At 37.5% G+C, this 72,089-nt stretch overlaps 1 protein-coding gene across 2 annotated transcripts; it reads right to left on the reverse strand.

Moving 5' to 3' along the window:
* Positions 1–41,072: 41,072 nt before the first annotated feature.
* On the reverse strand, positions 41,073–51,828 carry LOC107813194 (cycloartenol-C-24-methyltransferase 1-like). Of its 2 annotated transcripts, none has more exons than XM_075242583.1 (14): positions 51,689–51,828; positions 51,494–51,597; positions 49,760–49,826; positions 44,308–44,381; positions 44,123–44,207; positions 43,965–44,020; positions 43,209–43,263; positions 42,860–42,907; positions 42,694–42,777; positions 42,498–42,614; positions 42,337–42,420; positions 42,125–42,250; positions 41,576–41,673; positions 41,073–41,478 (listed from the first exon to the last, which is right to left on the reverse strand). In XM_075242583.1, exons 2-14 carry the CDS (start codon positions 51,574–51,576, stop codon positions 41,415–41,417), a joined length of 1,041 nt encoding a protein of 346 aa, XP_075098684.1. In that variant the 5' UTR covers positions 51,577–51,597; positions 51,689–51,828; the 3' UTR covers positions 41,073–41,414.
* Positions 51,829–72,089: the final 20,261 nt, after the last annotated feature.

The following is a 72,089-nucleotide window of genomic DNA, read 5'->3' on the forward strand; positions in this document are numbered from 1 at the left end:
ACTGGATGCACACTCGACAAGCTAAGTGGCAAGACAAGCTTGTAAGCCACTTCTCCAATCCTCTGAAGCACCTCAAACGGCCCAATAAATCGAGGACTCAACTTGCCCTTCTTCCCAAATCTCATAACACCCTTCATGGGTGAAACCTTCAGCAGAACCTTCTTCTCAACCATGTAAGACATGTCACATACCTTCCTGTCAACATAACTCTTTTATCTCGATCGCGTCGTGCGAAGCCGCTCCTGAATCAAATTCACCTTGTCCAATGCATCTTGAACCAAGTCTATGCCCAAAAGCCTAGCCTCACCCGGCTCAAACCAACCCACCAGAGATTTACACCGCCTCCCATATAAAGCCTTATACGGAGCCATCTGAATGCTCCACTGATAACTTTTGTTGTAAGTAAACTCTGTGAGCGGCAAAAACTGGTCCCATGAACCACCAAAATCAATGACACAAGCGCATAGCATGTCCTCTAATATCTAAATAGTATGCTCGGACTGTCCGTCCATCTAAGGGTGAAATGATGTGCTCAACTCAACCTGAGTGCCCAACTCTCGCTACACGGCTCTCCAAAACTGCGATGTAAATTGTGTGCCTCTATTTGAAATGATGGAAACTGGCATACCGTGAAAGTGAACAATCTCTCGAATGTAAATCTCAGCCAACTGATCTGAAGAATAAGTAGTACTCACTGGAATGAAGTGCACGGTCTTGGTCAATCGATCCACAATCACCCAAATAGCATTGAACTTCCTCGAAGTCCATGGGAGCCCAACTACGAAGTCCATGGTGATCCGCTCCCACTTCCACTCTGGGATATCTATCTTCTGAAGCAATCCACCCGGTCTTTGATGCTTATATTTTAACTGCTGATAGTTGAGACAGCGAGCTACAAACCAACTATATCCTTCTTCATTCTCATCTACCAGTAGTGCTGCCTCAGGTCCTGGTACATCTTCACGGCACCTGGATGGATGGAATACCGTGGACCTCCTCAAGAATCAACTCCCGTAGCCCATCTACATTGGGCACACATATCCGGCCATGCATTCTCAACACCCCATCATCTCTAATAGTCACATCTCTGGCATCATCATGTTGAACCTTGTCTTTGAGGACAAGCAATGAGGATTATCATATTGGCGCTCTCTGATGCTATCAAATAAGGAAGACCGAGATACCATACAAGCTAGAACTCGACTAGGCTCCGAAACATCCAATCTCACAAACTAGTTGGCCAAGGCCTGAACATCAACTGCAAGAGGTCTCTCCCCAACAGGAATGAACGCAAGACTAACCATACTCAATGCCTTCCTACTCAAGGCATCGACCACCACATTGGCCTTTCCTGGATGATACAAAATAGTAATATCATAGTCCTTTAGCAGCTCCAACCATCTCTGCTGCTTCAAATTTAGATACTTCTGTTTGATCAAGTGCTGGAGGCTACGATGATCAGTAAATACCTCATAAGACATACCATAGAGATGGTGCCTCCATATCTTCAACGCATGAACAATGGCAGCTAACTCCAAATCATGAATAGAGTAGTTCTTCTCATGAGGCTTCAACTGGCGCGAAGCATAAACAATCACTCTACCCTCTTGCATCAAAACACACCCAATACCAATCCAAGAAGCATCACAAACCAGAAGCGATGGTAGGACTAGAACGAGAGTTGTGGTCAAGGCAGTCTTGAGCTTCTGAAAGCTCTCCCCACACTCGTCCCACGGCTTAAAAGGAGCACCCTTTTGGGTCAATTTGGTCAAGGGCGATGCAATAGACAAGAAATCCTACATTAATCGACGATAATAACCAGCCAAACCAAGAAAGCTCCGAATCTCCGTGGCTGAGGATGGTCGGGTCCAACTCTGAACCGCATCTATCTTCTTTGGATCCACCTGAATGCCCTTATTGGACGCCACATGTCCCAAGAATGCCACTGAACTGATCCAGAACTCATACTTTGAGAACTTGGCATAAAGTTTTACCTCCCTCAACTGCTGCAACACAATCCGTAAATATTGGGCATGCTCATCCTGGCTACGAGAGTACACCAATATATCATCAATGAATACAATAACAAATGAGTTGAGGTAAGGCTGAAATACACTATTCAGTTAATGTATGAACGTTGTTAGGGCATTGGTCAGCCCAAAAGACATCACAAGGAACTCATAATGACCATAACGGGTCCTGAAAGCTGTCTTAAGAATGTCCGAGTCCCAAATCTTCAACTGGTGATACCCTGACCTAAAATCAATCTTGGATAACACCCTCTCTCCTTGAAGCTGGTCAAATAGATCATCAATACGCGACAAAGGATACTTGTTCTTGATTGTGACTTTGTTCAACTACCTATAATCAATGTACATTCTCATAGAGCCATCATTCTTATTCACGAACAGAACCGGTGCACCCCAAGGTGACACACTAGGCCTAATAAACCCCTTCTCAAGGAGTTCCTGAAGCTGCTCCTTCAACTCAGCCGGTGCCATATGGTACGGAGGAATAGAAATGGGCTGAGTGTCCGACATCAAGTCAATACCAAAGTCAATATCTCTGTCGGGCAGCATGCCCGGCAAGTCTGCAGGAAACACATCCAGAAAATCTCACACTACCGTAACAGAATTAATAGTAGGGGTCTCAACATTAACATCCCTCACAAAGCCTAAATAAGAAAAACAACCCTTCCCAACCATCTACTGGGCCTTCAAGTATGAAATCACTCTATTGAGAACATAGTCTAAAGAACCTCGCCACGCAATCTGTGGCAACTCTGGCATCACCAAAATCACAATCTTAGCATGACAATCTAAAATAGCATGACATAGAGACAACCAATTCATACCCAATATCACATCAAAATCAACCATACTAAACAGTAAGAGATCAACTCTACTCTCAAATCCCCCAGTTGTCACTATACACGACCGTAAAGGTAAAGACTCACGGGGCATATCCAGATAATGAGCAAAATACAATGATACATATGAATAGGTGGAACCGGGGTCAAATAATACAGAAGCATCTCGGTGACATACTGAGATAATACATATGATCACTGTGTCTGAAGCAATAGCATCTTGTCTGGTAGGGAGTGCATAGAAATGGGTCTGACCGCCACCTGATGGGCCTTCCCCTCTAGGGAGACCCCTAGATGACTGAGTTATACCCCGAGCTAGCTGGGCAGGTGGTTAAGTAACTAGTGCTAAAGTCGAAGGCTGACTCCTCTGCTGAGATGAACCTTTCGAAAGGCAGGGACAATGCCTCTTTATATAACCCAAATATCCACACTCAAAGCAACCTCTCCCTACAAATATCGGTGGGGACTGAAGGTAACCCGAGCACCGGGATAACTGCTAGAAGGACCCGATATTGATGAACCCTAAGCTGATGGTGCATGAGACGAACTCTTAGCTGGAAGGGCACTGAGAGATGAGTGACCCTGCTGAGAATTGTGAGAACCATGGCTAGATGATGCACCACGGTGAACTGGACGAGCTAACTCCGAAAACCTTATCTCGTACTGCATCACAGTCATATCATCCTGACACAACTGCCCAAACTGTCTGCGCTGCTTCTCTCTGTGAGACTGTAGCACATACTTCTCTAAGAAGAGAATGGAGAACTCCTGCCACGTAAGTGGCGCTGCACCGACTGGACTACACATCTCATAAGCCTCCCACCAGTTGAAGGCAGCTCCAGTAAGCTAAAAAGTAGTGAACGAGACCCCCACTGGTCTCCAGAATACTTGTTGTACGGGGAATCCTCTAACATTTATCCAAGAAACCCTAGGCATCCTCCGACTCTACCCCACTGAAGGATGGAGGTTGAAGTCTACCAAACCTCTCTAGTCTACGCTAGTCATCATCACTCATAGCAGGAACCACATGGGCTTGAGTAGCTGCCACCGACTAGGCTGGTAATGCCCTAGGTGTTTGGAGTCCCTACATCACCTGCTCAGGTGTACGGGCGGCGGGACTCTAAGTACCTCCCCAGGCCTAAGAAGTGGCTGTTATGGCCATAACAAAGACCGCCTCAGCAAGACTGGTGCACACAGTCAAAATCTGAGCTAAGGCCTCTTGAAGACCTGGAATCACAATAGGCACAGCTGGTGCCTGAGCTGGTCCCACTGGCGCATCCACAACTGGACCAGATCCTGAACTGGGGCAACGATGGATCTACAGGTGTTTCCCTAGTTGTTGTGCGAGCTGCAACTTTGCCCCTATCACGGCCTCTACCATGACCCTAGCCTCTCGCGGCCTTGACTGGTGGTACTGGTGGCTGTCTGTTTTGCCTAATAGTACATGACCTCACCTTCTGTGAGAGAATAGAATAACAGAAGTTTAGTTACCAGAATTAATAGATTCGCACGACAAGAATTCAAGAATGTAAAGTTTCCTAAAGGTTCCGTAGCCTCTCAAAGATACGTGCAGACGTTTCCATACCGATTCACAAGACTTTATTACACCTGCTCATGACTCGTGAGACCTATATAACCTAGGCTCTGATACCAACTTGTTACGACCTAAAATCTACCCGTCGTGATGACGCCTATTGTAGAGAAAGCCACAACTCAACATCTCAACACAAAAAAATCTTTGAACATAAATATGGGAGCAATTTAATATTTAAGGAAAAGCCCTTTTGAAAATAGAAAAATAATCCAAAATACGATACAATCCATCCCAAAACGGGGTATCACATAGTATATGAGCGTCTAAACCAGAATACAGTCCACTATAGTGTCTAGAGAATAAAATTGAAATACAGATAGAATAAAGAAGGACAGTCAAGGCCTGCGAACACCATGCAGCTACCTCGATAGCCTCCGGGATCTGATGCCTCAATCCCCAGCAGTTGTGACCAGAAGCGCCTGAATCTGCACATGAGGTGCAGGGAGTAACGTGAGTACAACCAACTCAGTAAGTAAGAAGTCCAACCTTTAGATTGAAAGATAGTGACGAACTCAACTGGTACAGTTAAAATAGAAATAACTATGCAGAAATGTAGGCATGCTTTCAAGTTAAATAGATAGTTTAAAACAGTAGAATAAATCAAAACCGAGCAATGTGAAGAATATAACTCTTTTACTTCTGCATGCCAATGCATATGCTATATGTGATGCACCATGCTGGCAGCCTCATATGCTCACACTCTCAAATGTTCAATAATTCGGTACTGTATATGGCCCATACGGCCCAGGGAAGATATCGCGCCCCTTTTTTCCTTCGCGGAGTCTGGGTTTCGACATTCATTTGGAACAACTCATTTCCTTTTGAGAATTAGGTATTTGAAGAGTCGCCACCTAACAGATTAAGGTGTGCTAGGGCACCTAGAGCAATTAGCTCATATAACCAGTTTACATTACTAGAGATCAGGGTAAGGGCTCGAAATAACCTTAGGGGGATGGTGTTAGGCACTCCTCGAGGTCCACAACGGTAGGTCCCGGCTGAACTTAGTTATGTGAATTAGTCATTTAACAAGTAAGCGGTTTAAGCACATAGTTGCAAATAAAGGTAGTTTATGTAATCTAAACACATATACAATCAAGAAAGTTTAGATGGTCTAAGCATATGTAAATTAAGGAGCTTTGAACAGTCCAAGCATACATACATAAACCAGGGAAGTTTAGGCAGTCTAAGCACACATATGTGAATTGGGGAAGGGAAGTCCTAAGTTGATTAGCCTATAGGATCAATCTGTGCAATGCCCGGTAATCCTCCTCAACTAGAGGGGCTATACGTGACATTAGCACGCAGGTCATCATATCCTTTTACTACTCATTACCCTCCTCTTAGTGGTTATATAAGCGAGTTTAGTTAACGAACTCTAAGCGTGTTTTACCCCTCCCTTCCTTGTGGTCCCGAAGGCATTTAGGACCTCTATACTAGGGCAGTTCTAGACACTCCTAAAGTATTTAAAGGGTAAAATCTAAGCGACAACAAAGAACACATAGGACCGTCACATAGGGAAGAAATTAGGGGCTCATGTTTGCCTCCGCACAAAATCAGATACATAGCACGTCTCAAACAACTGATTTTAAGGAAATTTAGAAATCCTTAGAATATGATATCTAGATGAACATTACAGATACGGAATATACAGCATTTTGTTTAATGCGAAGTGGCAGAACCCTTAGTCAGCTTGCCTATTGGTTTATAGTCTATTAAACCTGGACAATTTCACACATAAACAGAACCTGATTTCACAGTTATTTAGTTACCTAAGGCTTGCCTAGGCGTGGGTCTCTATGCAATCATAATTCTAGGAATTAGTTAAGACAGCTTGAGGTTATTCAATCCTATACACATACTGAATTAGGTTATTAACGTTACAGAACTGATTTCATGCATGTCCACACTAGAACATGATATCTATGTGTTGGACTATTCTTAAAACTTTTTATAGGCAGTTATTTATTCAAAACGACGTAGACATGGTTTAGAGTCAATGCAAACAAAGTCCTAAATCAGGATCTCTAATGCACAGAGAGATGATTATTTTTATTAAACAAAACTACAACAGCAGTTTAATGATATGATTTCCAGGTGATAATAACTTATACAGAGTCAGAGAAAGAAGTGATGAACTTATAATATGTTTCTAATATGCAAAATATAAACGTGAGTGTCCTAAAGCAGGTTTTCTAATACAAATATTATAGAATTATGACATGTTTTGATGCAAGTAACATAGCATATAGGCATAAAGCATGATTTCTATCATAACATAAACTCGAAGCAGGATTTCTGTTGCAAATATTCATATAAACTAAGAGCATGATTTCTACTATGCATCAACCTAAAGCATGATATCTACCCAGTTTCCCACAAACATCATATAGGAACTCTCCCCTTTTACTAATCACCCCAACATCTATTTACAAATAATATTATTACAGACCAAGATCAAATGAATTACATAAGTAAATGAAGTTATACTATAGGGAGCATAAATCAGGCCCAAAGCAAACCTGGGAATGCCAGGCCTTTAATAGAGTCTCGGAAGCCTAAGATCTCACAGCCAATAGTGTATGTCTTGGTGTGTCAGAGTTCCCTAAGGACCTCAAGGATCCCGAGCAGTGCTCACACCAAGACTTTTCATAAAATAGGGATTGGTTATGTGCAGTGTGGAAGGGTCAACCCTGATATGCCAGAGTTTAGAGAGATCTCAAGGATCCCTAAGCAGTACACATACCAGAGGGGTAGAACTTAACAATCTAGGAGTAGGGTGAGAGTTCTTGACATAGTGTTGACAGACTTAGTGAAACAGTTTAGAAGTGAAGATTTAGAAACACTTTTTAAAGATACTAGGAGTGACCAATTTTGTGAAGAATGCTAAGAGTAGCAGCAGTTTTGAAATCATTCTTTGAGGAAAACATATTCAGCAAACAACCCAATTTATCATAGAATACCCAGATTCACTTAACAAGCAGACCTACAAACAAGGGGTGAAGGGGATTGAGAAACATATAAGGTTGAAATCACATAAACAAGAAAACTGATACAGCAAATGTCCAGAATGACTAGGAGTCTACTGGACAAGTTAGTCATGGTGATAGACAGTTAATACATAGAGAAAGAATGTAACAGAATCATGTTAAAACAAAGATATGTTGAACATAATTGGACACAATCAGGACCAATTGAATGCACTAGAAAACTAAATAACTAACATAGTCATACCAATTAAAGGGAAGAGTAAGGGAACTAAGTAAACATGCTGGACAAATATCAAAGAACTAAATGTAGTCAGTCATGCTGATTACACATAAGGCAAAATTTAGACATGCTTAACAACAGCAAACACAGAAACAAATTGAATAACTAATACAGGAACATGCATAGATGTATAGGCATAGAACACATAAAGTTGAGTTTCAAAATCTAACTGGAGATATACCAGTTAAATAAGAGAAATGCAGAATGTAAAACAGATGCAACTCCACTATCTAGCCTTGGCTTTCAGCCGGCTAGACCAATAGTCAGCACAAGTAGCAATGAGAGAGTTTGAATGCATGTGTGTGTATTCTGAACAGTGTGTTCGTGTGTTGAAGGAGCAGAATGAGAGTGTATATATAGCACTTTAGGGAGTAAAATAAATAAGATAAAGAGAATCACAGTTCAATCAATTAGAAGCAATCAACCAATTATGGAATCAATTCCAATTGAGAAATCGGGAAAACGCTCCTTTAATTGGGGAGAGTCAGTTAACGGACAGAACTGGGACTCAAAATAAGGTAATAAATCAACATCATACCATATAAAGAGTTCATCAAATCCCCAAACTACTAATAACTAATAAAGTCAAATATAGTTAGTCAAAGATAGGGAAACAAGTAAAGATTCTAGAAAATACTGATTTTAACAGGAAATAATTATTCAAATTCCCTAAATAAAAATCAATTAAGCAAAAGAAAATCCCAAAGAATGCTAGATTTAACAGGAAAATCACCCAAATCCCTAAATAGAATAAGTTAATACGACTAGTTCACAGGCATAAATATAATAAATGAAAAAAATTGAAGAAACTAGTGTTACCATCATAAACATCTAGGGTTCGAGCATACATACGAAAATTAACCAAACACGTAAAGAGATGACTAGATTAAACATTTGAAAGTAGATAAACCTCTTGAAGAGAAGTCTAGGAAGAACCCTAATTTGAAAACACTTAAGGTTGATTGACAGTATAGAAATCAAAGGACCCTTAAAGAAAATAACCATGGAAACTTGAAATACTTCAAATAGGCAGGGATTCGGACAACAAATAACAGAGAAACCAAAAACCTTAGAATAACATAGTGCTGAAAATCGAATAACAGTAAGAAAGTAATAGAACCTTAAAGAAAATCAGTGATGAACTCAGAATCGCTCCAGATCTACAAAGATCTGAACTGATTCAAGTCCAAACATTAGGTTTTTGAAGAAAAAGGAAAGGGTAAAGGGAAATCTGGTCTTGAACCAGAGATTTGAACCGTAAGCATCGATAGAAAGCACTCACAAACCATTGATGGACTCTTAGAGGGTCTTGAACAAGATCTGGACTAGATCTCTTCATGAAATCACAAAAACGAGCAACTAGAAGACGTAGGAGACAAGTAGAAGTCCCAAATAGCCATGGGAATCCATGGATCGAGTGGGGATCAGAGGGATTGGGGCTGGTTTTGGGTGGCGACGGCTAGGGTTAGGTTTAGGTCTCAGAGAGAGAATTGAAGAGATGAGGGAACGAGGGAGGCAGAGTGTGATGAGAATGAGCTAGGTTAGAGAGGGGTCGTTTGTAATTAAATAGGTAAGAAGTGATAATGGTCGTTGATCTCTGTGATCAACGGTTAGGATTTAGTGGGTTTGGGGCTGGATTTAGTTTGATTTGGGCCTGGGGTGAATTGGGTTAAGGACCTGGGGGTTGAAATTAGGTTGTTCAATTAGGCTAGATCCGAAAATAGGAGGGCTATTTATTAAATACCCAAGTAATTGAATAAAAATTATTTTAAAAATAATTACCAATGAGAAAAAATAATTTTCGTGCATAAAAGTGCTTTAAAATAATTATTCAATATTTTAAAAATATAATGGATCAATTCCTAGTAAAATAATACAATAATGTATGCATATGCTATAATTGCAAAATTATTGCAATTGTAACCAAAAGGTGTACATCTGGCCATTTGTGAAATAATTTGAACTTAATATGGCCATAAATAGCAAAATTAAATCAATGAAATGTTATAGAGCCATTTGTGATGCAATTTTGTAATTATTTATATAAATAAAATACTAGAATAAATTAATATAAAAATATTCATTGATGTTAATGCACACTCTCAAATGCTCCATCACTCGGTACTGTATATGGCCCAAACGGACTAGGAAAGATCCATCCTGGAATATATACATCACTGACCATCAGTCACCCAGTACCGTGTAGGAAAAATCCAGCCCATGGAGAAGATCCATCTCCAGCTATAAAATGCTTCGGACAAGATCCATGTCCAGAGAAGATCCATCCCTCAATAATATCAACTGCGCTCACTGGGGGGTGTACAGACTCCAGAGGGGATCCTACAACCCAAGCGCTATATTGCTGCGGCGTGCAGCCCGACCCAATATTGTTGCGACATGCAACCCGATTCATCACTCTCTCCAGTATCACTCACAAGCTCACAATGCCATGAAAACTAGCCCGAAACAATGATATGATGTATCGATAAATAACAACTGAGACTGATATATGATATGAAATGAATGAATATGACTGAGCATGAAATATCAATGAAATCAGTAAGGTGACAACAAGAAATGGCTACTATGGGTCCCAACAGTACCGGCATAAAGCCTAAACATAATATCTAGCATGATTGACAGCTCAATTACTTTAGCGCATAATGAAAACACGGATATCAACAAGATAGAGTCACTATACAGTGCCATGGAATTAACCATATCACAATTATCACGGTGCACGGCCCCACGCCCGTCACTTGGCATGTTCGTCACCTCAATGTCAATTACATAACACATAATTCGGAGTTTCGAACCCTCAGAGCCAAGTTTGAAAGTGTTACTTACCTCAATCCAAGCAAAACTCTACTTCAAAATGCCCTTGCCTCTCAAAGCGGTCTCCAAAGCTCCCAAATCTAGACACAAGTAGTACAATACAATCAATATAGGCTATAGGTATCAACCCCACAAGAAAAGTACCAAATTATAGCTAAAAATCCGAAATCGACTCAAACCCGGCCCCCGAGTCCACGTCTCAAAATTTGACGAAAGTCACAAAACCTGAAAGCCCATTCACTCACGAGCCTAACCATGCCAAATTTATCAAAATCCGACACCAAATGGCCATTCAAATCCCAAAAACTCACTTTCCAAATCCCTAGCCTCAAACCCCCAAATCTCACCTCAGCACCACACAATCTAGGTGGGAAAAACAATGGAGAAACAAGATTTATGATAAAAAAAAATGAGTACAAGAATACCTCAATACTCCCCTCAAAAATCCCCTCCAAAATTGCCTAAGTCCGAGTCCAAAATGTTGAAATGAGACTAAAATCGCAAACCTTTGTTTTTAAACATTCTGCCCGGTCTTATTCGCACCTGTGGAACCGCTTCTGCGGTTATTCCTTCACTTATGCGGAAACCACTTAAGTCACTGGGCTCGCACCCGTGCTCCAGTTCTCGCTCCTGCGGAGGCACTTCTGTGGCCCTTTGTCTGCTTCTATGAAAACAGCCAAACCTACAAACTTCGTATTTGCGTAGCCCTTCTCGCATCTGTGGGCTCGCAGATACGCATTCTACTTTGCACCTGTGTTTCCCCAGGCCAGCCCCAGTTTCGCATATGCGCCAACCCTGCCGCACCTGCAGTATCGCACCTACCAAGTCCAACTTCAACAATTTCAGTAACTCAAAACCAAGTCCGTTAACCACCCAAAATCAACCCGAGGCTCCCGAAACCTCAATAGAACATACCAACAAGTCTTATAATCCAATATGAACTTAGATGAATCCTTAAATCACCTCAAATAACATCAAAAACAAGAATTACACAGGGATTCAATCCTAATGAACTTCAAAAATTTTAAATTCTACAAACGACGTCAAAACCTATCATATCACGTCCGATTAACCTCAATTTTTTCACACAAGTCATAAATGACACAAAGAACCTACTCCAACTTCCAGAAATCCAATCCGACCTCGATATCAGAAGTCCACTCCCGGTCAAACTTTCTAAAATTTCAACTTTCACTAATTCAAGCCTAATTCTACTATAGACCTCCAAATCATAATCTGGATGCGCTCCTAAGTCCGAAATCACCTAACGGAGCTAACGGAACCATCATAATTTATATCCAATATTATTTACACATAAGTCAATATCCGGAAAACTTTTTCAACTTAAGCTTTCAATTAAGAGACTAAGTGTCTCAATTCACTCTGAAATCTCCCCGGACCCAAACCAACCAACCTGGTAAGTCATATAACAGCTGTAAAATACAAAAGGATCAGAAAATGGGGGAACAGAGCTACAACTCTCAAAACAACAAGTCGGGTCGTTATAGCAATCTCCCTCAACATGATGATCGATGGTCAGGATACTATCCTAGTGCTCCAAAACTTGCACTACCTTTCTCAACTAGTCTCTGAAGGGATGCAACTACATAAATCATGTATGGATCAAAAACATTCTCAACCCTATTGCACCAAACATGAACCCTAATCTCACCTAACAATAAGGGAGTAGTGGAACCTACCTTATCATTTTGTCCCACTCCAACCACAATTCCTTCCTCTAGATCTACTCTTCTTCCCACCAGAGATAGTATCCAACCTAAACCCGATATTCATACAATGGGATGTTCATGCAAATCGTGCAGTGAATCAGCACCAAAATGCACCTCCCATGGCACAACCACCACAATCACCACCCCAAGCTCCACAAGATCCAGAACAAGATCCACTCGAGCCAATGATAACAGATCAAGAGGAGGAAAACCTCAACTACCTATCATTGGTAGAGTTCTCAAACCTTAACGAAGTAAAGGTATTTATCTTTACGAAGATGCAAGAGCAAAAGCAGATACTCAGTTGTCCGATGGGACTGTACAAGTTCTCGATGGATATAAGGCTACCTCAGGATCCAATAGTGGCCCAACATGCAATAATACTAGTTCCTAGTTTGAGGAGGAATCCCTCCTTTGTAGTTCCAACTAGGGCAAACGACCTCCAACAAGACACCCCCATCACCATGAATCAAGCTACTAACTTCATCATATGGAATATATGCAGAGGAAATAATGAAAACTTTAGGAGAAACTTCGGAGAATTAGTAGACACTCACAGACCATGCATGGCCACCTTTCTTGAAACTAGAATGGATAATCACTCCACCCTACTAGATGGTTTTGGGTTTACTAAAATGATTGAAATCCCAGTTGAAGGGCAAGCAGGAGGCATGGTGGTCCTATGGAATCACAATGTTGTCACTATCCACAGTTTCGTTCGTAGATGTCAAGAAATTTTGGCTACTATAGAGGTATTGCCTTATCGTTATAACTGGCTCTTTACTTCTATTTATGCTAGTACTGATAAATATACTCATAATATTCTTTGGGATAACCTTAAATCAATGGCCCAAAAACACACTGGGCCTTGCCTTATGGGAGGGGATTTTAACGACGTTATATCCTCTAATGAAAAGTACGATGGTAAACCTATTAATAAATGTAGGGTTAAAAAACTTTAGGATAATATTAATAATTTTAACCTCATTGATATTGGTTTTAAAGGGTGTAAATATACCTGGTCAAACCGAAGAAGAAGGAAAAATGACCTTATTATGGAAAAACTTGACAAAGTTTTTGCTAATGAAGAGTGGATTAGTATCTTCCCTTATGATTCAGTTATCCGTGTACCAAAAACTCACTCTGATCATAATTCCTCCCTAATAGAATTAATTCCCAAACCTTCCTTTAGGAATAAAACTTTTAGGCTTGAAACTTTTTGGTGTAATCACTTTCTTTTATAACTCTTGTGTCACAAAGCTAGAAAAATCAAAACTTGAGTGATGCCACCAATAATTTCATTGAAAAGGTTTAAAATATGAAGAAAAAAAATCATACCTTTGGTGACAGTTTTCGTAAAAAGAAAAAAATCCTTGCAAGACTAGAGGGTATTCAGAAATCCAATCACTACCTACTAGCCCTTTTCTCCAAAATCTTGAAAAAGATCTCACCAACGACTTTAATCATATTCTCCAAATGGAGGAGGAATACTAAAAACTTAAATCCAGAATAATGTGGCTTAATAAAGGTGAAGCAAATACCAAGTTCTTTCATATCACAACCACTAATAGGAGAAGAATCAATAAGGTCATTTTTTCAAAGGCAACACGGGGAAGTGGAACGTTCATCAGGCAATCCTTAACCATGTAGTAACGTACTCCCAATCTATATTTCTAAATTCCCACAATGTCACAAATCGATCCCAAATCATGGAAAACAATCCTATAATCAAAAATTTTGACCTCACTTCTTTAGATGACCCTCTAACAACTAACAAAATTAAAGCCATTTTTCTTTTAAACCTTTCAAAACTCTTGGGCCAGATGGCCTTCACCCGTTCTTCTACCAAAAATATTGAAGTATAGTGGGCGACTCCGTCATCTCTTTTTGTCATAATACTTTTCAAACACAAAGCTTCCCAAAAGAAGTAAACAATACCTATATATGCCTTATTCCAAAATTCCACAATGCAAATGACCTAAAGAATTTCCGTCCTATTAGTTTGTATAACACCATCTACAAAGCCATTACTAAGATTATAGCAAATCGAATTAAATATTTCCTCCAAAAAATTCATCAGCCCTTATCAAACTAGCTTCATTAAGAATCGTGGGGCCAGTGACAACGCTATAATCATTCGAGAGCTCCCTCGGCACTTAAACAAAATGAAAGGGAAGAAAGCCAAAATGATTATTAAACTAGACCTCGAGAAGGATTTCAATCATCTTGAATGATCCTTTATTTATCGTACCCTCAAGTTTTTTAAATTCCCCTCCTTAATTATCAAATTAATTATACACTGCATTACCACACGTAATATTGCAGTTCTAGTAAATGGTAGTGTCACAAACTATTTTTTCCCAAGTAGGGGCATTTTCTAGGGAGATCCCCTCTCCCCATATATCTTTATTTTATGTAGGGAAATGCTATCGCAACTCATTTTTTATCAAATGGATGTATTGAATTGGGATCCTATCTGCATCAATAATCTTTGCCCAAATCTATCACACCTTTTTTTGCGAACGATCTTACACTTTTATCATAAGTCAATACAAAATCTTGCACCACAGTCCAACACTACCTAAATCTTTTTGTATCTATTCTGGCCGAAAGATCAACTCTACCAAATCAAAAATCTATTCTTCCAGTAATTGTAACCCCAAGGTGGCCAAAAATATGGCTGAGATACTAGATACTAAAATCAGCACCAACTTTAGTAACTACCTAGGATTTCCAATGTTTAGGAAAAACCCTAAGGCCACTGATTTTCAGTTCCTCATTGATAAAATGCGCAATAAACTGGCTTCTTGGAAAACAATTTTTCTTTCCTTAGCTGCGCGTACCACTCTGGCTACTGTTTCCCTCAGCTCAATTCCTAGCTATTATATGCAATATACCTCTCTCCCTACCAAAGTCATCAAACATATAGATAAAATTCAAAGGGATTTTATTTAGGGAACCACTGTTAATAAGAAAAAACTCCACATTGTGAAATGGAGCACATTAACTAAACCCAAAGAGGAAGGAGGCCTGGATCTGCATGATGCTAGTAAAAAAATCTCATTGCTCTAACGAACCTAGCCTGGAGACTTATATCATCCCCCAAAGTTCCCTGGACCACCTTCTTGGTAGCTAAGTATGCCTTTAGTAGTTCACACACAAATTATCATTTATTTGGAAAGCCATTCTAAAAGGCTGGTATATTTATATCAAAGGAATTCGTTGGCTCCCATCCACAACCTCACATCTTAGTATTTGGAACTCCAATTGGATACTTAATACTCCCCCGTTGCGCAACATCATTGTGGGTCCTCTAACAAAACAAGAGGATAACCTCAAAATTAGAGACATTTTTAACAACACTGGTTGATCTTTATCAAAACTCTCCTTTGAACTTCCTGTAAAGGTTCATAAGAACATCGCCTCTATCACAACTCTCATACACCATAATATGCAAGACGTCCCTATTTGGGATCTAAGTAGCAATGGAATATTTAATTCCAGCACTTGCAAAAAGCTTCTTAGTGATAGGGTAAGCTTCACGAAAGACTTCGAGTAGATTTGGAAATACCCATGTCCTAGTAAAATAAAACACTTTATGTGGCTTTGCATGCATAATAGAATCCCTACCAGAAAATACCTTGTCAACATTGGAATTAATATAGATGAAACATGCCCTGCCTATAGGAAAAGGCCTGAAACTATACATCATATCTTCCTTAAATGTAAGACTGTAGAGAGTCTTTGGAATCTACTAGGTTACACCAATCCTGAGCATCAACATCACGGGTCGTGGCTTGCCATGATTCGTGATTAAACCTAAAATATCATTCACCCTATCTTACATAGAAAGATCTTTTTGCATTCGTCATATGGGGCATATGGGTTAATAGAAACCACAACAAACATAACAGTACGTCTCTTAATGTCTCACTTGGGAGGATCATTCGCCTTGCTACTGAATTCAAATTCTTGACAGAAAAGCACAAGAACGTTTTAGTTACATCTCTTCTTCATATACAATGGAGGAAACCAGATAATAAATGGTATAAACTAAATGTGGATGGAGATTTCATTCATAACACAATGCAATATAGCCTAGGAGGAGCCATCAGGAACGCCAAAGGGAACTGGATTATGGGTTTCAAGAAACGTGTATATGTTGTCAGCCCATTGCATGCAAAACTCCTAGCAATCCAAGAGGCTAAGAATTGCAGTAGAGAACAACCACAGTCCCTTAGAAATAGAATCAGACTTCACAGAGGCAATCCAGATTTTAACACAAGAAAGTGCTATTTTTAACAATATTATTCTTTCATGCAGGTATTTAATGCTCCAAATGAAAGGGACGAAAATCTTGCATAATTTTTGCTAAGGAAATTCAGTAGCCGACCAACTAGCCAAGGAAGCCCTAAATCTAAGTAGAGTAAATAATATTCAAATGCTAGCTGCTCCACCCTTTGTGTGATGAAGTGCCTCGAGAAGGATACAGATAAAGAAATAGATTTTTTTTAAGTATTTAACAAATGATGTATGTAACAGACTAGTAACTATGGGTAATCAATGTTGTGTCTTACATGACACTTCTCTATTTTGTAACCAAAGTGCCCACAATGGCACTAGAAAAACTTGTAAGCCTATGGCACCACCTTAGTATTAATGAATAATTTCTTATTACTCTCAAAAAAAGAAGTCAAATTACATTTTGTGCTCCTAGCTAAAATTTGTTTCTACTATTCAAACTAATGTTTGAAAGTAACTATTGATTTATATTTTCTTTCAATATTTCATTCTAGAAATTTTGCTATTAATCTTTGCATCATATGTCTATATGTAGTTTCACTATATATAGCTCATTGAAATAATATGTTCTTCATTTATATTTTTTTCCTATAAATTTATTCTTTTGAGTTTTTTGTTCCTTTTACGGCTTTAAATTATTAATTATATTTAAATATACTGAGTAGCTTAAAAATATAATGATCTGATCGGTTATTTTGCTTTATAGAACCTCCTTCCCCTAAATAAGACTTTCTGTATGTGCTTTTACTGTTTTATGACTTGCGGGGATGGTTAGTTCGGAATTTTGAAGGGTTCGGGTGAAATCAAAACACTTGGTTCCTTAAGGTTGGCAAAAAAGGCCAAGTTTGACTTTGGTCAACGTTTTGAGTAAACAACCTCAGAATTAGGATTTGACGGTTCCAATAGATTCGTATGATGATTTCGGACTTGGACGTATGTTTGGATCGGGATTTGGATAATCCGGGAGCGTTTCGGCGCCTAATAGTGAAAGTTGGCTCTTTGAAGGTTTTAATATTTTTTGAATTTGGTTTGGAGTAGGATTTGGTGTTATCGAGGTCCAATTGGGATTCGGATCCTGGGAATAGTTCCGTATGGTGATTTAAAACTTGCACGCAAAATTGGTGTCATTCCGAGTAGTTTAAGTATGTTTCAGCGCGTTCGAAGTAAGTTTGAAGAACTTGAAGTTCTTAAGTTGATTCAATTTGGTTTGGGGTGTGATTCTTAGTTTTGTTGATGTTTTATGCATTCCGAGGGTGCGGGCGAGTCCATTTTATGATTTCAAACTTGTTGGTATGTTTGGACGGGGCCTCGGGGGCCCTGGGTGTTAATCGTATGAGGCTTAGACCAAGTTAAAACTTGGGAGAAACAGCTGAAGCTCCCAGCTTCTGGTGCAATCGCACCTACGCTTGACCAGCCACAGGTGCGAGATCGCAGAAGTGAGCCACAAGTTGCAGAAACGGACAAGTGTGGACTGCCCAGAAATCGTAGGAGCGAGCCAGGGACCGCACCTGCGAAGGCGCAGGTGCGAAGCTTTCACTGCAGGTGCAGGCTCATAGGAGCGACCAGTTGGGCACAGAAGCGAAAAGGGGCGGTTTGGCCTTGATCTGCACCTGCGAGGTTTTATCCACAGAAGCAGAACCGCATGTGTGGCTGTTTCATCGTGGGTACGAGGATCACTGGGGCAGTGAGATTGTTTTAAGACGGGCTTAGGTCATTTTTGGCACATTTCTTACACTTCTTGAGGCGATTTTGGAGCTGGTTAGAGAGGGATTTTTACTAGCTAATTGAGGTAAGTAGTTTCTATCTAATGTGAGTTAAATACATAGTTTATGAGTAGATCTTAACATGTAAATTAGTGAAAATCATGGGTTTAGATGAAAACCTAGAATTTTTTTTATAAAAATGGGATTTGACCATGAAAATGGTTATGGAATTTAGTAAAAATCATATATTAGAGTTCATGTGGTTATTCTTTAAAAATTTCCAGAATCCGGACAAGTGGGCCCGGAGATGAATTTTAGGAATTCTTCAATTGGGATTGGATAATCACTTTAATAGTTAGAATATGAACTTTTGAACATATATTGACTATTTTGTATAATATTTGACTAGTTTCGAGTCGTTTGGCACCGAGTTGGATTTAAAGCACATTTGTGGACCGAAAGTGAACTTGAGAACGAGGTAAGTCTCTTTTCTAACCTTGTAAGAGCGAACTCATCCCTTTAGGTGTGTTTTGTTGTAAATTACTTGTATGGGGAGCTTTGTACGCAATAGGTGATGAAAGTCTGTGTGTAGCTATAATTCTTGTGATGTCCGGGTAGTCTTAGGTTTACATCATGCTTTGTTGATACCGTTATTTGATTATGCTTATTAATTGCCTTGAATAGAGCTGAGATTGAGGATTTTAAGATTTAAATTTTCCAGTTTAGATTGCTTTTTTTTTTGGAAAGAATTGAAGAATATTATGATAATTTTGATAAATCTATGTTCACTCGCGTCGCAAGTATTTTTGCGAGCGAGGTAAATTTCACTACTCTCATAGAAGCGGGTCATTCGCCTCTGCAGGTTAATGTATATGTATTTTGAATCGGGTCGTACGTCCTCAGCATAATTCGTGCATGATAATATCTGGAGCCCAATTATATTTGATATCTTTTTATTGGCTTGGGAGGTTTAATGGTCAAATAATGAAATTTATTTGGGATTTTACTCCCCGCCCGACACATTACCCCTTTTATATCAATCATCTCACTTCATACTTCTTTCACATCTCTTCAATTTATTGGCACTAGTGGCCATAATTATTACATCATTCTTGGCACTTGGCCGTATTTCATGATTTAAGTTCTTTTTTTTCACATTCAAACATCATTATCATTATCAACAATAAGGCTTTCCATTCAGGACTTTAAATACACATATGAGCAATTTAGAATCTTAGGCACATAGAGACTTTTCATACAATTTAGCATAACAACCTTCATTCGAACTTGACTTGAAGTCTTAACATTTTTAACACACATCCTAGAATAATAAGATAACATGATAAAAGCATTTGAAATACATATTGAATGTATATCTTTCAACACAAGCATACTCGGAATGGCCAATTTTATAATTGATCAATTAGGGACTTACATAACTTACATGAACACCGTGGAATTCAATTCAAAGAAAAGGGGTTTAGACAATATACCTCAATTGAGCTTCCTTAAACTCTAAAATATTCCAGAAATCTTAGCAACTTCAATCTATTTTAGAAATATAACAAATTGAACTAAAATTAGGGAGATGGTCATGGTTCTAGATCATTTGAGCATTCTATCAAATGCTAGATGTGCATTAAGATTTTTGTAATGATCCGGTCGATTGTTTTGAGAGTTACAGCCCTGATCTCCTATTTATTGCTTCCCTGGTATCTTTTTTCTACTTATGTGACTTGCTGGGAGGTTTCGTTTTGTTTTTTGGAGTGTTTTGGGACACTTAGTCCCTACATAGAGGCTTAAGTCTTAGGATTTGGACCGTAGTCAGAACTATATGAAGAAGACTCTGAAATGGAGTTTCATCGATTTTGTTTGCTCTGTTGGGTGATTTGGGACTTAGAGGCGTATCTGGATTGTGTTTTGGAGGTCTGTAGCTTATTTAGGCTTGAAATGGCAAAAGTCGAATTTTTGGAGATTTCGACCGTAGTAGACTTTTTGATATCGGGGTCGGATTCTGATTTCGGAAGTTGGATTAGGTCCGTAATATTAAATATAACTTGTGTACAAAATTTGAGGTCATTCAGACGTGGTTTGATAGGTTTCAGCATCGGTTGTGGAAATTTAAAGTTTCAAGTTCCTTAAGTTTGAATTGGAGGGTAATTCATGATTTTAGCGTTGTTTGATGTGATTTGAGGGCTCGACTAAGTTCGTATGGTATTTTAGGATTGGTTGGTATGTTTGTTTAAGGTCCTGGGGGCCTCGGGTGAGTTTCGGATGCTTAACGGATCATTTTTAGACTTTGGAAGATAGCAGATTTTTTGGTATTTTTGTTGCAGACATTTCTTCATCGCGTTAATGAGAGAGGTCTCGCGTTCGCGAAGGGCATCTCGGAGGCCAGCTGGGTTTGTTCTTCGCATTCGCGACGTTTTTCCTTCGTTCGCGAAGATATGGAACATTAAGGCTACGCGTTCGCGATATGGACCTTGCATTCGCGTAGAGGAACGGTCAGATAGAGTTCTAGGCAAATAGCCTACGCGTTCGCGATGAGTGTCCCGTGTTCATGTAGGGTCAGGCAATGTGAGCTTTGCGTTCGCGACTAGTGTATCGCGTTCGCGATGAGTGTTTTTAGGACTGAAGCAGTTTGTGCTTCGCGAATGCGAGGATGTGGCCGCATTTGCGAAGAAGGAATTAACTGGGCAGAATATAAAGTTTCAAAAATGAGGGTTTGGCCATTTTTATCAAAACTTGAGTTTGGAAGCCAGATTTGGACGAGATTTTGAGGGATTTTCAGAGATATCAATTGGGTAATGATTCTAAACTTGATTTTGGTTATATACCACTAATCTATCATAAAACAGGAAGAAATTCTTCAACTAAGTTTTTGAGATCTGATTGGGATTTGATATCGGATTTGGATAATTTTGGTACGAGTGAACTTGTGAGTGAATGAGTGTTCATATTTTGTGACTTTTACTCGATTCCGACGTGGGCCCCGGGAGACTTTTTAGGAAAATTATCCAATTTCTTGCTTTAGCTTTGATTTCATTAGCTACATTAGTTTCTTGTAGTTATATTTATGATATGTAATTCATTTTGGCTAGATTCGTGCCATTCGGAGTCGGATATTAATGGAAAAAGCATTGTTATGGATTGATTTGAGTTTGGTTCGAGGTAAGTGGCTTGCCTAACCTTGTGTGGGGGATTTAGGATTTGGTACTGTTTGATAAGTGAGCGTCGTTTACGTGAGGTGACGAGTGCATACACGGACTATTTGTTGTAAAATCCAATTTTTATTGAGTAATAACATGTTTCTTCTTATTTGAGTTTTATTAGCATGTTAAATTATCTTGTTTAGCTTAGAATAGCATCCATACGTGTCTTAAATGCCTATCTGAATTCGGTGCAGCATGCCTAGTAACTTTTTCTGCTTTTCTCTTGATTTGTACTTAGTTTAAACTGTAGGATCTTTGCTGTAACTGTTATTGTTATTGTTTGAGCTACATATTTACTTTGGGACTATAGAACGGTATGCTGGGAGATCCACCTGCACATTTACTTTGGGTCTACGGAACGGTATTCCGGGAGATTCCCCTGCATATTTACTTTGGGACTATGAAATGGTATTTCACGAGATCCCTCTACCCATTTTATGTTTGGGACTACGAGACGGTATCTTGGGAGATCCCTTGTTATTATTTTGTGTATTATACTATTATCCTTTCTGTGTTTTTCCTTATTTCAGTCTTTATTTTACTGCGATACTTTTGTATATATATATATATATATATATATATATATATATATATAACAGTATGACCTGACCTGACCTCGTCACTACTCGGTCGAGGTTAGGTTTGGCACTTACTGGGTACCGTTGTGGTGTACTCATGCCTCTTCTGCACATATTTTTGGAGTACGGATCCAGGTACCTCCTACAAGCCTCGAGTTTAGTTGCATGGTTGCTACTTTTCAGGAGACTTCAAGGTATATTTGCCCGCGTTCGCAGACCTCGGAGTTCCCCTCTATCCCCTTATGTTAATTCTTCCCTTTTTTTAAACACTGATATATAGAACAGTTAGAAATTCTTAGAAGCTTGTGACTTACGGTGTTCCGGGTCTTAGGAGAGTTGTGTATATCTCGAGAGTTGATTATTGTATATCGGTGTGCAGCCCGCAAAATCGATGTGCGACTGCATAATGGACCCGAATTAGTCCATAATTTTTTCTCAAGTTTCTGCTTCACTCTGCGGCCATTTTGTAGCCCGCAAAGCAATTTTGCGGCTGCATAGTGGACCGCAGAAATGTCTTTTTCTGCCAACATTTTTCTTAACTCCTCAGCACACTGTTCAACCCAAAAAGTTTGTATCTTTAACACATAAGTCTACCTCGGTACCACGAAATCCTGAGTTTTAGGAAAAACTTTACAGGGCCTTACAGCCGTGTACGCGAGCTGACGAGTGCGTACACGGGCTAATTATTTAAAAATTTGGTTTTTACTAAGTAGTAACCTATTACATCTTAATTGAGTTATACCAGCATGTGTAATTATCCTGTTTAGCCTGATATCGCATGTCTACATGTCTTAAATGCCTATTTAAAATCTGCGTGGCATGCTTAGTTGAATTTCTATTTTTTCTTGATTTAGTTTCAGTCTTAAACTGTGGAGTTCTTGCGGTTAATTATTGTTTTCATCGGTTTCGAGCTGTGTTTACTTTTGGGACTACGAGGCGGTACCTCGGGAGATCCTCATGCACATTTACTTTTTGGACTACGAGGCGATACCTCGAGAGATCCCCTTGCACATTTACTTTTGGGAATACGAGGCGGTACCTCGGAAGATCCCCTATTGAGCATTTACTTTTGGGACTACGAGACGGTATCTTGGGAACGCCCCAATTATTTATCTCTATGTGTTATGTTGTTATTTTCTGTAGAATTATCCTTGTTAGATTCTCAGTCTTTTCACATTATTATATCTTCTGTCTTACTTATTATATACCAGTAGGGCCCTGATATGATCTCGTCACTACTCTACCAAGGTTAGGCTTGGCACTTACTGGGTACCGTTATAGTATACTCATGCTACTCTTCTGCACATATTTTATGTGGAGATCCAGGTACCTCCTACCAGCCCCACTATTAGTTGCATACTTACTGCTGCTCCGGAGACTTCAAGGTACATCTGGTCGCGTTCGCAGACATCGGAGTCCCCATCTATCCCTTTTATGTTATTCCTCCTTTATTTCTTTTAATTACTGATGTATAAAAATAGTTAGACAAATTATTAGAGCTTGTGACTTGTGACTACTGGGTTATGAAAATACTGTTTATACTCGAGTGCTGGTTTACTTGCACATGCTGAGCGACATTTTTCCGTTATATAGTTATCTGTTGAAATTTAGTTGTTGATTCTGTCTATATTTTCGATTTTTTTGCAATTATTAGGCTTACCTAGTCGTAGAGACTACATGCCGTTACGACATCTTACGGATGGAGAATTGGGTCTTGACAAATACAGAATATTTATTACCGACAAAATGTGAGTGAAATCAATCCGAGAAAAAGGATAAAGAATGAAAGTAAATAGCATAGAACGTTTTTAAACTTTTAATCTCTTTTGTTATAAAAGTAGATTAACCTCATTTTCTACACAAAATATCAATTTTAGAATCTTGATAAATTAAAATTAAATATTATTTTTTTTATTTTTCAGAAAAGTGAAAAACTAATTGATTTGTTATACGATTGGAATTAGCATAAAGTTTTTATATTTTATTTTATATCAACTGAAAGAGATGTCTCTTAGTTCTGTGAAAAGATCGATTGTCCAAAATTTATAATTACATTAATATTAAAATATTTGTTATTTCCTTATAATCACTACTTATCTTTTTACAAATTCATTATCTTCTTATGTAATAACATTATGAATGTAACATTTATAAAGAGATGTTACGTGAAATACATAGTTATTTTCGATACAATAAGTTATTTATAATTACAAATACTATTTAACTAATCCAACTAAATTCACCATCTTTTGCATGTCCGAAAGATATTGAATTTAACTATTCTGTTCATGTAAATTAATTTTTATTATTTAATTATATATTGCATTTATTTTAACTTCAATTGCTATTTTTTAATAATTTTTCGTCTTGTATATATTTAATAATAATTGATGCAATGTACACATATAATACACGTACGTTAACACTAGTTAATTACATAATATGTGAAGTATATTACTCCATTATTCATTGAATGACCATCTAGAATAATTAGTTCCATGAGACTTTAACCTTTCGGACTTTTGAGGCGTTCAAATGTTGCATCGACTATGACTGGGTCCCATTTTCTCCATTTAAAATAGTGTTATTGAGTATTGACTTATAGCCTATTTGACAAGCTTATTTTCAATATATTTTTTTTAAAAAGTACTTTTGATGAGAAGTAATTTGTATTTGGTTAATTAATTTAAAAAATATTTTTAAGCAATAATTTGTGTTTATCAAGCTTTTAAAAATTTCTTTTAAATATTATTTTTTCAAAAGTACTTTTGAGGAGAACTTTTTTTTCCTGCTTCTCAAAATTTATTTCTGCTTCCACACAAAAAAGATTGATCAAATACCTTAGCTTTAGAAAAACAATCACTTTTGGCAATTTAAAAAAAAAAAAAGAAAACAATTATGACCAAAAAGAAGCTTTGCCAACCACGCTGTTATTGTAAGTTTATAAGTGTTAAAGAGTATTTTCTGAAACTTTGAGGGCACTAAATGACAATAAGCCAAAGTCAATGGACTTTGGTGCAAATAACCATTAAATACCCTAGCGCATATCTAGCAAAGCCACCGAAAAGAAAAGTAAAAAAAACCCCAAACCCCAGTATATAAATATCCCCTCACATTTTCCTCAAGCAAAGAAACGTTCTATCTTCTTCCCCAAATTTTATGGGCTCCGACATTTGGGACGCTTTCTAACACATTCTCTTTCTTCCTCATTTTCCTTTACTACTTCCCTTAATTCTTCTTTTGCAATATCGGAAAATGGGGAAGTACGTCGAGTTGCTGGACGCGGCGACGAGAATAGTGGCGAGATTCAACTCTCACTGTCCTCAAACATCGCGTATGTATTACCATCCTCCTAGCAACTGCAAACACGAGGAAGACCACCATAGCGATCTTCACAACCTCCAGTTCTTCGGCGGCCACCACCACCACAACCACCAGATTGGCGTTTCCGGCAGTGAAGACGTGTCTGGGGTTCGATTTGGGGCGGTTGTTTCAAAGACGAAAATTGATAGCACTGAACTCATACTTTATACTGTTGTTTAACGATTTATATCACCAATTTTTGAATGACGAGATTTATCTAATTAATACACTCTTCGATTGTTTTGCTGTGCTTTCTTTCCGTCAGTTTGTTCAATTTTTGATTTTGTCTATTTGTTTTGTTAATTTTCTTTTGTGAACCAGAGAATCTGATCTGGAATTCCAAGGTCCAGCTAAGAGCTCAGATTGCGTGATTTAATAGGTGAAAATATATTACTACCTAACTTGATTAAGTGAGACAAGTTCATGTTCAAACAAATGTTATAGATCTATTAATCTGATGTTTTTACCCTAACCTGGAGTGTAGAAAGTTCGAGAAATCATTTTTTTGGGGTCCGAGAAATCAATAAAGTTAAGCCAAAACATGACCAAGAACTTGGTTTTAAATGAAATATTCGATAGTTCTTATATTTCAATAGTTTGTAACTAATTTAGATCTTCTTTGATATGCTTTCGTCTCTTTGTTAAAGCAAAATAGATACATCGAAGGTGTAAAATATAAGCTCGCACCAACAAAGTTTAAGGTTGTCAAATAATTTTCTGAAATTGCTAAATGGTGTGTCGGTCAAATAAAACTCTACAAATAATTTTTAGTTAATAGAATACTTTCTTTTTATAACAAAGACGGATATATTAATATATTTTGAAAATTTGTAATTTTAATATCGTTTATCGCAAGTGATGTGATTTTATAGGAGTTAATAGATATGACATATATGTATTGGTCAAAATCTGACTGTTGTGGTCGAGCTTACCAACATCCCGTCCAGGCGGCAAGGCAGCGAAAGACACAGGGTTTATTCCACATCCAGCACTCTCGATACCCGTCGAGTCAGAAGAACCAACATTTAGAGGACGACCAAGACAGACATAGTGTGAGAGAGCGTCGGACCAAGTATATAGCGAAGGTTCCCATGACTATATATAGTAGTGGAAACCTTCGGCCAATGGGGGGTTTTCTCCACTTCATCCTCTCTCCTTAGTTCTCTCTTTTGTAATCTTCATAATGAAAAGAAGAACTAAGTAATCTCCAGAAAAACATGTAAAACAACCTCTCACATTGATTAATGGGAGCCACAATGAAGAGTTTCAATAAGATTGATTACCTCTATTTCATCTCAGATACTATTTTTTCAATTAGCTCATCGATCTGGAATTTATTATGTTTAACTAAGATTTACCCCTTCATTTTCTTTAATTGATTTGTTCAAAAAGGTTTCAATATCTTTTGATTTAAAAACAAGAAACACGATCACCAATCGAAAAGAGCGCTAAGGCAAAGCCCAACCCACGCAGGGCAAAGGTGCAACATAGGAGGGGCAAGAGAGCTGAATACAGTCACCAAATTTCGGAATCATCGCCCCATCAACCGTCGAAATGCCAGACAAAACGAGCACGTTACAAACCTACTCTCATTCATCGATCCATCGGATGGGGGTAAGGAAAGTATCATTTTAACTCACCATCTGCTCTTTGCTCAAGCAGAAACACATGTGCCGTACAGGCGAGTGAGCAAAGAAACATCTCATTCAGAGAACGGGAAACTACTACAAGACAACCGAAACATCGCCCGCCGATGACACCTCTAGGCGGGAAGGCAGGAATCAGACAAGGAAACTTCAATGGGTGCGCAAAACGAACATGAATCTGAAACATCAACGTTTTGTACTCTCCGACAATACACTCTCTGATGCGAACAATATCAAGCGAACTGGGACTCCCCCAGAGGATGGCTGATTCTCCAAAATTGGGACTAACGACGGGTTACTATTTCGATAAGCTCGAAATAACACCCTTTAAGGCCAAGGGCCTTCGCCAAAGAGAAGAGTTCGATCTCAATCGAACGACGATGGGTTAACATTACGACAAAGTTCGAAATACCATCCTTTAAGGCCAAGGGCCTTCGCCAAATAGAACAGTTCGACCTCGATCGAGCGACGACGGGTTACTATTTTGATAAGTTCGAAATAACACCTTTTAAGGCCAAGATCCTTAACCAAAAAGAAGAGTTCAACCTCGATCGAACGACAATAGGTTACTATTTCGATAAGTTCGAAATAATACCCTTTAAAGCAAAGGGCCTTCGCCAAAGAGAAAAGTTCGACCTCGATCGAGCGACGAAGGGTTACTATTTCGATAAGTTCGAAATAACACCCTTTAAGGCCAAGGGCCTTCGCCAAAAAGAAGAGTTCGACCTTGATCGAACGATGACGGGTTACTATTTTGATAAGTTTGAAATAACACCCTTTAAGGCCAAGGGTCTTCCCCAAAGAGAAGAGTTCGACCTCAATCGAGCGACGACGGGTTACTATTTCGATAAGTTCGAAATAACACCCTTTAAGGACAAGGGCTTTCGCCAACAAGAAAAGTTCGATCTCGATCGAACGACGACGGGTTATTATTTCGATAAGTTTGAAATAACACCCTTTAAGGGCAAGGGCCTTCGCCAAAAAAAAAAGTTCGACCTCGATCGAACGACGACAGGTTACTATTTCGATAAGTTTGAAATAACACCCTTTAAGGCCAAGGGCCTTGCCCAAAGAGAAGAGTTCAACCTCGATCGACCGACGTGTGGTTACTATTTTGATAAGTTCGAAATAACACCTTTTAAGGCCAAGGGCCTTCGCCAAACAGAAGAGTTCCACCTCAATCTAACGACGACGAGATACTATTTCGATAAGTTCGAAATAACACCCTTTAAGGCCAAGTCCTTCGCCAAAAAGAAGCGTTCGACCTCGATCGAGCTACGACAGGTTACTATTTCGATAAGTTCGAAATAACACCTTTTAAGGCCAATATCCTTCGCCAAAAAGAAGAGTTCGACCTCGATCGAACGACGACGGGATACTATTTCGATAAGTTCGAAATAACACCCTTTAAGACCAAGTCCTTCGCCAAAAAGAAGAGTTCGACCTCGATCAAGCGACGACAGATTACTATTTCGATAAGTTCGAAATAACACCCTTTTAGGCCATGGTCCTTCACCAAAAAGAAGAGTTCGACCTCGATCGAACGACGACAGGTTACTATTTCGATAAGTTCGAAATAACATCCTTTAAGGCTAAGGGCCTTCGCCAAAAGAAGAGTTCGACCTCGATCGAGCGATGATGGGTTACTATTTTGATAAGTTCGAAATAACACACTTTAAGGCCAAGGGCCTTCACCGAAAAGAAGAGTTCGACCTTGATCGAACGACGACGGGTTACTATTTCGATAAGTTCGAAATAACACCCTTTAAGGCCAAGGGCCTTCGCCAAAAAGAAGAGTTCGACCTCAATTGAATGATGACGGGTTACTATTTCGATAAGTTTGAAATAACACCCTTTAAGTCCAAGGGCCTTCGCCAAAAAGAAGTGTTCGACCTCGATCGAAAGACGACGGGTTACTATTTCGATAAGTTCGAAATAACACCCTTTAAGGCCAAGGGACTTCGCCAAAGAGAAGAGTTCAACCTCGATTGAGCGAAGACGGGTCACTATTTCGATAAGTTCAAAATAACACCCTTTAAGCCCAAGGGCCTTCACCAAAAAGAAGAGTTCGACCTCAATCGAAAGACGACGGGTTACTATTTCGATAAGTTCGAAATAACACCCTTTAAGGCCAAGGGCCTTTGCCAAAGAGAAGAGTTCAACCTCGATCGAGCTACGACAGGTTACTATTTCAATAAGTTCGAAATAACACCCTTTAAGGATAAGAGCCTTCGCCAAAAGAAGAGTTCGACCTCGATTGAGCGACGACGGGCTACTATTTCGATAAGTTCGAAATAACACCATTTATGGCCAAGGGCCTTCGCCGAAAAGAAGAGTTCGGCCTCGATCGGACGACGACGTGTTAAAAATTTCGATAAGTTTGAAATAACACCCTTTAAGGCCAAGGGCCTTCGCCAAAGAGAAGTGTTCGACCTCGATAGAACGATGACGGGTTAACATTTTGACAAGTTCGAAATAACACCCTTTAAGGCCAAGGGCCTTTACCAAAGAGAAAAGTTCAACCTCGATCGAACGACGATGGGTTACCATTTCGATAAGTTCCAAATAACACCCTCTAATGTCAAGGGCCTTCACCAATGAGAAGAGTTCGACCTCGATCGAACGACGACGGGTTTGATAAGTTCGAAATAACACCCTTTAAGGCCTAGGGACTTCGCCAAAGAGAAGAGTTTGACCTCGATCGACGAACGACGGGTTACTATTTCGATAAGTTCGAAATAACACCCTTTAAGGCCAAGGGCCTTCGCCAAAAAGAAGAGTTCGACCTTGATCGAACGACGACGGGTTACTATTTTGATAAGTTCGAAATAACACTCTTTAAGGCCAAGGGCCTTCGCCAAAGAGAAGAGTTTGACCTCATTCGAGCGATGACGGGTTACAATTTCGATAAGTTCGAAATAACACCCTTTAAGGACAAGGGCCTTTGTCAAAAAAAGAGTTCGTCCTCTATCGAACGACGACGGGTTATTATTACGATAAGTTTGAAATAACACCCTTTAAGGCCAAGGGCCTTCGCCAAAAAGAAGAGTTCGACCTCAATCAAACAACGACGGGTTACTATTTCGATAAGTTTGAAATAACACTCTTTAAGGCCAAGGGCCTTCGCCAAAAAGAAAAGTTCGACCTCGATCGAACGACGACGGGTTATTATTTCGATAAGTTTGAAATAACACCCTTTAAGGCTAAAGGCCTTCGCCAAAAAAAAGAGTTCGACCCCGATCGAATGACGACGGGTTACTATTTCGATAAGTTTGAAATAACACCCTTTAAGGCCAAGGGCCTTCGCCAAAGAGAAGAGTTCAACCTCGATCGAGCGACGACTGGTTACTATTTTGATAAGTTCGAAATAACACCTTTTAAGGCCAAGGGCCTTCGCCAAAAAGAAGAGTTCGACCATATTCGAACGACGACGGGATACTATTTCGATAAGTTCGAAATAACACCCTTTAAGGCCAAGTCCTTCGCGACAAAGAAGAGTTCGACCTCGATCGAGCAACGACGGGTTACTATTTCGATAAGTTCGAAATAATACCCTTTAAGGCCAAGATACATCGCCAAAAAGAAGAGTTCGACCTCAATCGAACGACGACGGGATACTATTTTGATAAGTTTGAAATAACACCCTTTAAGGCTAAGTCCTTCGCTAAAAAGAAGAGTTCGAGCTCGATCGACCAACGACAGGTTACAATTTCGATAAGTTCGAAATAACACCCTTTAAGGCCAAGGTCCTTCGCCAAAAAGAAGAGTTCGACCTCGATCGAACAACGATGGGTTACTATTTCGAACTTATCGAAATAACACCCTTTAAGGTTAAGGGCCTTCGCCAAAAGAAGAGTTCGACCTCGATCGAGCGACGACGGGTTACTATTTTGATAAGTTCGAAATTACACCCTTTAAGGCTAAGGGCCTTCACCAAAAAAGAAGAGTTCGACCTTGATCGAACGACGACGGGTTAATATTTCGATAAATTCGAAATAACACCCTTTAAGGCCAAGGACCTTCGCCAAAAAGAAGAGTTCGACCTCGATCGAACGACGACGGGTTACTATTTCGATAAGTTTGAAATAACACCCTTTACGGCCAAGGGCCTTCGCCAAAAAGAAGAGTTCGTCCTCGATCGAACAACGACGGGTTACTATTTCGATAAGTTCGAAATAACACCCTTTAAGGCCAAGGGCCTTCGCCAAAGAGAAGAGTTCAGCCTCGATTGAGTGAAGACGGGTTAGTATTTTGATAAGTTCGAAATAACACCCTTTAAGGCCAAGGGCCTTCTCTAAAAAGAAGAGTTCGACCTCAATCGAACGACGATGGGTTACTATTTCGATAAGTTCGAAATAACACCCTTTAAGGCCAAGGGCCTTTGCCAAAGAGAAGAGTTAGACCTCGATCGAGCAACGACGGGTTACTATTTCGATAAGTTCGAAATAACATCCTTTAAGGATAAGGGCCTTCGCTAAAAGAAGAGTTCGACCTCGATTGAGCGACGACAGGTTACTATTTCGATAAGTTCGAAATAATACCCTTTAAGGCCAAGGGCCTTCGCCAAAAAGAAGAGTTCGACCTCGATCGAACGACGATGGGTTAACATTTCGATAAGTTCGAAATAACACCCTTTAAGCCCAAGGGCCTTTGCCAAAGAGAAGAGTTCTACCTCGATCGAACGACGACGGGTTACCATTTCGATAAGTTTGAAATAACACCCTCTAAGACCAAGGGCCTTCACCAAAGAGAAGAGTTCGACCTCGATCGAACGACGACGGTTTAACATTTTGACAAGTTCGAAATAACACCCTTTAAGGCCAAGGGCCTTCACCAAAGAGAAGATTTCGACCTCGATCGACGATGACGGGTTAACATTTTGACAAAAGTTCGGAGTCACACCCTCAAGGCCACGAGCCATCGCCGAAGAGAAAATTCAAAATATTCCTAAGGCCATGAATCGTCAGAAAATATAAAGGGAAAGAAAGATAGGGACGCGCCATACGGGAATCTACCTCGCACTAAAGTCACGAAAAGCCAAAGCAAAGATAAAGTGCAAAGCAATTAATAACGAAAAAATTCTTCTTTATACAAAGTCACTGCGCAAACAGTCGCAGATTACATACGGCCCTAACCAATGATAAAAAAAAAGAGAAAAGAATAGGAAAGGAGAAAGAAACAACGACGACTGACGACAAATAAAAAAACAGAAAACGGACAAAGACAACACTCTTTCACTCGGCGTTATCATCGCCACCATCATCACCACCATCTCCAGGAAGTACTCCTTTATAATCCGCGCCCTCATCGGCCTCTGGAGTCGCAGAGTTATAACCACAGTTGACACGAGCCTCTCGAGCCTTTGCCCGTGCTTCTTCATATACAACCTTAGTAACATTGCCCGCCTCCCACAAACTCCTGTATATATCCCGCTGGGCTTCAGCATGAACCCAAAGCTCGTGCTAGTGACGGGGGTCGGCGACAGAGGAAGACTCGATTTGAGCCAACAGTTGCTCCTTTTCAGCCTCCAGAGCAGCGACTTGATCCCCCAAGATCAACACTTCTCGATCGATCTCACCAATGCGTTCATCAAGCCTCGCCTCCCTTAGCGTGGTCGTCGCCCTTTCTGATTCCTACTCGGATTGGAGGATGCAGTTAATATTCTCTAGGGCCGTCTCCCTTGTCGTAGTTGAGGACCAGGCACTCTCGATACTCTCCAACCCGGAAACCTTTCTCTCTAACTCGGCCAACGTTCCCATCCACTACGCACTCATCGCCTCGACCTTGATAAGATTCTGATCCATTTCGTCTTGCATTGACCTCAGTCTCCCCTGTAGATAATCATACTCTGCAGCTACCCCTTGCCCAACTCAAGCTCTTCGTCCTTCGTGCGAAGTTGCTCCTCGAGCACACTATTTCTGCTAATGGCCTCCATCAACTGTTGGTCTCTCTTCTCCAATTCCTTACCGAGGGATCGAGCACCGGGATTCTCCCTCAGCCATTCGTGCATCTCACGGCACTTGTTGCGATAGCGTCGATACTTCTCCAACATCTTCAAGAAAATCTGGGCCCGAATGACGGCCCTACGCATACTCTCCACTTCCATCATGTACGTCTGAAAAATGAGAAGATGGGTTAAAGCCATATCAACAAGAAAAACGAGAGAAGTATAAAAGAAAAGAGTAACGTACTCTCAAGCCTATAGCGGCCACCTCATTCATCAAATCGATATCAGGAACGTTCCGAAGAGCCTCGTTCTCGGCAGCGGAGCATAAAATGTCGAACTGTGGCACCAGATCTTCTGTGTCCCCCATGAGATTAACATCCAAAGAGATCTCAAAAATATGGGCCGAGCCTTCCGCACGAACCACCGAGTGGGTAATACCCTCCTCAAACATCCTAACATCATCAGGATCGAGGTCTGACTCAGATTCATAGTCGTCGACCACAACACCCTTTCCTCTTTCAATGGCTGAGGAGGAAGCACGACCAAGTACGGAGGACAAGGGTACGTCCAAAACCACAACAACGGCCTCAAAAATCTGGCATCCCGTCATGGCAGGTTGTTGATCAACGACAGTGGCAGGAATCTCCATCCACGGGGCAGATACAACGGCAGGCTCCATATCTACAGGCGGAGTGATATCAATCCCCGCCCCAAACCCTGTCAAGGGAGAGTCGTCCATGTGTATTACAGTTCGAGGGGTTATCTCGAATTCCACTCGTCGCCTCTTGGACTGCCCTTCTTCTTCCTCAGCACGGGGAGATTCACCCGTCAGATGAGCGACACGAGTTGGGACCTCAATTTGAGAGGTGGCCTCCGCAGGAATAACCACAGTCCCAGATTCAACTGAAGTAGCCTTCGATGAAGACCGAGCGGTAGGTGCTGCAGCAGGGCAAGCAGACAATGTCGGGTGACGAAAAGCTAATGGAGGAGCCCTCGCTCTCCGCACTCTCCCTGCTAACGACAAACAACACATAAGAAACTAAGTAAAAAGAGAGGGAAAATAGCAAACAGAAACAACATCTCACCTATAAGGGGCCTGCATCCAAATTTTTCATAAAATGGCGACCATGTGCGAACCCCCGCTGTATGGGGAAGGATGGCACTCACACACTCACGGATACCTTCGACAGATGGAAGGGGCAATTTCTCAGCTGCAGAGACATATCATGGTTTAGTATTGTAACGAAAGCGGTCGGATATCTCACCGACTAAAAACATAAGAAACTTACGTGCAAAGTTCCACTTCTCAGGGAACCCCGTTGGATCCGCCACAATGTGCTCGGTCCGCACATAAAAATAATTCTCATAGGAACGACGATTAGCCCTATCATCCATTTTCACCACCAGACTCTTCGACCCCCGAGGACGCATGTGAATCATCGTGCCGCGAATGAGTTGAGGGGCGAAGATATTGAGCATGTGATCCAAAATGATCTCACGACCGGCGAGTTCCGCAAACTTGAGCAATATAAGGAACAACTTGTACAGGTACAATGAAAGTTGGGCAGGGCATACCTCATAAAAATGCCAGAAATCTACCACCAGGAGAGGGAGAGGAAATGTGTATCTAATAAGAAAGGGATAGGCGTAGAACACGCAGTACCCGGGACGGTCAAAATGAACTATGTCGTTCCCTACCGCCGGCCGCATGTCAACGTAACTGGGGATTCCCTACCTAGCTTTCAACTCTGCAATTTCTTCTTCTTTTATGACAGAGGGGACAGGTTCCGACTCCACCCCGACACGACTGCAGAAGTCAGTCCATTCTCTCCCAGGACGAGGCAAAATCTCGGCTACTGATGGGACCTCCTCATCTTCCACCACTTCTACTCCTCTGGTAGCTAGAGCAACATTTTCCGGCGCCGGAATTGTGATAGGGAGATCAGTGTGAGAAGAATCACCAGCCATTTTGTCAAGATAGTGTGGCAAAGAGACAATGGAAATGAAGGATGAAAGTTTCCAATCAACTGGGAGCGAATGAAAATTCGGAGTATCAGGAAGAAAGTATATTCGCAAAATTCTTTCAAGTAATGGGCAAAGAAGTGTGTCAATCGAATGATGTGTTCCTTCTATTTATAAGAGACATAAATCCCCCAAGCACGAAACCCAAGAGTCGTCAATCGAATCTGATAGGGCACGAAACGTTTCGGTTCCCCAGGAACGTGTGTCATAATGGCAGCAACCACGAAACAACGCTTCAGTACCAAACGACATTTCGGTTCCGAAACAGTCGCAACGGTCCAAGGATATCAAAAGAGCGATGTCACCTCACTTGAAACCTAAGAAGCACAACCAAGGAACAAGCAGTCAGATTTCTCTCGAGTTCGTAGCAACCATGATCCGTTTGCCTAGCCCGATAGGGGACGACCCCGACAGACGGAGGGACTAACTGTATTGGTCAAAATCTTACCGTTGCGCGAGCTGACCAACATACCGTCCAAGCGGCAAGGCAGCGAAAGACGACATGGTCTATTCCACATCCAGCACTCTCGATACCCGTCGAGTCAGAAGAAGCAACATTTAGAGGATGACCAAGGCAGACATAGTGTGAGAGAGCGTCGGACCAAGTAAATAGCAAAGGTCCCATGACTATATATAATAGGGGAAAACCTTCGGACAATGGAGGTTTTTCTCCACTTCATCCTTCTTCCTTAGTTCTCTCTTTTGTAATCTTCATAATGAAAAAAAGAACGAAGTAATCTCCAGAAAAATATGTAAAACAACCTCCCCATTGATTAATGGGAGCCACAATGAAGAATTTCAATAAGATTGATTACCTCTATTTCATCTCAGATACTATTTTTTCAATTAGCTCATCGATCTGGAATTTATTATGTTTAACTAAGATTTACTCCTTCATTTTATTTAATTGATTTGTTCAAAAAGGTTCCAATATCTTTGAGTCAAACAATATAGAAATCCACCCGATATAAGATACTTTGATCTATATCAGCCCGTTTGTTTTGAATATTTATAGAGAATATATATTGTAACAGAACATGATATTCGGTTCCGAAAAACCTTGACTTTTATAGTAAAGTTCTATTATATAAGAATGTTGTTATAGAGAGGTCTAACTGTATTAATATAAATATACATTATGTAACAGTTTTTTTAAACTCCTTAAAAACGGTGTCATATTAAACATGACCTCATAAAATTATGGAGTATATAACTTTCTTCCCCCTAAATGCCTAGCGTAAAGTTACAGCATTATTTTTCCTTTTTCTTTTGGGTGGTCATGAAGTTTTTGGCAACTACTTGTGAGCGTCAAGCTTCTTCAAAGTTAAAAGTATTTTTTATTTTATAAATTAAGGTATTTGATTAAATTTGTAAGAGAAAAAAAAGTATTTTTGAATAGAATTAGAAATTGTTTTTGAAAAACTAAAAAAAATAGTTTTTTTCAAAAGTACTTCTAAAAATACACTTAGAAATATTTTTTAAATTGCTGCTTAATTTTTTTTAAAATTAATTAGTTAAATACAGACTACTTCTAACTAAAAGTATTTTTTTTGTGTGTGTTTGGACAAACATGCTAAATACGTATAAGTTTTGTTACGATATTTTTTACATTCTGTTTCAATTATTATTGTATTCTGTCACAAAACGCTTATTAATTTGAGAGGCTCCAGTTTTTTATAGATTCAATATTCCGTTTTCCATAAACTACAAATAACTAATTAAATATTTGTTATACTTACTTTATAAACCAGTTTTAGAGTTCAATTAAAGAAAACAGTCTTTTGTTTTACAGTTGGGCAATATCTGTTGAAATCAGTGTTTTAAAAGCGTAAGCGTGGGCGTAAGTGTGTAAGGCGAAACGTTTTACGTATGCCTCATCGGAGCGTAAGCTCCGAGGCACGGGACGTAAGCCCCATGAATATTTAATTTTTAATATTTTATAAAATAATATAATCACAGTATATATATATATATATATATGTGTGTGTGTGTGTGTATACACAATCTATTATACGCTACTTACAAGCACAAGTAACTTGATATATATATATATATATATATATATATGTATGTATGTATGTGTGTGTGTGTATACATACAATTTATTATACGCTACTTACAAGCACAAGTAACTTGAGTCGAAAAGAATAAAGTTTTCTACATGGATGAACAAAAAACATGACTAACCTGCAATTTGAACTTTGAACTTGCTGGTATGAAGGAGAATAGAGTTCCTTTTGTATTTGTAAGAAAAATTGAATATTCGTTGCTTTTGAGATATATTAGCAGACTAGCGGATAAGATAAAGAATTGAAAAAGGCCATAAATTGGGGCTTCAATCAATAAAAAAGGTCTTGACTTTTAAATTTAATACATTTCAGTTCCTTTTTAAAACTTTTGATTAATTACAAGTTGACTTTTTGAGAATTTGAATATTATATGAAGGACTTATTCAATAAATTTTGTTTTAATTTGAAAAAGTCTTTGGGCTTACGCCTCGCTACAAAAATGCGCCTCAAACGCCCAAGCATATTCTCCAAACGCCCAGGTGTATGCTCCAAATGTCCGGGCGTCCGCCCCAAATTGCTGGGAGTACGCTTCTTGAGACTTTCGCCCCACATTATCGCCTTGGGGTATTTTTGGTGCGCCTCACCCCGAAAACGCCTTTTAAAACACTGGTTGAAATATGTTCAAATTTCCAGCATGAAAACTATTCCGCATACAGGTAATTCATGAATTTTGTCCCCAAAAAATTGTCGGCGCAGGGTTCGGAGTAACGTTTGTGAAATATCTAAGAAATAATTTTCCTTCTAAAATTAAATTATTGTGTCCATGCTAGCACTTCTCTATTCGTAGCCCCTACGCTTTTAATTGAAGTAAAATGTTTTTTTGGTGAAAAAAATAACTTAAAATATTATTATTATTATTATTATTATTATTATTATTATTATTATTATTATTATTATTATTACGACGTTCATTTGTTAGGTGAAGCAGGAAGATCAATAGTAGCTGTTAATATTTTTATAAGCTTGTTAATTTTTATTTGACCTGTATTTGTAAATAATAATTCTGGAGAAAAGAACGTTAGCCTATAAACGTAAATATAAATGAAACAGTAATTAATTCGAGCCCACTGAATTCACAGTGTTTCTTTAAGGAATTTAATCCCCTCATAGTACCCAAGGTTATGGATTATTTCCTCCCAGGATAGAACGAATTACACACTGGTGTAGCAGTACTTCAAACCCCAGTGTTTCAGCGAACACAAAGTTCGGCAGCAAATCACACTTACGGTTGCTTTGTTTATAGTTTAAAGCAATGCACAAGAAAGGAGGAGAACTCAGAAGTCGAATGGAAATTCTGAGAGGAAGGAATGCAATTTATAGCCAATGTTGAGCGATAACAGAAGAGGAAATTAGATTGCTCGTTGCTTTCTGTTTTCTGTCCGTTTTTTCTGTTTTTCAACAAGCTGCTGACACCTTTCTTTTATAGTGTAATCAGCTGGTAAACACACTCATTTGGTGAAGCATTTTCTCATGGTGGCTGGAGCACTAAGGCTTTTAATTAATGGAGGAAGCACTCAACATGGTGGAATAAGCACTTGCTCATTAATATTCACGGATTGGAAAACATCTGTTACAAACACGGATAATATTACGTTAATATTCACTATTAACAAATAAATTTGGTCCAAAAAATTAATCAATCAATTGATTATTTGACCAAATCTGAAGCTGAAGCCGAAGCCGAGCCGAGCGAGCGACGACGGCGGCGGCGCGAGGCTTGCCTTCTTAACTCTTTAAGAGCTGCATGAAGTGCATTTGGAAAAAAAATTTACTCAAAATTTTCATTTCTCTCCATTTCTCATTCACCCTTTTTTAATACCTTACCATATTAAAAAGAAAAAACATTCAATAGATAGGATTGATCTACACAAACAAATGACGCAAGTTGCTTTTTTTTTTTTTACAAAAAATAAAATAAAAAATGTAGTGTTAAACAAAATCCTTAAAAGTCCGTGACATTCATTACCATGCTATATTGGACCAGGCTATTTGGTCAAACAATGAAAAGTATTAAAGGAAGGGTAACCAATATGTATTGAGGAAAATTCTATCAATTGTATTGACAAAATGCTAAGTACATAGATTCAAATGCCAAAAATAAAATTAAAAAAATCCAGAGTTAAATGAAAAGATTAAAAGAAAACATATATCGTTTGTGTTATATAGCCAATTCTTTTGGCCACAGGCTGAAACCAATTATACTATACTACTCATTATAGTCATTTTTATAAGGTGCATGTGCACAAAAGAGCAAGTTTATACTCCCCCAACCGTCAAATTTTTTGTCCACATTAGATGCCTTTTTTGTTTTCCTTTTTTTTTTAAAAAACAAATCATCAACCATCAGAGTTTAACAAGAAGTTTGCTTAGATTGTACATGACTTGAACATTCAATTGCTCGATATAAATTACTTAAACCTTCAGTCTACTCTATTGATAATAAAACTGTTCTATATAAACATAATAAGCCTCACTCTTTTGAAGCCAAATTTTAAATATTTATAAAGCGTCTTTTATATGGTTTTGCCAAATGTTAGGAACTTATAAACTTTCTGATATATAAAATTTCGGTTTGTAATAATAAAGTTGTGAAGTTTAGCTCTAATATAAATATAAAAGATGCCGAATATTTTAATTTTAGAAGTAAAAAGAAAAAAGACAAATATTGCAAGTGACAACCTTCTTAGGAACCCCTTTTTGTGGGCTCCTGTTTTATTTCATGGCGGAATTATTTATGCGAATAATAAGTTACATATATTTCAAACAAAAATATTCCTTACGGCCGCGGCGGACATTTCACGCATACAGCAAAGGTGTTACGCGGTTTTCGTCCCGAGGGGGGGGGGGGGGGAGAGGGGGGAAGAAATATATTATCGCTCTAGCCCCTGTACTATTCTATTTTAACGTGTGCTCCTCATTTATTCTGCTTTTCTGTTTCTCCCCTCCTTATTTTGTCACATACACATTTTACCCCCTTAGGAAATACCGAGCCCTCCCCCCCCCCCAACCCCCACTCCCCAACCCCGCGACTAGAAGGGCGATGACTAGTCCAGCAGCTTATGTCTCGTTGAGCAATTTAGAATCTAATCCCGGCTTCAAATTGTTGTGCCAATTATCAATTATTAACAGCCTAATCATGTCCCTATGACCACCACAGGTTGTGGCGAGATAGAGATTTCGTATTCAAACTCTTCTTCCTTCAATGGGCTTTGCATAACACGAATCTGGATTGATCGAGCGGAACATCAACCAAATTGATGCGCCAATTATCAATTGTTAACATCCTCATTAGGTCCTCATGAGCAAGAAGGATAGTGACGGAATAGATAGGATTTCTTCACCCTTAATAAGAGACTTCATATTTGAGCTCTTCATCCTTTAATGGACTTTGCATTATGCGAATCTGGATTGGTCGAAGCTCCAAAGCTGATGCGGAACATAAAAAAAAAAGCCATATCCCCAAGAAACCGATTGTTTTGAGTGGGGCATTTCTTACCTATAACCACTAACAGTTTGTTTGGATGGTTGTTACCTATTGTATAAAGTGCCAATTTATGGAACGCCGAATTGTGGTGGCACCATTTCCTTCCTTTTTTCTCTCCTCTTGCCCTTATTATTAAATAATTATATTTTATCCTTTACCCTACTTTTTACATAATAATTGTACTTTTAAGATTTGTGAGCATTTGTGAATGCAATCAGTTCTTTTATGGATGTATCATATAGATACCTAAGATCACTAAAATATGAGACTGCTGGTAACATACTAATCCGAAGACAGTGTCAACTAAAGCAATCTGTGTAATCTAGTTGCATTTGAATTACAACAGCATAATTACATTTTAGAAAAAAGGACTAAATATTAGTTTACTCACATAGATGCAACATAATACTATGCAACAAGAGAATATAAAAGTTTGTAGATTTCAGTGTTCAAGAACACGATGAATCACAAAAAACAAACAATTGTCTTCTTTGATTAGTCCAAAGAAATAAGTTTGTTTACCTGAAACACCATATATTAGCAAATGCCCACCTTTATGAGCTTGTCAATAGGTATATATCTTAGAACAAGGACATCAATGGCAAAAATAGCAAGACATGAAATCAAATTGTGCCAGACAAGCAACACAGAAAAAGAAACCCTCCACCCACAACGCCCTCCAAAAACTGTAGTCACCTTAATTAGGGCGGTCATATTCAATGTGTAAAGTTCTGTGCGAAGAATCTTACAGATTTGCTAGCTAAAGCAAAAAGCTAAGTGACTAAACTCCATATTACTGAGAGTCTGAAATGGGCTTGCGAACCACGAAGAAGTACATTGGTGTGAAAATCCCTTTCCTGAAACAACAGGTTAAAGATGTTAATCATATGTTCAATATTACGGTATATGAAACTAGTCGACTACATAATATTTACGAGGGAGTCATAATCTTACTTGGCACCACCGACAAGACCTTCTGCAGCTTTCTCTAAGAAAGCTTGAACCCTTTGACTACCTTTAGGAGCAAGTCCCACGTATTCAAGCGCCGAAACCTAATAAATCATGTGAAACAGTTTAGGGGTCGTTTAGTTACGTGTATTCCTGTCCCACATTATACCCGAGTAAAATAATACATAAATTCTCATATAAGTTGTACCAAAATTGGTAATACAACATTTGGTTTCTGGTATTAGACTCTGCATAGCTTATGCGAAACCAAACATAGCCTTAGTTATATGGAGATCATATTATGCAGGATTTTATGAGGAAATCATATTATGCAGGATTTTATAAGGAGATCATAATAGTTATGCAGGATTTATACCGAAAACCAAAGACTGTATAGGTGATGTGGAACTTTATATGGAGAAAAAATATCTTATACTTCAAGGGAAACTCTGACAATGAACTAATTGGGATGTCAAAATTATCCCCCGCCTTCCATGCAGGTCTACAGATGAACTATCCGAAACAATAAAGAGACAGTGTTGTAAGAAATATTACCAGATTTCTGGTGAAAAGTCTGCCAACTGCTGTTAGGCGGAAGCTACTGAGCGAGAAGTGACTCGTATCCAAAGGCAAGTACCATGGAACAGGTGAGTCATCAGCCAGATCCTTGTCCCATACAACCTTCATATACAAGTAGAGTTTAAATGCAAATTCCAAGGGGAAGTCAACTACTTGATGGCTTTAGAAGAAAAGGACTTGGCACTTACTTCAAAACCAGCTTGTTTGGCTGCTTCGAGGCACTGTGTTGTCAATCTAACCTCAGGGAGGCCATTTCCGAGCTCAATTTCGGCCTTTGGACAATGAAAGAATTAAGATAAGTAAAACTATCCAATAGATTGATAAACTACTTCAATGCTTCAGGATGTACCTTGATCCTGTTGTGCTCTTCGTTATTGGGGTTGTAAGAATCGGTCATGCACCACTCATACACAGCGAAACATTGACCAGGCTTCAGCACCCGGTAAATCTCTTTATAGCATCCAACCTTATAAGATTAAATGTATTAATAACCAACAAGCAGTCAATATACAAATCAAAATTGAACACAGTAAAAATATACACACTGGATCTGGTGCATGGCAGGTAGCTTCTATTGCGTACACTGCATCAAAGCTATTGTCAGGGAATGGCATTTTCATGAAATCACCCTGCATTGACACCACAAGACAATCAAATCATGCACTGAACAGGCAGTTCAAAGAAGTTTGACTTGATCTGCAAATTTACTACCTTTACAAAGTTGCAAGTCTGATCCAATCCTACTTTGCGGTTCAACACCTGTAGAGTAAAGGGTATTAGACAACTATACTCTAAAACTAAATAAATTTTTTCAACCATTTGAAATGGGAAAGCGAAATAATCAGCCTTTTTCTTTTTATCTTTTGGCTGGAAAACTAGATGACATGTGATCTCAGAAACCAGATTTCAGAGAAAAGTAAAAAGGTCTGATGCTTCCAATTCTATCCTTCTAATTTGTTAATATATTTGGTCAGAATAAGTAACAGGTAATCTCTGCCAAAATACATGACATCTTGCAAGAGCTGGTTTTACAAACACAACTAGGGAGCAAAGCAAATACCTGTCCCCTAGATATCTGATATTCATTATTGTTGAGGCCTGTAACTGATGTAGAGCTGCATGATTATAATAAAAATGGTGAGACTCTACAAAAATTGTTAGGTAAAAAGAGCAGATTACCATAAGGAATTTCACAGATCGTGTCATATACAATTTACCACTATTAAGTAAAAAAGAGCAAGTGATGAATTTGCAGTCCTCATTAACTGCTTTCATTGTGTCAATAAAAGATGTGAAACACAGGGTTGTGACATCTAACAAGCTCCTAAATGGGCAAGCATTCATTTCGTCGCCTCTCAACTTTCAGATGTTCAGTACCATTCTATGTCATTACTTAGCTCAAGGTGTGAGATTGAATACAGCAGAGTCTAAGTCGATCTCAAGAGTTGTGAGATAAGTGCCATTTACTGAACAGATTATTCACCAATAGCACTAAAGTTCATCCTACAATACCCATCCGATAATGAGGGATCACATGTACACAAAGCATGCTAATTAATGCATTGCCAACATGAGATATCTATTATATATGGTGGCGTGGCAAACTTAGCATTATATATCATGATGCAATTAGCAATATGGAATTTCATCAAGTTAAATTCTGAATTTGACTACCAAGCTCATGGTATGGTAAAAGGGGGGGCACATATACAATTAATCGCATTTCAGTTTGAAAAATCGCCCAGTAAAGGATAAATTGAAATACAGGGCCCACATGATAGTGAGGAGCTCAACAATTCAAAGTATCTTCATTCACCTGAATCGAGCAATTTCTCTTAACGGCCCACCAATTCCACATCCTACGTCCAAGACCTACAGTCATATTCCCGGTTTCAACAGATAATTTGAAGTAGTAATCCTGTAAGTACTTCATTATGTCTTCTTTTCATTAATGATAACATATGCAAGCCAAACCTTTTGTCCTGGTTTCAATCCCAGTTGCAAGGCAAGAAAGTGCTCATGCCTTTTAATGCTCTCTTGGAGTGATTCTCCTTTCCACCTGCAGGCAAAAGGGTGAATGAAATAGTAAGTAGTAATAACTAAGTGGCTGAAACCTAACATTCGTTCACATATGCATGAATGGACCATAATTAACAAACCTGGGTGCAAAATGGAATGACTCTCCCCAGCCGTATTCGTAGAAGCTAGTGCAAAGATCATAGTATTTGTTAACCTGAATGAAAGATTGTGTTACCAACTTTGCAGCTTCTAGAGTACATAATTGCGTTTCAACAAAAGTACATAAATATTTTATGTAAGACAAGAAAGTCAATTGATGTGAGACAAAGCTCCAATAGCTGAATCAAAATCTATTAACCAGCTAAGCCTCAATCTCAAACTAGTTGAGGTCGACTATACGAATTACACTTTAATAATTACACTCTATTCGGATCCATTTCATTCCAATACTGGCATGTAAAGAGATTCTCCAAATCCTGGCACTGAATTGTAAAAGGTTCTAGCCAAACATCATACTCATATAAGAGTAAATAATTAAATACAACAACTGTGAGAATGCGTGGGAGAAAAATATAATATTAATTTTTTAAAAGCGTTTTACAATAACCCTATTTATAAATATACACGATACATATTCTACTCATATTCTATGAGAGACTAGGGTAATTTACATAACTATCTAACACTCCCCCTCAAGCCAGTGCATACAAATCGTATGTACCAAACTTGTTACATATATAACTAATACGAGGACCAGGGAGAGACTTAGTGAAATATTTGCAAGCTGATCATTCGACTTCACAAACATTACATTGTAGCAATATCTCCTGAGATTATCTTTTCTCTGACGAAGTGAGATTCAATCTCAATGTATTTAGTTCTCTCATGGAACACCGGATTTGATGCAATATGAAGGTCAGCTTGATTATCACACACAAGTTTCATCTTGCTGATCTCACCAAATTTTAACTCTTTAAGCAAATGTTTGATCCAAACTAGCTCACATGTTTCCACAACCATTACTCAATATTCTGCTTCTGCACTAGCCCGCATCTACATTCTGTTTCTTGATCTTCCAAGAAACCAAAATTACCTCCTACTAAAACACAACATCCAGAAGTAGAACGTCTATCAGAAAATGATCATGCCCCGTCAGTATCCAACGATTTGCTCATGGCCTCGATCTTCAAACAATAATCCTCTGTTTGGAGTTGATTTTACATATCGAAGAATGCGGACAACTGCATCCCAATGACTATCACAGGGAGAATCCATAAACTGGCACACTCACACGGAAGGAAATGCCAGGTTTAGTCACTGTGAGGTAATTTAATTTACCAACAAGCCGCCTATATCTTGCAGGATCACTAAGCGGCTCCCCCAGTCCTGGCAGAAGTTTAGAATTCGGATCCATAGGAGTCAACAAGTCTACAAAGAAGTTTAGAATTCGGATACCTGAGCTAGACTGAGCGACCTCAATACCTAGAGAATACTTAAATCTGCCAGATCCTTTGTCTGAAAGTGCTAAAAGAGATGTTGCTTCAATTTAGTAATACCATCTTGATCGTTGCCGGTAATTACAATATCATCAACATAAACCACCAGATAAATATAGAGATTTGAAGCAGAATGCCGATAAAACAAAGAGTGATCAGTTTCATTACGAGTCATGCCTAACTGCTAAATAATTGTGCTGAACTTAACAAACTAAACTCGAGGAGACTGCTTTAGACCATAGAGGGATCGACAACCAACATACAAGGCCACTAGGCTCCCCTTGAGCAACAAAAACAAGTGGTTGCTCCATATAAACCTCATCCTCAAGATCACCGTGAAGACAAACATTTTTAATGTCCAACTGATAGAGAGGTCAACGGCGAACAACAACCATGGATAGAAAAAGGCGGACTGATGTTATTTTGGCCAAGAGAGAGAATGTATCACGGTAATCGAGCCCAAATATCTGAGTATACCCTTTGGCAACAACACGAGCCTTAAGTCGATCAACTTGTCCATCTGGACCAACTTTGACTGCATACACCCAACGACAACCAACCGTAGATTTACCCGAAGAAAGAGGAACAAGCTCCCAAATACCACTCGTATGTAAAGTAGACAACTCGTCAATCATAGCCTATCGCTATCCTGGATGAGACAATGCATCACCTGTAAACTTAAGAATGGAGACAAAGGACAAAGATAATACAAACACATAATGGGGTGATGATAGACGGTGGTAACTTAAACCGACATATGGGGATTAGGATTAAGTGTGGATCGTATACCTTTTCGAAGTGCAATCGATTAACTAAAAGGAGACAAGTCCGCAATAGGAGCAGGGTCAGATGCAGGACGTGAATCAGCTGGGCCTGATGCTGGGCGTGGATGACGATAATAAGTCAAGAGTGGTGGAGCTGTAAATGGTTGAACTGGACTAGGTGATGGACATGAAGTTGTAAGTGGAGCTGGAGTTATAGAGGAAGATAAATGGGAGATAGTGACTGAATATCAAAAAGATAGAATTAGTAGCACCTCATAAATATCTAAGAGATTACCTGGACCTGTGAAGTATGATTGAGTTTCAAAAAAGGTAACATGGTACCACTGGAGGTCAGGTGAATAGCATTGATATCTCTTTTGCGTTCTCCAGTAACCCAAAAATACGCACTTAAGAGCACGAGAAACTAACTTATCTTTTCCTAGAGTAAGGTTATGAACAAACACGTGCTCCCAAAGACACGGGGTGGAAGAGAGAACAAAGGTGGATGGGAAAACAAGACAGAGAATGGAACTTGATTCTGGATAACTGATGATGGCATACGACTAATAAGATAACAAGATGTAAAACTGGCATCCCCCAAAAACGCAATGAAATATGAGATTGTATGAATAGGGTACGAGCAGTTTCAATACGATGTCTATTCTTTCTTTCAGCTACCCCATTTTGTTGAGATGTGTATGGACAAGATGTTTGTTGAATAATCCCATGAGAGTTCACAAACTGCTGAAATGGGGATGGACAAATATTCTAGGGCATTATCACTATGAATTGTGCAGATAGAAACCCCATATTGATTTTGAATTTCAGCGTGGAATGTCTGGAAAATAGAAAATAACTCGGATCGTTTTTTCATCAAAAATATCCAAGTACACCTGAAATAATCATCAATGAAACTGACAAAGTAGCGGAATCTCAAGGTAGAACTGACCCGACTAGGGCCCTAAGCATCTGAATAGACTAAAGTGAAAGGTGACTCTACTCGATTATCATGACGCAAACGAAAATGAGAGCGAGTATTGTTACCGAGATGACATGACTAACACTCTAGGGTAGACAATTGAGATAAACCAGGTACCATTTTCTAAAAGTTTCGACAAACTAGGATGTCTCAACCTATTATGTAATAGTCAGGTGAATCAGTAACAGGACGAGTTCTTGAAGGAAGATAAGATAAAAGTCCATGTGATTTTGCAAGAATAAGGTAATAAAGTCCATTTGGTTAACACCTGGTGCCAATGATCCGCCCCGTACTGCGTACCTGTATAAAGACAAGGACATCAAGAAATAAAACAGAGCATTTAAGTGATTTCGCTAAGTTGGAAAAAGAAGGCGACCAACGCAAAAGAAAACCCAAACTTGGAATATGCCGGAAAATATGCTCATGCGCCGGCGCGTGAACAGACTCGCCAAAAATTCTGGAGACCTTCCAGGTGCGTGTGGGCGCGTGGAGCAAGATCTGCCGGAGGGGGTGACAGGGGCGTGGTCGCCAGTGTTGTCAAAGGCGCGCTTAAGCCCTGAAGCGAGGCTCAAAACATGTTGAGCGCTTCGTCTCGCTTTGTGGACGCTTTAGTGTCGCATCAATGCTCTAAGACATACTTTTCCTTGCCAATGAGTGTAATCCTGAAAAGACGACATTAAACAATTGATATTTCCCTTTATCATAATTTTTTTTCAATTTTTTTGTCCATATATTTGTTAGTCATGCTTATAATTATTAGTCTTGGACTACTTATAAATATTTTTACTTTTTCTCCAGTTGCGCCTTTTTTAATTAAAGCCCACGCTTTATTTGCGCTTTGCGCTTAAAGCCCCAAGGGACATTAGAGCTTTTTTTACGCTTTTCGCCTTTGATAACACTGGTGGTCGCTGGACTATGGTGGATCTCGTGGTGGTGCTGGTTTTCGCACAAAACCGCTAGATATGATAGTTGACGCAGACAACCACTTAGGTCACCGGAAAATTACACGGTGATTGAGTTCTTTCTTCTTGGACGTCACTGGAATGACGCACATCGAATTTTTCTGACCGATACTCTGATATCATGTGAGAATGCACGGGAGAAAAATATAATATTGATTTTTTATAAGTGTTTTACAACAACCCTATTAATAACTATACACAATACATATTCTACTCATATTCCATGTGGGACTAGGGTAATTTACATAACTATCTAACAACAACTAAGTCCTAATTCTAACCGGTAGGGATTGTTGGTGTCGCCTGCATGAATTATTTGCTTCATGTTATGTTCTTAACAACTCTATTCATACTAACTTGAACAAGAACATCCTTTGAGTTATTAAACTTGTAAAGTTCTTTGCTGGTCTACAGGAAGACAAGAACGTGTGAATTTGCATAACACAAAGCTACGCAAATTCTAGGTATTTGCTAAAAGATTATAGGTATTTTGAAACAGCTTCTCTCCAACTTATTTTAGGTTTACACTTATCCCATATTACCACCTTCATTCATCATAGTATTACCGCATTCAGAGTCTATGTAAGACAAGATCAAACCATCTAACAGTTAGGGAAAATTTTGAGACTAATGAAATAATGAGCTGCTATAAACCTAACCTATTCCAACTTCAATTCAGTTGAAATTTCTAAAACTTTGCCTTTTCCTCAAATAACAGAACTGGCTTGTGCAACATAGCACTTCTAGGCTCCAAAAGGCAGCAAATGTGATAATACAGAAAAGCTAAAATATGGTTAAGAGGTCTGGCCGGGACACGTATTGGTTTCCTAGCTTTTGGCTCCAACCAAAAGCAATAACAGTTTCTACCTCCAAGATCACCATAGCTTTAGTAACTATTCAGAGATCTCAATAATTCAGCTTTTGGAGCTAAAGTAAAACAAGAAAGAATTCATCTTCATTGATAAAAGAAAAGTTTGTCCTCTTAGTTCATTTTATTCAGCAAAATCACATCAAAAGAGTTAGGAGCAGGGTGTAAAACTCACTTTGTCTTTCTTATAAGCCAATAACACCTCCTCTCAAGGTGTGTGCGCAAAATCACTCATCAATTGCTGAAACAGTTTCGGATGTTGTTTTGCTAACTAGATATAATGTGTGACTGTGTAAGAGATCTTTCTTCCCACGTCACTAACAGGCTCAAATAGGAATATCAATATGCAATTACACAGCAACAGCAAAGCTTTACATGATCAATCAATGTCAAATGGATGACATGAGGATTACCAGAGAATACGAGATTGCCAAATCCAACAATTGTCAATTACTGTGCATAGATTGTGAACACTGATTTCTAAAGCATTAAAATTATAATAAATAATAGAAATGTTTCTCACCATGTCAGTATAGTTATTCTTTCTCTCTTCTTCTTCACCTCCATAATAACCATGGTACTTCTCATACCTAGTTCATTTGATAAAATTTTAAATCAACAAATACATTTAGAAAAATTGATAAGATTAACAATCATATAAAACAAAAAGAAACAAAAAAAAAGGAAGAAGGAAAGTAAACTGCAATTCGGAAATCGGTTGCAAGCAGAAGTTTGGTGTCCATTTCTGATCAAAATGTCTCTGACTTCAAGAATTTCTCTTTTTTGTAGTAGACACAATTTTATTACTACTAGAAAAACAATTAATAGTACTACTCCATCCTTTTGATAGCTGACCTCTTATATTATTATATCACAAAAAACAATATGGCAATTTTATTGACAGGAAATTATTGAGCAAGGTGGGCGGGAATTTTCTGGACTCTAAGGACCTCAAAGAAAAAATTGGACCTTCAAAAATTGAGTTGTCAGAGAAATATCATTAACTTATCTAAGCTACAACAGGTTCATAAAATAATTTTAGGTACTAAAGAACATGATGTTGGCACTATTAATAACACCCAGAGAAAAAAAAAACCTACGCATTTGGTAAAGTTAAAAGTGATTATAAGCCAAGTGCTTATAAGTCAAAAATAAGCCAAAAGTCATAAGATGGTCACCCCCCAGCTTATGAAATTTTAGCTTATAAGCACTTTAAGTTTGACCAAGATTTTTACTATTTTATCCTTAAAATATTTCTTTTTAGAACAAAACTCCGGCATCGATACTCATTGCCTCAAGTATTCAACCTAACCCAACCTAACCCTCCCCCCCCTCTTCAAGTCTGCAATTCTCATTGACTATTTAAGATAAGCAAATTCTCTATTCCTTTGCATATTTATATATATGTGATTGTGTATTAATCTTTGAACGGTATGTAATAAATGAGGACATATCAAATTTTTGGTGTATTGCTTTCTAAGTGTTGTGGTGATGAAGACAATGTTTGTTTCTCTTCAAATATTTTGCCCTATTTAGGTTTATTTTTTACTGAGAAACTTTTGTCAATTTATTAATTATTATAACTTATGATTATATGCTTATCATAAAATAAATTATATTTATCAGAAAAATTATCTTATCTAAGCACAGTTATATTTAAAATAAAATGATAAAAAGAATATTTTGTATTGATCTGGAATCTAAAATTTTGAAGAAATTACGCCATTATATGTGTAAACAGTTCTAAGGTTATTTAAGTCATTTTAACAGAAAAAGAGCTTATAAGCACTTTTTTATCAACTAATGTAGCAACTTATTATCAAATTTCAGTACTTGCACCCAAACATGTAACTACTTATTTATTAAATCAGTTTCAGCACCTAATAGCGATCGGCTACTTCAAATCACCTAATCCAAACGGGATCTAAGTAGCTCAACGTAATCTTAGAAAATGACAGATCATCATCACTACTCCACCAAACATGTTATGCATTACACAAAAAGAATAGGATCTACAGTATAATCACAATAGAAATCTTTGTGATACAGTCCTATTAATTATATCACAATTCTTAAGTGTAACAGATCAATCTCCCAAAGATAGATAAAAACTGATTCTTTCTAAAAGACTGCCAACAGACATTGCATACAAATCTCAGATTTTTAGTTTCTGAGCTTTAAAGGGGTAATCTTTTTTTCATATTTAATTTGAATTACACCCAAAAGCATAATAAAAAGGGAGAGAAAAGAGGAATACTTGTCAACAGCAGAGAGAACTTCCTCCTTGTTAATTTTGCCACCAACCCCAGATGCCAGATCAAAAGCCCCTTGTTTTGACATTTCTTTCCCAAATCACAAGATCTATAAACAAAGAAAAAATCCACATGCATGATGAAAAAATCCCAAAAAAAAAATACAATTTTTACAATGCAGAAGAAGGTTACATACATACACAAAATCTATGTAGAGAAAGGATCTCTGTATTCTTGGAGAGAACCTTTCACCTTTCAAGAGAGAAATGGGAAAGAGTATAATAAAACAGAGACAGATCGTAGAAAGCAGATGTACTTGGTGGAGGTGCGGGAAAATTTACAATATGTATATAAATACAAACACTGCCAGCCAAGAAAAACTTGGAGACAGCAAACAGAACATAACAGAACGAAAAAGTGTGGTGGGGCCACGTCAGCACGTGTTTTGCACATCTTATACTAGACTACTATAAGATGAAGTAATAGACTACTATTAGGACCCAAAATTTATTTGGGTTATTTTAGCAAATACATATTTATTCATAAATTTTATTCATATTTTAGTAAACTCCTAAAACCCAAATCCCAAATTTTGACCCAAAATATTACTATTATATATTTTAAAAATTATCCCAAACTTTTGTATTTTATAAAAGAGCCCACAATTTATTATTTTTTAACAATACAGTTTCGTCTTTTCGGTGATCTGATAGTATATTATGTAGTTCATTATAAAAACAATAATTTTGTACCAAATTTATTTATATTCAGGACTATGGTTTGTGATAATATAACGAATGTCATTGATAAAAGTACTATTGGGTATTTGTGGCAGTTTTTATAACTTTTAGGTATAAGTCATGTTTCATGTTTTTTTTTGTTTAAAAAAAAGTGAAATATGTTTTGAAAACTAATGTCCATACACATTTTCATCTTCAAATAAAACTTCAACCAAATCAGATTTTATAAAATAAATTTGGAAATGTATGAACAAACGGTAGCTTAGTAATAGTTTATTTTTTTGAAAAAAAAATTGAAGTAGTTTTTTTCTAATATAAAATCAAGATTTGGCCGATATTAATCACTCCTAGGGAAAGAAAAGAGAAAAACAAACTCCCCTAGGGAACTTTGAACTCTATTGGGATCACACTTATTATTATGCCCGGTTTTGATTTAAGTGCTCTTCGGCAAATCCAAAAGGAAGAGTGAGAAATAATCCATCACTTGGAATTGGAAGCCGGCAATGTGGAGTTTCTACTTTCATTTTTATTTTCTCGATTACAAAATTTTCTCCCTACTAAACTAGCGTTTGGCCATAGATTTTCAATTAAAATGTATTTGAACATCAATTTTCAAAATATATTTTTCAGATTTATTTTGAAAAAACATGAAACATGAAACATACCTACAATTCTAAAAACTATCACAAATATCCAACAATATCATTATTAATAACATTCATTATATTATCGCAAACTATAATCCTAAACATAAATAAATTTGGTAGAAAATTATCATTTTTATAATGAACTACATAATAGTACACTGTCAGATGACCGAGAAGACGAAACAATATTGTTTTTATAAAATACAAAAATTTGGGGTAATTTTAAAAAAATGTAATAGTGATATTTTGGTCCAAAACCAGCTATTGAACTGATTTGAGGATTTGAAATTTTGCCAAAATCTATGAACAAATATATATTTGCCAAATAAAATCCAAATTTGTTTTTGGTAAAATCTATGACCGAAACGGATCCTAAAATTTGAGGGAAGAAGTCGAAATATACCCCCTTTGGCCGCTCTCCCCTTTTATCTAACATTTTACTAAAACTTTTGACACAGTCATTAAAAAGTAGTAGTATTTAATAGCATTAACTCTAAGGAGTATTTTACTAAATTATCCTTACTTTACTTTACCTTACTCGAAGTATTCATAGTTTGAAAAATAATTTGAAAATTCATTCAAAATATAACCGTGGATTAGTACTTTGCTAATTAAGTTTTATCCTAATGGATAGGGTTAAAATAATCGTTAGAAATCCGTCGATTATCAATTCGCTAATGAAGTCTTATCCTAATATATTGGGTAAACCTTTTTAAATTTTGTTATTATTATTAGGAAGGAAAAGGAAAGTAGGCGAGGGGATAAGGATTGATCCCCGCCTGCCTTTCCGGATACGAAGTGAATGAGCGCTTTTTGTGCCGTGAATAGATGATTTCTCAATTTATTGATATTTTGTTCTTTCGTAATTACTTTTACTTATAAGGTAAGGAATCAAACCGACCAACAAAGAAAAAGTTTAAATAGCCAATCAACTGAACTATTAAGATTTTTCAAGAATAGGTAAACTTACTAATAATAAGAAGTTCAAATAAATTATCATGGCATCTAGCTTACACGTTTTGTTCTCGTTTCCAGTATTACTTATTATAGATGTTTATTTCAATAGATATCTTTTCTATTTAAAGAATGTCCGATGTCATGGCCAAAAAATATATTAGAAAGTTTTTGTTTGGTTAATTTTCATTCAGCAACTACTCGGCAACTTACTTCTTAGTTGTTGTTGTTGACAACAAGTAGAGAGAGACAAGCACATGAGAAGTGGAAGTGGGAGATAAATCTAATTATTTATTTATTTATTTATTTATTTTTGCTTCATAAGATATTTATATATACTGTGTATAAGAACAAACAAATCTAGATCTCACGAGATTTGGATTTAGCACACCACTGAAAAAGTTTTATAATGACAACTTTGGGGGATTCAACTTTAAACAATCTTTATTTGCCACCTAGATTGACAAAGTAGATTATTTTTCCGATGTAATCTGTATACATTTCTTAAATTTAATAATGACCAAAATTTGGCAAAATAAAATACTCTTTAAGCTCTTGGGATACTACAAGATCCAAGAATTTTTTTATTTTTTATTTTACTTGACATTGCAGCTTTAATACAACATTATTATCTTTTGGGACCTAGCAACAAAATGGGTCGGGTCCATTTTGTAGTGGCATTCACGCTCTGTGGACTCCGTTTCAAATGATGCTTTGATCGGGACATTTGCACAAATGACCTTTTCTAGAGGTCACTATCTATCTATTATTAAAAGAAAAGAAGCCAGTCATCAAAATTTGTCAAGTTTGGTGTGAAAAAATTAACATGTCTCATTTTAAGGACAAAACTAGTCGAACTAGGCAATAATTAGTTAAACCCTAGCCTCCCCAACATCCCCAAATTTTCTCTCTCTAAACCCTTACGATAGAATACGTAGGGCAAATGTTTTATCTTCCCAAATCAATATCAATATCTATTATTAAAAGGAAAGAAGTCAGTCATGAAAATTTGCCAAGTGTCGTGTGGAAAAATTGACATGTCTCATTTTTAGGACAAAATTAGTTGATCTAGGTAATAATTGTTATGAAATAAAAGCAATTTAGTAAAGCATGAACAAGAAATAAAAGCAACTTAGTAAAACATGAACAAAAATAGAGATAGAGAGAAGGAAGAGATTTTCTTCTTCAATTGTGTGTATTTTCCTATCTATTACAAGGTCTTTATATAGGCATGAAAAGTGAAGAAAATATGTCATGAAATATGTCATTGAGCATAGAAAATATGTCATTAACCATTTGAGAGAAAGATCATGGAGGAAGAGTAGACATCCACCATATTTTGATTTTTATCATAACACTCCCCCTTGGATGTCCATAAATAATGTGCCTCGTTAAAACCTTATTAGGAAAAAAAACCTATGGGAAAAAAAAATTCTAATGAAGGAAAAAGAGTACACATATTTAGAAATACGCCTTTTGGTTGCCTCGTTAAAAACCTTGCAAGGAAAACCCAATGGGACAAAACCTTGTAAGGGAAAAAGAGTACAACGCGTATTAACTCCCCTGATGAGATCATCAGTTCACATCGTTGAGCCTTCGTATCCCAATCTTGTACACTAGTTTCTTGAAGGTTGACGCCGGTAGATATTTGGTGAACAAATCAGCCATATTATCACTTGAACGGATCCGTTGCACATTAATATCACCATTCTTTTGAAGATCATATGTGAACAATAATTTAGGTGAAATGTGCTTTGTCCTAACTCCTTTATGAATCCTCCCTTTAATTGGGTTATGCATGTTGTATTTTCTTCATACAAAACTGTGGGTAGTTTATCACACTTCAAACCACATTTTGTCTCGAATAAGATGTATAGTAGACCTCAACCATACACATTCTCGACTTGCTTCATGAATAACAATTATCTCAGCATGATTAGAAGAAGTAGCCACGATTGATTGCTTAGTCGATCGCCAAGATATGACAGTGCCACACATGTAAACACATAACATGTTTGAGATCAAGCCTTGTGTGTGTCAGATAAATACTCCACATCGACATAACCAACAAGATCGGTATTGCAATCATTACCATAAAATAAACCCACATCGGTAATCCCCCTTAGATAACACAATATGTGCTTGATTTTATTCTAATTTCTCCTTGAGCGGAGCTATATCTTGTTAAGACATTAACTGAAAAAGTTATGTCATGCCTTGTAGTGTTAGCAAGATATATTAGCGTACCAATTGCATTAAGATATGGTACTTTAGGACCAAGAAGCTCTTCATTATTTTCATGAGGTCGGAGTGGATCTTTATTTATATCGAGTAATCTCGCAATCATCGAGGTACTTAATGGATGTGTTTTATCCACATAGAAGCTCTTTAACATCTTTTTAGTGTATGCTGATTGAAGGGCAAAAATTCTATCTTTCATATATTCAATTTGTAGACCAAGACAAAATTTTGTCTTTCCAAGATCTTTCATTTCAAATTCTTTCTTTAAACAGTCTATTGCTTTAGAAAGCTCTCCGGGAGTTCTAATGATATTTGAATCATCAACATACATGGCGATTATAACTAATTCAAATCCATATCCTTTTATACGGATACAAGGACAAATTGAATTATTCTTATACCCTTCTTTCAACAAGTACTCTCTAGGGCGATTATACCACATGCGCCCTGATTGTTTCAATCCGTATAAGGATTTTTGAAGCTTTATTTAATAAATTTCTTGGAAACCTTAATATGCTCCAAGACAATTTAAATCTTTCAATGATATCCACTATACGCATATCAAGTTTTTCATATATTGCCAGATTAAAACCTGAAGTGACTATATCCACTATAAGAGAACATGTCTCCATATAATCAATGTGAGGATATTTACTAATTTTCTTGTGCCACAAGTCGTCTTTATGTCTATCGACTTGAACCTTTCGCACAAGAACACATTTATACCTCAATTGACTTTATACTTTCAGGTGTTGGACTATCCGTCCGACTTTACATTTTTCAAGTGAAGTCAATTTCATTGCGTATTTTTTATTTGGCCAATCTTTTATCCGTCCAAATTTCATAACAGATTTGATCTCAAGATCCTCGTCAATATTAATCATATTGAGCGCTACATTATATTAACAATATCGTTGACAATCATTTTATGTCGGTTCCATTATTACCCAATAAAGACATAACTTATTGAGATCTCTTTATTTCATTATTTTCAGGTACCTGAGTCTCTCCCATGAGGTTTTATGAAGTGTTATGTCGTGGTGCTCTTCTAGGACACTTGCCTCCTTATTATGACCATTTTGAATATTTGCCCCTCTCCTTCTTCAAGGAGTTTTATCTTTGGAACCGATTGGTCTGTTACACTTCATGCGTGCCATAGACTCTGTCCCTCATGGACTTTATTCTATTTGGAGCATTAGCAGCTGAAATATGACATTTAGCTTTGGGTCAGCAAATGCGTCTGGCAATAATTTGTAAATGAATTATCACTTGAACTTCAAGTTTATATTTTCTTGTACGAGGATCTATATGTATTCATAATAATTCATTTCACGTATCACTTTCTCAGCTGCCTATTTTCTCCCCCTAATGCTGGGATCACCAACACATTTTCCAACCATCTTTGTGCATTTTGGTGGCATAATTAAATCATATAGCACATCCATATTTCTATATAGAAATTATTTGGTTCCTGACCCTGAACCGATTGTGATAGGGGAAATTTTTATAACTTGGCTAGATGCGTACAAGTGATGTTGTATATTAAATAATAAATCTCATACCAAATTTTGTTTTTGGGAGTTTTGTTCTCATAACCAATGATTTAGCTATAATTTGAGGCATACAATTTCTGCTAAACCAACTTGGATTTAAACCAGTATTATTAAGATAAATCATCATAATTTATATTCTAGAATTGTGCTCTAATAATTTGAGCAAGCAATCTTGCAAAAACCAAACTGCAAGTTGATAACAAATGCACATGTGACCATAAAATAGATGCATCTATTAAAATCATATAATAGTAAACGGTCCACATGGCAGGTGACTGGGCATATATATATATATATATATCACCTTTTATTCCTTCCAGAAATCAAAGGATTCAATCTCAACCTTTAACTGATATATCATGAGAATAAGCAGCACAAGAGAATTCTTGAAGAATATTCTATTCTTCAATATGTGTCAATGTAATTCTTAATTATTTTTTCGCATCATAATTGAATCGATATGGTCAACCGGTCATGCCAATTAATATTTATTTTAGTAAATCTCTAGTTTACTTGTGGCATATGATTCCAGCATCATGCTTATATTTGTGCAATACAAATAGAAAGAAAATCGGGTAACCTTTCATATTTACCCGGTATGATTATAGAAATATGAAGATATTCAATCTTCCTTTCATTTATAGTCTCAATATGTCAATCACTTTGACTTATATATTTGAAACTCAAAAAGTTTCTTTTGAGACTTTACAATATCAATGTCATGAATAAGTTTATTCATCCGAGTAGTAACAAATTAGTTTTTCTGGAGTTCTTAATAACTTTTGTACTACAAGATCTTTTATCATACCATTCACATGGTAAATGTCTCCTTCACGGAGAAAATTATATTATAATAAATTGTCATGGTCAAAATCATCATAAGCAAAATCATTTCTTGCTTTAATTTTGTCTTTAATAACTTTTATAAGGCATGGCAAAATAATATTTGGCATATCACATGTACGCGACCAATGACATATTCATGTAACCACACAATAATATTTATTCTCTTTATTTTACTCAAACCTCCCTTAGAGGTGAGTTGTGTGGTATTCATATAATCATGAATTGCATGTCTTTATTCATTGCTTTTATCACATATTGCCACATTCAACTTTAGGAATGGATTTGCATTCTCAATGCTTATCATAAGTCACATTTTCTTCAAGGAATGTATCATAATCAACAGCGTGCTTTATTATTTTCATACCAATTTGATGGTAAGCATTGCCTTCACATTTTGAAGGACTATTTTGAGAACTCTTATTGTTCTCCATTTATAATCATAGTGATGATTATTATTATTTTGGTATTTGGAATGCCCACATTCATTGTTCAACCACTTGTCTTCATTGAAATTTATTATGCATTGTTATCACATTCACTTCAAGAATGGAGCAAATCAAGTGGGACAATTTTCATACTTTTTCATGAAAAATATATTATTTTTCTTTAGTCATCATTATATCATCAATATGGTACATTGGGACTCAAACCCAATGTCTTACCAATATAAAGGCATGTTAGGTCATAATAAATTGGGACTCAAACCCAACTCTTATCATTATGGAGCATCAGGACTTGATCCCGATGTCTATTCCTCAATTAATGGCATAATAGGCTAAACAATATTGAGATTCATTCTCAAGCCTTAATTTCAATCACATGCCAAAAAAGTTATACACAACTAATTTGCAACTTAGCAAATCAAATTTGCTTTCTTAAATAAGTGTACAAATCTCAAATCAACGTAAAGCTTTATTAATTATTTGTAGCATCTATATGAAATACAATCGTTTGTAGTCAGAATATTTTTTTTTAAATTCTATTAGAGTTTAAAAGGATCATAAAATTATTGTCATAATATTTATTGAGTCTCTCTAAAAAATATTGTTGTTTTCGGGGTATACCCTACCTATTGGATTTGATTTAATGTCATGACTTTCCTTCACTCAATTCAACCAAGCAATTAGTGAATAAATTTATCAAAAGTACACCATATAGGTAACAACACATATATAGTACTAATACATAAATTCAGCATTTATATTACCTGAAAAGTGACATTATAGGTAACAACTTACCAGTTGTAGCTTGTGCATCATTCATATAAAATACTTAAAAATGGTAAGTTAGTAGCAAACATCAAGTAGGTTATGGATATTCAAAAATACCTCTTCTAGTAGTCATACTAATCATTGTTTGCTTTCAAATGATACGACCATAAATTATGAAGTATATTTTCTCAATAGCTGGTTTGTTTTCCAAACTTCAAAGAAGTAATTAATCAACCTAGATAAAGATGTGAAGTATTTCTTGTTTTCTTCAAGATGATTTATGCTTTTAATCAGTACGATCAATTTTATTTTATTTTTTTATTTCTTTTTTTTTGGTACTATATGCAAGTGTAAAAATCCAAAAGAAAAAAATATTCATCCAAGTAAAAGAAAATGTTAAAAGCGGCAGGATAGATTGAAGATAGTTAACACATAAATATGCATAAGACAATTTATATCAAATATCCTTGGTTACCATGACATGCATCATATCAACAATTAACTGCTACTATGATTTTAACATATAGAACTTCGAAAATTTTATTCCATTCATGTGATATAAAAGATGTAATATTAATATGTGCTTATGCAATACAAGTGTAGTACAAAGTTATGTGCATATGAGATTTTAAAGGAATGACAAGTATAAGATAATCATACCTTCTTACATTTCATTACTTACCATATGTAGTTTCTTTTTACATTTAACCATGTGATGATATGTATGTCTTCTAATTGTAATCTTTCTGGATGTAGGAAATTTTTTGTAGATATATATATACAATTGGTTAGAGACTCGTGCTGATAACGTGTTATGAAATAAAAGCAATTTAGTAAAGCATGAACAAGAAATAAAAGCAACTTAGTAAAGCATGAACAAGAATAGAGATAGAGAGAAGGAAGAGATTTTCTTCTTCAATTGTGTGTATTTTCCTATCTATTACAAGGCATTTATATAGGCATGAAAAGTGAAGAAAATATGTCATGAAATATGTCATTAAACATAGAAAATATGTCATTGAATATGTCATTAACCATTTGAGAGAAAAATCATGGAGGAAGAGTAGACATCCACCATATTTTGATTTTTATCATAACAATAATTAGTTACTTTATTTGAAATTTGAATTTAAAAATAGTAACTAATACTTCAGGTGGTGTTAAACACTAAGGACAAACGCAATTAACAATTTTTTTTCCCTTCTTTGTACAAACCTTAGCCTCCCCAACATTCCTCAAATTTCTCTCTCAAAACCCTTACAATGGAATACGTAGGGCAAAGATTTTATCTTCCCATATCAACAAGAAAAAAATCCTCCAATGGTAGGATTTCGTCATAGCATTCGGAAATCAGTGAAAACTCCCAAAATTAAATTGAGTACATCTTTTACGATTACCGCCATTTGCAACAGTTTTACTGCATTGCAGCCACATGTTTAAATTGGAAAGTTATGGTGCATTGTTGTCACGACCCAAGTTATCCCTCCGTGAATTGTCGTGACGGCACCTAGTCTCTACGATTAGGTAAGTCTATCAATGTGCGGAAATGAAACGAATACATGAAAACTAACAATTTACCAGGTAAATCAAATAAAGAAGTTTAAAATGCCGCTCGACATATATAATAAAACACTCTCGAACTACACATAAGTACTCCCAAAATCCGAAATATCATGAGTCACAAGCTACAGAAGTAAATAGTGTTTCTAAACTCCAGAAATCTATCAACGAAGATAATACATGAAGTCTATAACTTAAGGAAGAGTAGAGAGGGACTTCTAGGTCTGCGGACGAGGCAGATATACCTCGAAGTCTCTAAGATTGCCTCGCCTCACTAGAAATATGGCTGGGAAGATGTACCTGAATCTGCACATGGAAAACATGTGCAGGAAAGGGCATGACTATACCACAGCGGTACCTAGTAAGTGCCAAGCCTAACCTCGGTCGACTAGTGACGAGATCAGGTCAGGGCCCTACTGGTTTATATATATATATACAAAGATAAAACAGTATGAAATATCACAGTAAAGATAAATACTAACAGTCAATGAAAAATGAAATCACAGAAAAACATCAATCCAGTACACAGAGATAACAACAGGGGATCTCCCGGGATACCGTCCCGTAGTCCCAAACGTAAATGTATAGAGGATCTTCGGGGATACCGTCCCGTAGTTCAAATCGTAAATGTGCAGAGGGGATCTCCCGGAATACCATTCCGTAGTCCCAAAGTAAATATCCATTACGGGAAGATCTCTCGGGATACCGTCCCGTCATCCCAAACATAAACATGCAGGGGGATCTCTCGGAATACCGTTTCGTAGTCCCAAAGTAAATACACAACTCACTCAATATAAACAACAATTTCAACAGGAAATCTACAGTTTTGATTAAGTTTGTATCAAGAAGACAGGTAATTCTTACTCTAATCATGATGTACAGAGTCCAGGTAGGCAGTTAAAGCAGTTAAGACAGTTAAGGCATGTAAGCATGCTTTCCTAGCTAAACAGGATGACTATATGTACTAGTATTGCTCAATTAAAGGAAAACATAGATGTTTACTTAATGAAAACAGGGTTTTTCCACAAATGGCCTGTGTACGCACTCGTCACCTCACGCACATGACATTTATATAACAACAGTACCAAATCCTAAGGGGAGTTCCCCCACATAAGGTTAGACAAACCACTTACCTTGACCCAAGCTCAAATCAATCTGAAATCACGCTCTTTCCACGATTATCCAACTCCGAGTAGCCCAAATATAATCAAATAAATTACATAACGTAAATATAGCTACAACAACTAATTTAGCTAATGAATTTAAAGCTAAGGCAAGAAAATATGAAAATGCCCAAAAATCCTCACCGAGCCCACGTATCAAAATCGGGTAAAAGTCACAAATTATGAACATCCATCCACTCACGAATTCACTCGTATAAAAATTATCCAAATCTGACGTTTAATTCCCATTCAAATCTCAGATTTTCAACTGGGAAATTTTTCCCCTATTTCCAAACTTCCACCCTCAAATTCCTTAATTAGACGAGGAATACAACAATATATTAATGTAATATGATCAAAATAGAGTTATGATTAGTTACCCAATAACTCTCCTTCAAAATCCCTCGAAAAATCGCCTCCCACCGAGCTCCAAATCGAATTTTGTGTTATGAAATTTCAAAACCTCGAAATCCTCTTTTCTGCCCAGCGATTTCCGCTTATGCGCTCATAGGACCTCTTCTATGCTCATAGGACCGCATTTGCGAAAAAATCATCGCGGTGCGAAAGCCACTTAACTGGGTTGGGCCGCCTCTACGGGCACTGGGCCGCATCTGTGAGCTCGCTTCTGCGGTCCCCCAGCCGCACCTGCGATCCCAGCTGACCATGCCCAACTACGTATCAACTGTTCCTTAGCCGCTTCTGCGGCTCAAAATGCGCAGGTGCGAAAACAACAGGTGCTGCAACTTTAGCAAAATGCCTAAGTTCCTAACCAATCCGTTAAGCATCCGAAACTCACCTGAGGCCCCCGGGACCTCAACCAGACATACCAACCAATCCTAAAATATCATACGAACTTAATCGAGCCCTCAAATCACATCAAATAACGCTAAAATCATGAATCACCCTCCAATCCAAACTTAATGAACTTGAAATCTCAAAATTCTACAACCAATGCCGAAACCAACCAAAACACGTCCGATTAACCCCAAATTTTGTACAGAAGTTATATTCACCACTAAGGACCTATTCTAACTTTTGGAATCGGATTCCGACACCGATATTAAAAATTCCACTATCGGCCCGAAACTCCAAAAATTCGACTTCACCATTTCAAGCCTAAATGAGCTACGGACCTCAAAAATACAATCCGGACACGCCCCTAAGTCCAAAATCACCCAATGGAGCTAACGAAATTGACAGAATTCTATTTCGGATCCCTCTTCATACTGTTCCGACTACAGTCTAAATTCTAAGACTTAAACTCTCATTTAAAGATTATGTGTCCCAAAACACTCCGAAATTCAAAATGAATCATCCCGTCAAATCACAATAGCAGAAAAAGACATGGAAAAACAGTTAATAGGGGATCAGAGCGTAAATTCTCAAAACGATCGGTCGGGTAATTATAGTTGCATCCCATGATCTCAATTCCTAACCCACCAACCTTTCTGCACCGATTTATCATTAGGATGATTTCACAACTTTTGTAAATCAGTTTCCATCTTTCCAATTTACATATATGTTCTATTCTTTCTCCCTTCGGCGCATACATCAATAATTCTTCACTACAGGAGGTGAGTGTATGATTTGATTAAGTACAATTTTTCGATATTCGATCTCAAATCCTCACAAGCTATTTTTGATACTCCACTCACCATTTTGCGGTAGAGAATATATAGTATATTATTGTGCTTACATTTGATGAATTTGGGTACATACTTTTGTAGAGATGTTCTTTATTTTTTGCAAGATATTATTTTATCACTCTTCTAAAAAGTCCATAGTATGTGCATATTCACATGGTCTAGGCAAATCTCTTCAGTTCTCTTTGCACTTTAGACCAACCTTGGCAATTCAATGCATTTCCACGAGAAAAATCATATTTTATTTTGTAGGTGCATCGGAGCTACAATCCATTTTTTTGTAGGAAAACAAACTTCTTGGACTACAGTACATAGAAGAATCAAGTTCAATTCTGACTAGATTTATACATGTATTTTTTTTGAATTCGGTTTCAAATTTTTGTATTATACTTTTTACAGCTTCAAGCATCCCATGATCTCGCACCATGATTTCAACTCCTAACCCATCAATTGTTCTGCATTGGATTCTCGGTAATAAGATTTTACAGATTTTTTAAATCAGTTTTCTACTTTTTTTAACCCTTGTGCGCATATAAATTAGGAATTCTGGACTACATGAGGTCAGTGTTATGATTTGTAATTCATGAACGGTCCTTAAGTTTTAGTATTCGATCCCAAAATCCTCACAAGCAATTTTGATGTTTGCCTGAATTGTGAACAGATACTAAGTACAATAGATAAAAAAGCAACAAATTTTCACTTTTTTTTCTTTTCTATTCTTTAGTCGTTGTATAATTTCTTCAAGGAAATTAGAAATACGCTACTAAGAATTGAATTACAATCAAACCTTTCATCTGTATATACCACATTAATTGTATTCTGGTTTAAGTTTATATATAGGAAGATGCACATTATTGGAATGAAAATAAAACTAAGGACTTTGTTGTTCTTTGTTGAAATATATTTTAACATCTTGGTTGAAACTCTATAAATTCTTGAAATACTCCAACACACAGGAATGTTAATGAATTCTGATTTTTCTTCAGTTCTAGAATGATTATCTAATAAAAGTTTAACTTATAGCAAATTTTTTAATACTACTTTTCTAATTAGAGTTTTGTCTCAATCATTAGCTAGAAGGAATTGTAAGTCTCTCATCTCAATAGAGTAGTATTTAATCCCTTTATGTTTACCAGATGTTTTTAGAACTTTTTGATGATAATATGTTACAATTACGACCCGATCGATCGTTTTGAGATCTAGCGCGTAATTAGGTAGTTTGAGGCCATGATCAGCTTCACTTCAGGTATTATGATATGTACGCGTGGTTGGAATTAAATTTCGGGGAGTTCAGAGTTGATTTGGAAAGAAAATTTTCATTTCGAAAGCTTTAAGTTGGGAGAATTGACTAAGGTTGGCTTTTTGAGTAAATGACCTCGGAATCGAGATTTGAAGGTTCCGGCGGGTTCATAGGATGATTTAGGACTTGGGCGTATGTTCGGATCGGATTTTGGGTGACTCGGGAGCATTTTGGTGCCTATTGTGGAAGATAGTATTTTTAGAAGAATTTTATATATTTGGATTGCAGCGCATTTCAATGTTTTCGTTGTCCGTTTGGGATTCCAAGCTTAGGAATAGCTCTGTATGGTAATTTCTGGTATTGGAAGCGCGTCCGGAGGTGGATTCGGAGGCCCGTAGGTCATTTTGGAGTCATTTATCGAATATGACTTGTGTATAAAATTTGAGGTCAATCGGACGTGATTTGATAGGTTTCGGCATCGAATGTAGAAGTTTGAAATCCTAAAGTTTATTAAGCTCGAATTGGGGTGTGATTCATGATTTCGACATTGTTTGATGTGATTTGAGGCCTCAAGCAAGTTTGCGTTATGTTTTGGAATTGGTTGTTGTGATTGGATGGGGTCCCGGTGTCCCCCGGGTGGATTTCGGGTGGTTAACGTATCGAATTTAGAATTTGAAGAAGAGTTGAGGCAGCTGATATCTGGTGTACCCGCACCTGCGAGGTTTTGGTCGTAGGCGCGGAGGGCGGTGAAGCAACATTGGAGTCGTAGAAGCGGAGCAGGCCGTCTAGGTGAAGGACCCGCAAGTGCGGAGCTTTTGGTCGCATCTGTGCAAGCGCAAAAGCGAAAAATGCCTCGCAGGATCGGAAGAAGGCGCAGAAGCGGAAGGTGTACAGCACCTGCGAAGCTGCAAGTGCGGCTACTTGACTGCAGGTGCGAAGGTCGGGGCTGGGCAGTATGTTCTTTAAAAATGAGGGGTTGGCTCATTTTCACCTCATTTCCTCCATGAGAGCCGGTCTTGGAGCGAGTTTAAGCTCATTCTTTGTTATCAATGTCAAAGTAAGTGATTCCCACTTATTATAAGTTAAATGTATGGTTTGTATAAGGATTTAAATATGAAAATTAGTAGAAATTGTGGGATTTGGAAGAAAACCTAGAAATTCATATTTGTGGATTTTGACCACGAATTTGGGCATGAAATTTAGAATAAACCTTATATTTGAGTTCGTAATGTTATGTGTAATGGTTATCTTCGAAAATTTTTGGAATCTGGGCACGTGGGCCTGAGAGTGATTTTATCGACTTTCCGAGCGGAGTTGGGAATTGATGTAAATTGAATGGTTATGAGTATTAGAGTATATTTTCATTGGTTTGCACATTGTTTGGCTAGTTTTGGAGCGTTGGGCATCGGTTTGAGGTGTTGGAGTGGCGTTGGAGCCGGTTATGGAACTTCAGAGCAAGGTAAGTCTCCTTTCTAACCTTGTAAGAGAGAATTAACCCCATATGTGCACTAAATTATTGTGTGCTTCTATTTGTGGGGGCTACGTACGCACGAGGTGATGCGAGTCCGTACGTAGCTACTAGCTATGCCTATCTCCGGGTAGTTTTAGGCTTACATCATGCCTTATTGATATTGTTATTAATTTATGTTTATTGTTTGCCTTAAGAGGGAGCGAGATTGAGTTTGCCTATTAAATGTTTCAAAAGGAGTTGAAATTGAAGAATTTAAGATTTAAAAGATTTCATTTGAACTTCATAATTTCAAAAAGAATTGAGGAATATTATAATAGCTTAAGAAATCTATGTGTAACCGCGTCACATGTATGTTTCGCGATGTCACGATCCAAAAATCGACCCGGTCGTAATAACGCCTATCGTGAATCTAGGCCAGCCAACTTATTTCCAAATACTCCATATTTCATTTAAAACTTAAGAAAAATTATATTTTTAACAGACATCCAATAAAAAGTAAAAGTAGAAATCAAAACAAGCGGAAAGTACAAGCCCGACCTCGGGTGTCACTAAGTCATGAGCAAAATACTACAACTGTTCGAAATAAACAAGACTAACATAGTATGAGAATATCCAATAAATATACTAAGAGGGAGATAAGGAATGAGAAGGCGGAACTGCGATCGCCCGACAGCTACTTCGCGATCTCCAAGGAAAAGTCCACCACTGAAGTGATCAACAACCGCTACCGTGACCCGAGATACCTGGATCTGCACACAAGGTACAGGGGGTAACGTGGGTACACCAACTTAGTAAGTAACAAGTCCAAACTATGGACTAACAGGTAGTGACGAACCAAACCTCAACAGAAAATACAATTTAATTGTGCAGAAAAATAGACATGCTTGCAATTCAAATAAAAAACTCAACAGTAATTAAAAACACTCTGAACGGTACGGAGTATAAAGATAAGGAAATCTCGATGTACCAATGCACAGATAGCATGATCAATGTTCCGTACACCTCCACTCACAAGTGCTCAACCACTCGGTATTGTATATGGCCATCCGGCCTAGGGAAAATCCATCCCTGAATATATACACATCACTGACCGTAGTCATCCAGTACCGAGGAAGGCCATTCCAGCCCTATGGAGAAGATCTATCTCCAGGACTTCGGACAAGATCCATGCCCAGGGAACATCCATCCCTCAATATCATCAACTGCGCTTACTAAGGGTGTAAAGACTCCGTAGCGGCTCCTCTAAGCCCAAGTGCTATAACAAGCCAACGAAGGCGTGTTTAATATCTCACTGCGGCGTACAACCCGGTCCCATATTGTCACTCAATATCAGGCTCTCGGCCTCACTCAGTCATCACTCTCCAGTCTCACACACACATGCTCAAAAATATCATGATACTAGCCCGAACAATGATATGATGTGTCAAACAACAATAATCGAGACTGAGGCCTGATATAGTATGCATGAACAGGACTGAGTACAGAATATCAATGAAACTAATGATATGACAACAAGAAATGACCTCTCGGGTCTCAACAGTATTGGTGCGAAGCCTTAACATGATAATTAGCATGATTTACAGCTCATTAACTTAATCACATAATTACAACACAGATATCAGCAAGAAAGAGTCACTAAGTAGTGCCATGGAATGATCCAGGACACAATTCTCACGGTGCACGCCCACACGCCCGTCACTTGGCATTTGCGTCACCTCAATAGTAATAATAGAACACAAAGTTCGGGATTTCGAACACTCAAAACCATGTTTGGAAGCGTTACTTACCTCAAGCCAAGCCAAACTCTAGCCCGCGACGCCCTTTCCTCTCGATTCGACCTCCAAATGCCCCGATCTAATCAAAATCATTATATTATCATCAATATACGCTAAAGGAATGAAACCCATACGAAAATTATCAATTTAACTCAAAAATCCCGAAATTGGCCAAACCCGACCCCTAGCCCACGTCTCGGAATACGATAAAAATCACAAAACTTGAGATCCCATTTACTCACGAATTTATCCATATCAAATTCATCAAAATCCGACGTCAAATGTGCAAGCACGTGATTTTTGCCCTATATGAGAATTACTCCAAAAAAAAATTCAAAAATAAAATGATTTTTCTTTGGTGTGCAATTTTGTGATATTTTGAATAATTATTTGTAGTTGTCTGTGCGTGTTTATTTGCTAAATTAATAAAAATACAAAAATATGTCGCATTTTGCATGTAGGATTTAATTCTACAATTGATAATAATTAAATTTGTTTTACAAAAATAAAAAAATTACAAAAATAGGCATCGTTTGCATTTTTAGCATTTAATGTCCAAATATACAATTTTATGCTTAATTAATACTTAATTGTGCGTTAATTGTTATTGGGAGTTAATTTGCGCTTTTATAACTTAATTTAGTTCTTAATAATAGTTTAAGTATTTTTATAATTTAGTTTTAGAAAAATAAAAGAAGAAAAGAGAGCGAAAATATAAAGAAAGTCGGAATTGGGCCTCTTCTTCAATTTCAAGCCACAGGCCAAAAAAAATGGCCCAATCTTCCCTACGACCCAGTCTATTTCGAACTGGGTCAACCCGGTCCATAACCCAACACCCTATTATCTTGCATTTCAAAAAAAACAAAACAAAAAAACAAAAAAAAAACCAAAACCCTAAAAAACTAAGAAAGGATCCGCCCCCCCATTTTGGTTTCTTCTTCCCCAAACTCAAAAAAACACCTCCCATGGCTTCCCTTTACTTTCTTCTTCGTCCACACAAACACCCTCACGTCCAAACGACCCCCCCCGTCCTCCATTAAAACCACACAACCACCTTCAAGCTCGAACTCGACAACCATGGTCGCCATTGCTGCGTCTTCATCATCAACGACCAGTCCGTCGACTCCCTTTCACCATCATCGTTTCCACTGCTGAACCAGTCCTCAACTTCAGCGTCCTCCTAGCTGCTGCCTCACTTCGTCTTCTTTAGCTCGAACAGCCATTGCCACTGCTTCGTCGTCCAAACCACACCGTCGCCGCTGCTCCTCCACACCGTCGCCGCTGCTCCTCCTCGCGTCCGAGCTGCTGCTGCGTCCATTTCAAGCTCCGATGTCCAGCAGTAGCGGATGCTACTGCTTCAGTCCAGTCGAGCTCGCGAACCTCGATGGATATGGCTTCTTCATTAAGCTGCGCTGCGTCCATTTCTCTTCATCATCAGCTGCTTCTGTTTCGTCTTCATCATTCAGTTCAAGCGCCGATGTCCAGCAGTAGCGGATGCTACTGCTTCAGTCCAGTCGAGTTCGCGTACATGGAGTAGTTTTGGTCGATGTCGTCGATCACTGTCCGAGTTCGTCGTTGGTTGGTCGTTGTTCGTCGTTTCATTTCCGGTTAGTTGGTTTTTGAATCTCATTTATCGTCCATATTTTTGTTTGGTATTTTTCGGATCCAAAATCGATAAATGATTCAATTCTTGTTTGGTTTGTTCTTCGTTGAAATAATTTTCTAGTTTGTTCATTATTTGGTGAATTTTTCATGTTTATTTCGTGTTTGTTTTATTGTTTAGGTAAATGTTGTTAGTTTAATGTTAGTTAAATACAAATTGAGGTTTAATTAATTGTTTCCTCAATTTGTTTTATGTATTTGATGTATTTTCCGGAAATTGTTAATATTGTTAAAGTTCAAGTTTAAATTCATAATTGTTTCTTTTTAAGTTTTGTTTTGTCATTTGCCTAAAAGAATTTAGTTGCAATAAGGGAAGTATGTTGGTTTTTAGTCATTTGAATCCGTCGTTTTTATTTTTAGATTTAATTCATGTTCATATTATGTTTGTTTGATTTTGAATCCGAAATGTGTATAGATTGATTTCTTGTTTACCATTTGTGATTATTTCTTGAATTAGTCTCATAATCTTGTTTAAAGTTTAATATAAGAATTGTTTGTTATAATGTTGTTAGAGTTGATTTTAAGTTCAATATTATTGAATTTAAGAATCTAAATATACTTGTTTGATTGTTGTTGTTGTTTAAATCCGAAAAATAGGTTTGTTGTTGCCAAAAATATTGTTCAATCAAATTTTAGTTGTTCTTTGTTGTTAAAATCATGTTCATATGATATTGTTGTTATGATGTTCATCCGTGTTCATATTGTTGTTTGAACATTGTTAGAAATTGATCATATTGTCTATATTTTGGTTAAGTTTGATTAATTGATGTGTTATAGCTGATGGGTAGTTTGGTAAATTTGTAATACGTTCAGGGGTAGTTTGGTAATTTCAGTAAGGTCGGAAGGGGTAGTTTAGGAATTGTACATTTTGTAATTGTTTATTTGAAGCATGGGGGACAAAATAAAATGGGGTGGGTTGTGATATGATTATTTAATATAAAGGGGGGACAAGATTTAATTTAAATGGGAATCTTGCATTATTTTAAATGAAGCATGGGGGACAAAATATAATGGGGTGGTGTGATATATTTATTTAATGTAATGGGGATGAGTGGGAAGATAATGGGTTTGGTAGAGAAAGGGATTGATTTTAATTGATTAAAGGGTGGGGATTATATATAGAGAGGTCTGAAAAATCAGAAGAGAGACAGAGGAGACAGAAAAAAAAGAGATTAGAGAAAAAAAAGAGCTGAACATTTATTCCGAAAAAACATTGAAACTCTCAAGAAAAGAAAAACATACAAAGAAAAAATAAAAAAAAGTTGTAAATTAGAAGAGAAAGTAGTACACACCTGATAAATATTCTGGTATACAGGTGTAGAAATTAAGGGTTGAAGATTAACTAGCCTTTCAAAAATCTGAAAATTTTCCTTGGTTTCTGTCCGTTATTTTCGGCATTCTTGGATTTTATTTTGAATTTTTCAAAGCTGTCACTGGGATTTTCGTTGACTGGTTATTGCTGGTTATTGTTGCTGTTGCTGTGTTACGTATTACGTTGCTGACTTTCTTCTTCTTATATTGACAATATCAGGTACACAACTGTAATTTTGGCATTTTGTAAGCTGAAATGAAGAATGGAGTGTTAAATTTTTAATTTAGTTTAATTTAATTTTTTTGTATTGTATTTAGGTTATTCATGTATTATTATTCTGTAAATCACTGTCATTTGGCATAACTAGGCATATTATAGCGACATATTAAATAACGCCTTAACCAGATTATTAGGAAATATATTTAAGCCTGATTATTAATTAAAACTGTTTAATAACAAAAAAAAATAGAAGAAATAACGTAAAAAATGGCGTTATTGAATCAGTTTGGCAAAAATTAACTAAGTTCCTTATTCATAAGGTTTTTCGTCAACGATAAGTTAATCGGAATCATGTAGTCAATTT

Source organism: Nicotiana tabacum, chromosome 22 (assembly GCF_000715075.1).
Source record: "Nicotiana tabacum cultivar K326 chromosome 22, ASM71507v2, whole genome shotgun sequence".
NCBI classification, from domain to species: Eukaryota; Viridiplantae; Streptophyta; class Magnoliopsida; order Solanales; family Solanaceae; genus Nicotiana; species Nicotiana tabacum.

Bases quoted from the DNA above. Each gene is read 5' to 3' on its own strand.
- LOC107813194 (XM_075242583.1), bottom strand. From the start codon at position 51,576: ATGTCAAAACAAGGGGCTTTTGATCTGGCATCTGGGGTTGGTGGCAAA. The intron at 42,251-42,336 runs GTAAGTGCCAAG...TTGTATATGAAG, and splicing joins CCAAACAAGCTGGTTTTGAA to GTTGTATGGGACAAGGATCT. The intron at 41,674-42,124 runs GTAATATTTCTT...ATGATTTATTAG, and splicing joins GACTTTTCACCAGAAATCTG to GTTTCGGCGCTTGAATACGT.